We start from the raw sequence: 67679 nt of genomic DNA, 5'->3' as shown, positions 1-67679 counted from the left end.
GAAGCCCCATACTTCTTTATTTTTATAGTAGCTCCCCGCCCCCACCCCCGTCCCTGCCCCGGTCCCATAAATACAGATTCTCAGTGGACTGCTCTCCATGGGCATTACAGAATGCTTCAGTCTGCCCTCTTAAGACAAAGGGCCTCCGGAGGTTTCTAGGCCTGATATCCCTAACTAGTTAGTAGAGAGTTTAACTGAACTTCAAGGCAAGTCTATGAAAGGTGTGGACTTTGACTCTCAGACACCATTGGAGCTGGCAGTCTCTGCTTGCATTACCACATTTGAGGAGGGCAAATCCAGCCTGTGAAACTCATAAAGATGCCATCCCTAAGTAAAATAACCACCAACTGAACATGTTTGAAGTATGTGAAACAAAGATGAATGTAGTCAATTCAGAAAAATGAGCCCGTTGGGGAAGAGAACAGCGGCTACAGCTGTGCACAACGAAACTGCCCAGATGGTTTTATATTCTCCTTTACAGCAGACCATAATATTCTTTTTACCAAGGCAATGAATTTTCTCTAATAATTTGTTCTTTAAAAAAAAAATACCTGGGCTTCCCTGGTGGCGCAGTGGTTGGGAGTCCGCCTGCCGATGCAGGGGACACGGGTTCATGCCCCGGTCCAGGAAGATCCCTCGTGCCTCAGAGCAGCTGGGCCCATGAGCCGTGGCCGCTGGGCCTTCGCGTCCGGAGCCTGTGCTCCGCAACGGGAGAGTCCACAACAGTGAGAGGGCCCACACACCGCAAAACAAAAACAAAAACAAAAACAAAACCTACTGTATGTCAGTTACTTAATATAACGTATTAATAAACTTCACAAGAAATCTATAAAGAAACAATTTCAGCCAGTTTAAGTAACTTGACCACAGCCAACATTGGTAGAGGTGTCACTGAGCTCCAATCCTGTGTCCTTTAAATGCACCGCCCAACAAACCTCAGATGCCGCCCACTTGGTTAGAGAGAGGAGTGGCAGAGCCCAGGCCAGGCGAGGTCCAAGGGGGAAGCCCTTCACCCACCTGTATTCCTCACCCAGCACACTGTCCAGCCCACAGAATCCCACTTGACCATTCCATGAAAGGCAAGGGCCCCTTTCTGCTATCAAAGACAAAGTGGTTGGTTTTTTGTTTTGTTTTGTTTTGTTTTTGTTTGTTCCCCCCCCCTTGTCTTTCAGTGTTTTAAATGACTCTAGTGCCAACCAGCTTGGGATTGCTCTTTTCCAAAATTAAAATGCCTTTAAGTTGTTTTCATTATAAAAGTGGAACATATTTGTTGCAAAAAGTGTGCACAGCAGGAGAGAGCGAGCCTCCCTGCCCATTTTTGTCTCCCAGGATAGCCTTAAACATGCCTTCTGAACATGCTTTGTTGTTGTTTTAAAAGATGAGTCTTTTAAGTCCTCTCACAAGGGGCTGTAGAGTGCTAACCCCCTCAGGTTTTCAGATGACACTCTGGGCTGGCCTTAAGTTGAATAATAATTCGTTCAGTTTTCAAGAAACCTTTATGGAATGTCACCTGTGTGCTAGGCGTTGCTGATCCAAGGTGGACAAAACAGCCTCAGACTTTAGAGAACTCATTCTGTTGTTGAAAATCCTTGCATAAACCAAGGATTAGATAGATGGTAATCCCCCAGTGAACAGGGTATCACTTTAGAACTGGTTAAAAACTTTCTTTGTAATCAGAATGACACATAATTGACAAATATTCAAGTGTAAGAGTTCTTTACTTTGCAGGTAACCCTGCCTCAGGCTGGCATAGTTGGGGTAGGGATGGGGTGCATACCCCCCAGCAGCATACATTGTGTCTTTTCATTCCCGTTGTTGAGATCTCCCTGGGTGACTTGCACAAAGTGTTCCATGTGGCCTAAGTATATGCCAGGTCAGTTAGTCAGCAATTCTGCATCAGGAATGGGCCCATTTTTCCATTACACCAATGTTACATTTTCAAAATGGAAGGCATTGAAAATGTAAATTTAAAAGCATTTTTTTAACATCTTTATTGGGGTATAATTGCTTTACAAGGGTGTATTAGTTTCTGCTTTATAACAAAGTGAATCAGTTATACATATACATATGTTCCCATATCTCTTCCCTCTTGCGTCTCCCTCCCTCCCACCCTCCCTATCCCACCCCTCCAGGCGGTCACAGAGCACCGAGCTGATATCCCTGTGCTATGCGGCTGCTTCCCACTAGCTATCTACCTTATGTTTGTTAGTGTATATATGTCCATGCCTCTCTCTCGCTTTGTCACAGCTCACCCTTCCCCCTCCCCATATCCTCAAGTCTGTTCTCCAGTAGGTCTGTGTCTTCATTCCTGTCTTACCTCTAGGTTCTTCATGACATTTTTTTTTCTTAAATTCCATATATATGTGTTAGCATACGGTATTTGTCTTTCTCTTTCTGACTTACTTCACTCTGTATGACAGACTCTAGGTCTATCCACCTCATTACAAAAAGCATTTGCTGTGCAGGAAAGGGAGATTCTAGGGCCAGAACTAGAAACCAAGTCTCCTCACACCAGTTTGATGTGTTTTCCATTACACCCCATGATTGAGTCTTAGAGCACTGAATGGGTGATTATTAATCTTTATGGACGGGCTTCCCTGGTGGCACAGTGGTTGAGAGTTCGCCTGCTGATGCAGGGGACACGGGTTCGTGCCTCGGTCCGGGAAGATCCCACATGCTGCGGAGTGGCTAGGCCCGTGAGCCACGGCCGCTAACTCTGCGCGTCCAGAGCCTGTGCTCCGCAACGGGAGAGGCCACAACAGTGAGAGGCCCGCGTACCGCAAATAAATAAATAAATAAATAATCTTTATGGACTTTTTATCCAATGCTGATTATATGGACTGGATTGTGCTGGGCAACAGAGATTTAAAGTTGGACGGGTCAGGGAATTCCCTGGCAGTCCAGTGGTTAAGGCTCAGCACTTTCACTGCAGGGGCCTCGGTACCATCCCTGGTCAGGGAACTAAGATTCCACAAGCCACACGGTGCAGCCAAAAAATAGAATAACGTTGGACAGGCCAGTCACTGCACTTGATAAATAAACAGCTCAGTGAGAAGACAGAAGAATAAATTGACAATTTACACCCTGAAAAGTGTTAGTTGCAGAAGAAAGGGCACCAAGCAGAGGGGGGGGGAACACAGTGGGGGGGGGGAGAGGGGGGCTTCTCAATTTATGGAGTGAATGAAAGCTCATTTGAAGAAACAATTTACATTGTTTCTTTTACCTTTCCCAGAGCCAAGACCTGAAGAGCCCCTGGGCTTTCCCACATTGGTTGGGAGGTCAGGCTCAGTACACTGCGAAATTGTTGATGGTGATCAGATTAGTATGTAATCCGATATCATCTAATCAAAAAAGATGTAATCAATGCTGGTATTTTAAACCAATTTTCAACTGTTTAGTAGTTTTGTTTTTTTTTTAGTAGTAATAATACTTTATTAATAGTAAAATTTAGTGCTTCTAGGATGAGGGTAAGGGCCCTCAAAGATGGTGTCTTGGGCTTGTCTGATTGAGGTCCTACTGATTTAGAGGAAACAGCCATTCATTCATTTATTCATTCATTCATTCAAGAAGTATTTATTTGGTACCTCTGTACCAGACACTGTTTTTTTGGGAAAGTGAGACACGGGCTATTACCTCTTGTAGCTAAACTGTTTGAATTTTGACAAATCACTTTCACTCTCTGGGCCTCAAATCCTTGACCTGTTCAGAGATGTGCGGTCACAGTGGACCTGGACTGTTTAGATTCACATTCCAGCTTCACTTCTTTCCTGTTACATGACCACATGCAAGTTAATTTAGTCTCCCTGAGCTTCAGTTTCCTCATCTGTAACATGGGGATAATATGCCTCGTTTCATTGGGTTGTACTGAGAGTGAAACTTAGCTCAGCCACTGGGCTTAGTGCCCCCAATCAAGGCTGGTCACTAGCGTCAATCCCTGATTTCCTGAGCCGCAAACCCACCCTGGAACCACACACAGGTGTTATTTGGGGCGTGGCTCACAGCGCAAGGGGGCGGGCTAGGATTTATAAAGGCAAGGTCCGGCGCAGTGGTCTCATCCTGCCTTGGCTGGACACCGGAGTGGTTTTCCAGGCCGTGGCTCCGCACTACGAGGACCAGAAGCGAGGCTGCCCAGCGGCGACCAGTGCGAAGCCGACGCGCTCGGGCCAAGCTGCTCCAGCTCCCGGCGCACGCGGCTCCGGGAGGGCGCAGAGGACCGGACCCCAACAACCACAGGCCGTGGGGGCGGGGCCTGCAACCGGCCGGCCCCCCCACCCCCCGCGGCCCCTACACCCCACTTCACCGAGGCCCGGAAGGGACCAGTCGCGCTTCCGTCCCCGCGGGGGAGGCACGGAGGGCGGAGCAGCAGCCAGAGGACGCGACGCGAGCCCAGTTCCGGCGAGGAGGCCGCGCCAGTGACAGCGATGGCGGCGGAGTCGGCGCTCCAAGTTGTGGAGAAGCTGCAGGCGCGCCTGGCCGCGAACCCGGACCCGAAGAAGGTGAGCGAGTGGGCAGCGCGGAGCGGGCCGGGTGTTGGGCGCGGCGCGGCCCCGTAACGGTTGCGGGCCCGGGTGCGGCTCCTTCCCGAGCGGCCGGGGCCGTGGGGGCTCGGACCCGGAGCGCGGCCCCGCCGGTCTGCGGCCTGCGATCGGGAAGTTAGTGGCCCTTGGCCGCTGCCCACGCGGTGGGACCCCGCACGGCGGGCGGCGCGCCTCGGCGGGCCCGGCCTCCCTGCCTCCCGGGCCGGGCGCCCGCGGGCTCCGGGCGGACACCGCGTGTCGGCGGGGCTCCCGGAGCCCTCCCCCGGCGTCCCGGGCCAGCTGTTTCCTGTCGGGAGAGCTCGCCCGGAGTTAACTCCTGCCCGCTCCATTCCTCACCCTGCGAAATGTTTCTGATTTCTTAGTGTCTTTTGATGTTTGTTGGGAGGAGGTGGTTCTGCCTGTGCTTGATGGAGTCTAGGCTCGGTGTGTGGTCCTGCGTCTTTAAGACGTTTTTATTGCTTTGGCTTGATTATTAGAGCGTGGACCTTTTCGCTTTCTCAGTAAATCTCTTTCGAAACAAAATAAACCTCACGTCACCCTAACTAAAAACTTAGGTTGTAAATGGAAAGAAAAAAAAAACAAGACTTAGAAGTTGCAGCTAGATTTCCTTCTGGCCTTGTTAGAAAGGTAAGAGCTACCTTTTCTGGCTGCTACGAGTGATGGGCAACCATTTTTAATTGCACTCAGCTAGTTTTTTTCCCCCTTAACTATTCTCTTAAGTTAAATGCGTTCTTCTCTCTCTGCGACTTTTCTTCCATCCAGCTTCTTGGTGTCTGGGAGAGTGTCCCGTGGATGTTAGAATTTTTTTTTTTAATTGAAATACATTGATGAAAACACTCAAGGTGTTTGACATTCTCTGTCAGCATTATAGCTGGAGTGTACAGTGTTGTAAGAGTTGGATCTCTGAACCCCAGAGTGGCTTTTGAAGAGGAAATAATCCAGGGAGGCAGTCGAAATAAAGTGGTGAGGAGATTTGAGTTCTAATTTATTTGCCAGCCGTGGACATTAGGGATGTTCCTTGCTAAGCCAGTTTCCTCACCTGCTTCTTCCCAGGACAGAACCAAAAGGCAGAAGTGCTCAGCAGATGTTAATCTCCACTCTTTACAATTTTTCTTGAAGGGCCCCTTTCTCTTCACCTCTTCTTGGCCTGTCATAGGTGAGGTTTTTTTCCCTCCGTTTCTAAAGGCTGCTCAACGCGTCTCACTATCAGACCACTGTTTAACTCTTCTCATGCATACCTAGCTCAAAGATCCACTTCTTCAGGACAACATTTTAGCTTTAAGTCTGTGAAAACCGAAATGCTTTCACTTGATTTGTGTTATATTTTCTATAATGGCATCAGTACCTAGTGGACAGACACATTTACAAGTTTCTTTTTACAGTAACCCTTTGTGGGCATCTAATAAATGGTCATTATGTCCGAGTACTAGCTTGTTTTCCCAAACACTGTAGGTTTATGACTGATTTTTTTTAAAACCCTAGAGCAATATGATGTAAATCGCCCCCATCTCCCCAGTTTGGTCTTCCATCGGGTTAAAAACAATGCACTGTGTAGTGTCTACCGTCATTTTCCCACTAGAATTTAAATTTTGAAGTAGCTTTTCCAGTAGTTGATGTGCATGAAATTTCAAATTAAGAAAAGGTTTGTTTGACTTCACATCCTATTTGAACTATTAGTGATTGTGAGAATCTGGGCTTTCTCTTCCCAGATAGAAACTCACCCTGAGCTTCTGACTTTGCATTATGAAGATCATTTTTGCAAAGGGCACAATAGTTGGCATTCACAAATGAGCTAATGCAGAGGGAAAACTGCAAGCTGGCACACTGGCCTTCTCAGCCTTCTGTTAACCCAACAAGCTCCCACAGGTTGTTCTTGAAATTGCAAGATGATTATATGGCAGTACTGAACTTACAACTAAATCTTGATTTCAAACCATTATTAGCCAAACGGTTGATTCCACACCTGTATTCATAGATTTCCTCGTATTAAACATAGGTGTTTAACTGTAACTCTCTTTTCACTTTAAGCCCATCTATGATCTAGGCTTACTTGGGGGAAAAGGTATCAGGCAAACCAGGGTCACTTGGTTCCTATTATTTAAGTAGAAACAATTTTCATGGCTGGTAAAGTTACCTGTCCTGGGTTACAGTTTGAACGTGGAAACTACGAAGAACACAGTTTGAAGCCAAGCAGAGAAGGAGGGCGACATTATGAACATCTTTAGCTCTTTGTGATGAAGTAGTGTGCAGAGGATAACTGAGATTCTTAAGCGTGGACTGTGCAAATGTTTGACATTTCTCAATGACTTGTTATCAGTTCTTGAAAACTACAACTGGTCCCTAGGTTTGATAACAGCAAGTTTCCACCTACCTGAGGATACCCAAAGTGCTTTATCATTTTAACGCTTTGTTCTTTTTTGAACCTCATTGAAAATAGAGGGGCTCTGAAGCCCTTTTTCTCTTATGTTGGGCTAAATTGGTTTGAATATCTCTAGGGATTTAGTTTCATCTGCTTTTAAGCCATCCCTCCTAACCCAAAATGAAGCAGAAAGGCAGCGCTTATACTTCCAATTAGTGCTGGGCTTTGAGATGAACACACCTTCAGTGACTTCTGGCCCCATTCTTTTTTTTTTTTTTTTGCGGTACGCGCGGGCCTCTCACTGTTGTGGCCTCTCCCGTTGCGGAGCACAGGCTCCGGACGCGCAGGGTCAGCGGCCATGGCTCACAGGCCCAGCTGCTCCGCGGCATGTGGGATCTTCCCGGACCGGGGCACGAACCCATGTCCCCTGCATCGGCACGCGGACTCTCAACCGCTGCACCACCAGGGAAGCCGTGGCCCCGTTCTTATATGTGGCCTTTGTAGAGGTCCTGGGACTCTGTCCTGGTGGTGACCTTCTTTCCTCTGTGGACTCTAAACTGCCTGACAACGTAACACTAAGGAGGGGTTCTTCTGCTTTGTGTCGAGTGTGCTAAGAGGCACATGAACTACTGCTCCATTTCCTTTTCCGGTCTTCTAAGGACAGTGTCTTTACGTTGGTTATTTCTCCTGACTTTGTAGTACATGCTGTGGTAAACACACTTGACCTACTCGCTTGTTAGGCAAGTTACCTAACCTCACTGGGCTCAGTTTTAATATTTGTAAAATGGGGAACATAATATCCATTTTATAGAGTTGGTTAATGAGGATGAAATGAGGTAACACATGTAAGGACGTAGCATAGTAGCCAGTGCACAGTAAATAGTATATAAATGCCTTCCAGGGAATGGCATTAGAGGAGACAACCTGTCTTTAACCTTTTCAATGATTCTAAATTTTCCTTTAAGAAAAGGAATTGGCATTCATCTTTGCACCCATAGCTTTGATGACAAGAAATACACATATACTTTGTCCTGAGTTGGATGGTGGTGGTGATCGAATTCGAAGTGGAGGATAATTTTCACTCAACTATGAAGGTGAAACTCCTTAGGTACACCACTTGGCTTCTCATATGTTCCCAGTCAAAACAAGATTGTCACATGTGATCCAGTTGCTCTGCCTAGCAACCAGGTTCAGTAATTATTGAAGTAGAATGACCAGAAAAACATACTTGCTACTCCACCTAGTAGCAATATAGCATACTAATTGTAGCCTGGGCTACACATAGGAAAAGAACAGATCTTGTTGTCAGATATTTAAATATAAAGGTAGTCACAGTTAATCTATTTTGAACTACTTGTACTTTTCAGCACTCCTCGAAAGGTAGGTATACTTATATATACATAAATATTTCCTAGAGAATGGCATAGCAGTCATGACTTTGGGTAGAAGTGGAGCAAGTAGGAATTGGCTGGGGAATATCTGGTAGAGGATCAAGGGTAGCCGTTTAAAGAATGGTCAGTTGATGAATGAAATGATTAATAAGCATTTATTGAGCTTGTATAGCATTCCAGGCACTATGGCTAAAGACTGCACATGGTTTGTCTCTCTGAATCCTCACAGCTTGTGAAGTACAGACAGGATCCAGTTCCTGTTTTGCAGATGAAGTAACTGAGGTTCAGAGAGGTTAGTGACTTGCACAAGATCACCCCACAAGGAAGTGGCAGCGCCAAACTGAAGCCTGTCTCTGACTCTGGAACTCTGTCTTAACAGCTCTGCTATCTGATTTTGAGCTAGCTCAAGAGAATACAGAAAAGAAATGTGACCAAACCCAGATTGCTTCTCTAATCTACCCAGACATTTTGTGTTCACCATTTGCAACGGCAAAGCTCTGATTCTAGCAACTTGAAATTGGTGCTGGCTTCCCACTTACATCGAAAAAACCCAGTTCTGTTAAACACACTTTTTCTGGAAACATGATACCCTTTTTCTGTAGAGACCTCTTCTCCTTTTTACTTTCCTCTATGCCGGGTGCATGAGTAATTTCCTAAAATTGGCTCCTTTCTCAGAAAGTGTCTCTCAAAACTGGGCAGAAAGATAGTGGTTGATTACTTTTCTTAGAGCTGATAGGTTTGATTCTCTTCTCTAAGTCTGATTTCCCCTTGGTGTAGCATAGTGGCTGAAAGCAGGCAATCTAAAGCCGCAGACCTAAGTGAATCCTGCCCTACTTGCATCCTGGGGCAAGTACCTTAACTTTTTCGAGTCTGTTTTCACACTTGTAAAATAAGGATAACAGCCATACTCTATACTACAGAGCAGTGTAAGTACTTAACCACTGGATATTGTTCTTATTTGTTCCAGTGAATGATTATGATTTTATAGAAATTAATGTTTATTTTATTCTCTGCAGCTATTGAAATATCTGAAGAAACTCTCCACCTTGCCTATTACAGTAGACATTCTTGCGGTAAGAACTGTGTAATTTTAGACGTTATATAGCTATATCCCCTCCCCTTCCCAACCAGAGGGATTGTACAGTAAGAGCATGGGCTTTAGAAGTGAAAGAAACCAGACACAAGGCCACATGTTGTATGGTTTTATTTATATGAAATGTCCAGAATAGGCAAATCCATAGATAGAATGTTAGCTTAGTGATTGCCAGGGGTGGGGGGAATTGGGAGGAACAGCATTTCTTTTTAGGGTGATGAAAATGTTCTGGAATTAGTGGTGATGGTTGTGTAGTATTGTGAGTATTCTGGAAACCACTGAACTGTACACTTTAAAATGGTTAAAATAGTGAATTTTATCTCAGTTTTTTTTCTAAAAAATAAAAGAACATTGGCATCTAGTCCTGGATTCAAATCCAAGTTTGTGACTTTAGGCTGTTCCTTCTTTGTAAAATGGGGCAGGTCCTAACCTCACAGAGTTATCATATGATAAGTATTAATTCAGACACTGTATGCAGTGCTCTTAGCTCAGTGCCTAACACCTGCCATGATCACTCTTGTTATTATTGCTAAAGTTCTAGAAGTGTTTTAATTTAGTGTTTTCCTCTTCTGAATCTGGTGCACTTTGCTACTGTGTATCATTAGAGGTTTGGGGCACAGACACAAAGTAAGTTTGTACTGAGACTTGCAAGGTATGTTTTTGGAAGGAAGTATAGGTTTGTTGAAAAGTAGGAGGTCTTATTTCTTTAGAAAATTGTGAGCCTAGTTCTACAACCCTCTAACAATTCCTTTGTCAATTTTGTAGGAGACCGGGGTTGGGAAAACGGTAAATAGCTTGCGAAAACACGAACATGTCGGAAGCTTTGCCAAGGACCTAGTGGCCCAGTGGAAGAAGCTGGTTCCTGTGGAACGGTAAGAAATGTTCCTCAGTTCTGCCTCAATTATAAGAAATAATCCATGATCATTATAGAATACTAGAAAGCATTTAAAAATAGAAATAAGAATAAAAATTTCTTAATTCAACCATCCAAAGATAAGCATTATCGACGTTTTGGAATGTTTCTTTCTAACCTGTTCTTAAAAGGCATTTTTATGTAGTTGTGAATAAACTGATGTAAATGACAGCTCTTTTTTAATGTAACAAGTTAAATATTTCCCTGTGTTGAAAAGCTTTTTAAGTATTTTCACTTCCCAAGATGTTTGATCTTCTTTGTGTCCTGTAGTTAAACTCGTCATTTTCCACTTATTGAATATTTGGGCTTTCCCAGTTTTAAACCTTAGCTGAGTATCTTTGAGCAGAACCCATTTACCTTCTCCCCAAGACCTTGTTTCTAACTCCAAACTCTTCATCTCTTTCGTGAGTTCAGGTCCTGTGATGTTGTCCTCTGAACAAGGATTACCCTGAGATTTATGTCTGCTTCATCTGCTTTTTCTTTTATTTTAGAAACACTGAGCCTGATGAACAGGACTTTGAGAAGAGCAATTCTCGAAAGCGCCCCAGGGATGCCCTTAAGGAGGGGGAGGGGGAGGGGGACTACCCAGGCAGCTGGAGAGCCTCCGGCAGCCAGTCGTGCAGTCCTGATAACAGGCAGAAGAAACACAGAAAACTCCCGGAGCTTGACCGGCCTCACAAAGTATCTCACAGTCATGAGAGGAGAGACGAGAGAAAGAGGTACCACAGAGCTTCTCCAGTTTACTCTTCAGACCACGAATCTTCGGACTACGGCCATGTTCAGTCCCCACTGTCATCCGCCAGCCCTCATCAGATGTCTGTGGACCATTACAGATCCCTGGAGGAGGACCACGAGCCCTTTGTTTCACACCAGAAGCCTGGCAAAGGCCACAGTAATGCCTTTCAGGACAGACTGGGGGTCAGTCAAGAACGACACCTGGGTGAAGCCCAGGGGAAAGAGGTCGTGAGTCAGAGCAAGGAGCACAGATCTTCCCATAAAGAAAAACGTCCGGTGAATTCCAAAGGAGATGAGAAGTCGTCTCTGAGCAGAGAAAAATCACACAAGGCCATCTCCAAAGAGGAAAACCGGCGGAGGCCACCCTCAGGGGACAGTACAAAGGAGAAAGCGCCCTCTAGTGGTGTCAAGAAAGAGAAGGAAAAAGAGGGCAGCACCAAGAAGCTTTTACCCCCCTTGGAGGTGGCATCAGACAACCACCTTAAAAAGCCAAAATACAGAGACCCAGAGAAAACCAAATCAGACAAAAACAAGCAGAGTCTAGAAAGCTTAGACACAGGCAAGGGGGCAGGAGACCTGTTGCCCAAGGCAAAAGAGAAGGTTTCTAACAACCTAAAGGCTCAAGAAGGAAAAGTAAAACCTTCTCATTTAGATAGAAAGTCCGTGGGCTCCTTCCTTAAAGCTGAGGAGGCAGACGTGGATGATGAATTCGAGCAGCCCACCATGTCTTTTGAGTCATACCTCAGCTATGACCAGCCCCGGAAGAAAAAGAAAAAGATCGTGAAAACTTCAACCACGACTCCTGGAGAAAAAGGATTAAAAAAAAATGATTCAAAGAGCACTAGCAAAAACGTGGACTCAGTTCAGAAACTACCTAAGGTGAACGAAAACAAGTCAGAGAAGCTTCAGCCAGCTGGATCCCATTCAGCCAAGCTGAAAAAGGTAAAGGTAAGCCCTGTGGCCCCTCCCAGCCAGAGCGCCTGGGCTGGCAGAGCTCCCGGGACGACCCCACCGCTGTTGGTCTGGGCTGGCTTTCCCGTGGCCTGTTGAATTTCAGTGTGAAGTAATTTCCTCCCGGCCTGTCTGGCCACCAGGGTCAGTAGAACCCAAGAAAAGTATTTTCTGAGGCATCCCATTGTGCTGGGCCCATCTCTCCGTATCTCCTGACTTAGGTGGTGTCAGGCACAGCTGCCGCCCCTCCTGCAGGCTGGATGTGCCTGTGAAGTTATCTGCCACGTCAACACTGCTGGGCGTCGACTGTGGGAAAGAGCTGTGCTTGTAGAAAGAGGCTCTCCAGTCACTGGTCTGTTCTCTGCAGGTCCCCAGCGATGTGCTGCCAGTGTTACCAGACCTTCCATTACCTGTGATACAGGCCAATTACCGCCCACTTCCTTCCCTTGAATTGATATCTGCCTTCCAACCAAAGCGAAAAGGTAATTGTCTTTGTCTTTTTTTCTTTTTTTAATGGAGAAAATGGTTTTAAAAATTCATTCGTGGTCTGTCATCAGATTTTGGTGCATTTCCTAAGAGCACAGGTTCTGGAGTTGGATGGCTTGGGTTTGAATCCCAGCTCTGGCTTTTACTACAAGTTACATGAACTTGGGTACAACTTAATTTCCTTGGACTTCAGTTTCATAGTCTGTGAATGGGAGTAATAATGGTATCTGCCTATGAGGTGGATTGAAAGTGATAATGCTGGTAAAGCTCTGAGCTCTGGGTTTTTACACATAGTGTTTGCTAAATCTTAGCTGCTGCTATTACCAGCAGCCTTTTACTCTGTACATTCCATAGGGGCTTAAAAAAAAGGCTAGGGACTTCCCTGGTGGTGCAGTGGTTAAGAATCCGCCTGCCAATGCAGGGGTCACAGGTTCGATCCCTGGTCCGGGAAGATCCCACATGCCGCGGAGCAACTAAGCCCGTGTGCCACAACTACTGAAACCCATGTGCCTAGAGCCCATGCTCTGCAACACGAGAAGCCACTGAAATGAGAAGCCTGCGCACCACAACAAAGAGTAGCCCCCACTTGCTGCAACTAGAGAAAGCCCCCGCGCAGCAACAGGGGCCCAAACGCAGCCAAAAAATAAATAAATAAATAAAGGCTAGTTTTAATAGCAAAAGAATTAGATGCTACATAGGTGTCCCTCAGCAAGAGACTAACAGATGGATCATGGTTCATCCACACAGTGGCATCCTATGCAGCCGTTGAAAAAAAGAAGTAGAAAATCTATGTACTGATGTGATTTCTAAAATGTAAATGACAGAATGGTTATAGTATGTTATTGATTGGTTAAAAAGGAATAAAATAAATATTAGTTTATTTTTGCATAGACTCTCTGGAAGGACACAAGAAACTGGTAGCATTGGTTGTCTTTGAGAAAGGAAACTGAGAGGCTGGGGAATGGGGTGGAAGGAGAGTTTTCACTGTGTTGCTCAGTGCCTTTTATAACTTACACTCCTGTTTTTCTTGCCCTACAGCACTCTCCTCATCCCAGGAAGAGGAAGAAGCTGGATTCACCGGACGAAGAATGAATTCCAAGATGCAGGTCTATTCTGGTTCCAAGTGTGCCTATCTCCCCAAAATGATGACCTTGCACGAGCAGTGCATCCGGGTGCTTAAAAACAACATTGACTGTAAGTCACATGCTTCTCTCTTGCTCTTCAGCACGCTGTTGTGGCACTGGGACACCGGGTGACTTGGCCGCTACTCAGTGCTTTTCCCCTTTGATTCTCTGCAGCAATCTTTGAAGTGGGAGGCGTCCCATATTCTCTCCTTGAACCTGTTTTGGAGAGGTGTACACCTGATCAGTTATATCGCATAGAGGAGTACAATCACGTGAGTATCCTGTTTGGATGGGAAGAGGGCAGTGTGCTGGCTTGCATCTCCAGAAGTAGCTTTGTCTCTGAATCTGCCACGATGATGGGCAGGTGGTGGTCGGATCACTGTTCTGGGTTTGTCTATGGGCCTTTAAACAGGCAGGTTTTTAGCACCTGCTTGTGGCATCTTAAGTAGGCCTCTTGGGCTAGAATCAAGATGGGATTGAAAGGTGGGAGAGGGGGACCATTTCCCACACCTCCCTTGAGCTTGCCTAGTTACAGAGGTCAAGGGAGAATTCTAGCAGCACAACCCTTGGGATCCAGGGCAGGGACAGAGCTATGTGTTGACACTCAGGTGTCTGGTGAATATAAGATTGGCTGGGTGCCTCCTAGAGACAAACAGATCTATCCCCAAATCCTCCTAATGCTGGAGATGCTCATCTGATTGCATTAGCTGTCTCTAATTCAAAGGATCTATGACATATCCTTCTTAAGTGGCCCCTGGCCATTGCAGTTCAGTGTAGTGATGGGGAAATGCCTGGATTTGACTTCATCCCAGTTCCTACCCTGTACTGATTTTCTAAAGGAAAAGACTGATCTTAAACTAATTTTTGTGTTGCCTTCTCTCCTAGCCCCACAACCCCCAAAAGCAGCTAGTATAGTGCCTCACACTTAACATTTTTTTTTTTTTTTTGCGGTACGCGGGCCTCTCACTGTTGTGGCCTCTCCTGTTGCGGAGCACAGGCTCCGGACACGCAGGCTCAGCGGCCATAGCTCACGGGCCCAGCCACTCCGCGGCATGTGGGATCTTCCTGGACCGGAGCACGAACCCGTGTCCCCTGCATCGGCAGGCGGGCTCCCAACCACTGCGCCACCAGGGAAGCCCACAATTAACATTTTTTAATTCAGTGATTAGGGTTTCTTTCCTAGAACTGTGGTATTTTAATATACTACCACTACTAAGAGGACCAAAATATCATTAGGAAGCTGGTCCCCCTGGGTGATTAAGGATGGAAAAGAGATGTGTAAGAGTACTTGCATGTAAATGATGTCCTGGTTCTGATTTTAGGTATTAATTGAAGAAACGGATCAATTATGGAAAGTTCATTGTCACCGAGACTTTAAGGATGAAAGGCCAGAGGAGTATGAGTCGTGGCGGGAGATGTACCTGCGGCTTCAGGATGCGCGAGAGCAGCGGCTGCGACTCCTCACAAAGAATATCCGATCTGCGCACGCCAATAAGCCCAAAGGTCAGGGGGCAGCGTGGGTCTGGCAGAATAATGAGCCCTGTGCTCTGGTCAACAGCAGGGCCGTGGTGGGCTCAGCTACGGTATCACCTCTGGCCCCCACATCTCTCCTGCATTTGCAGAAGAGGGCAAAGGGTGAGGTGTTTCTTCTGCCACTATGCATGCTACCCTACAGAGGGGTTTCCAGGGTTGATAATCCCCTACCTTTAGCATCTCAGCTCAAGAAGGCAGGTATTAATCTCCATTTCTCCGCAGGCCGACAAGCAAAAATGGCCTTTGTCAACTCTGTGGCCAAGCCACCTCGTGATGTTCGGAGGAGGCAGGAGAAGTTTGGAACAGGAGGTGCAGCTGTGCCTGAGAAAATCAGGTAAGATCTCTGTCCCCTGTGGTTTCTGCCTGCTCAGAGCAAGAGCCCAAGAGCTTATCTTTCAGCCCTGAGAGGCAGCCCAGGGGCAAGAGCGACTCATTTTGGGGGTGAAAGCGTGGCAGTGCAGAGTGGGTTCTGCAGGCTGACCTTGACCATCTGGGCACTTGACCTCCCTGAACCTCAGTGTCCTTGACTGCACTGTGGGCGGGATAATGATTCCTGCCCTTAGGTGGGGTCGGAGGTGGGGTGGTGGTCAACACTAAACAGAGAACAGGGCCTGGCTTCTGGGACACATCCCCTAAGGCCTTCCCTTGCCCCACTTAAACAAAAAACATATTACTGTGATGACTAAATTATCTAAGTACGTTAGCATTGTCAAAATACAGATTTACACCTAAACAGTGAAAAGTTAGTTGAGATTATCATTCATTCTGAAGGCCTACCACAGTCACTTCCGAGCCATCACCAGAATCTAGGGTTCTAGGTCCACTGGTCAAAGCCGCAGAACTGAGTCCTCAGAGCAGCCAGCTTCAGGCTGTTGGTGCCGGGGGCAGATCTCTCCTGCTCTTGACTAGCGGCTTTGCTCTGTGTCGCAGGATCAAGCCGGCGCCGTACCTCTCAGGAAGCAGCCGCTTGGGCAGTGGCGGCAGCAACAGCTTTAACGCCAGCCCCGAGGAGCCAGCCTACGACGGCCCGAGTACCAGCAGTGCGCACTCGGCACCCGTGGTCAGCAGCACTGTTTCCTGTGATCCTAGGAAACCGACTGTGAAGAGTAGGTAACTTGGAGCTCCTGCTCAGCTATTTCAAAACTAGTATTTGAACCCCTCTAATGTGATTACTGCTGCATCACACTTTGTGTGTTAGATGTAGCGTATGTGATGCCTTGCACACAGCTGGTCTAAATGTCGGGGCCTCCTTCCCCTGCTTTGTTCGTAGCGCATATTTCACGTGTCATTTAAATTATGATCGTAGTGAATATTCATTTTGGTACTCTGCTTTCTTTTTCTTTTATTTTTTTCAACCTAAATGTAAACCTGTTTCTCCAGGCAATAACATGGAGTTTCCAACTGTTATTATTAACAGCTAAATAATTTTATTGAAGTTTTATAACCTTATAACCCCACCTTCCAAGTATTTTTTTTATATCTAGTTGGGTCTCTTTCGTATTTTACTAACTTTACTACTGTAGACGATCCCCAATATTCTACAGTGGTGTCCTAACTTAAGAAAAGCAGCGTTCTGTATTTACCTCAGGGCCCACAGGAGGGTGGGAGTCCTGACCTGCACTTTGGCTCGGTTCAGGTTAACCAGGCTAGAGGGCAGGCTAGTCGTTCTTAGGTGGTGTGTGCATTTAGCTCATCTCAGACCTGTTGCTACACTGGACAGACAGGTGCGGGAGGGGGTGCTTCTGGCTGGTTTGGATATTGGTGAGGCAGAGTTAAATTGTGGCTCAGAACGGCCTTCAGAGTCTGGCAAGGCTGGAACTCCAGTTCTGCCACTTACCGTACAGGGTCCAGCCTGAGTCTTGGTGAAGTTGTGAGAATTAGAGGGGGTGATTGTCAGGGGCCTGGCAGGTGCTGGCGAAGTGTTACCTTTGGGCTGCTGCTTTTCTATGGGGTTGGCAGATAACTGCTACTTGTATCCATTTGTCTGGCTGTGTAGAGCCAAGAGTAACAAGGCTTTGTTTGATTGTAAACCGCGGGTGTCCACACTGCCGTGGATCTGAAACAACTGCCTTATTTCTCTTTTCACAGAAATTGCCCCAATGATGGCCAAGACGATTAAAGCGTTCAAGAACAGATTCTCCCGACGATAAACTGAGGACTTAGCTTGGAAATGACTTAGCTTGGAAATGAAATTTGCGGGGAGGAATACGAGGACAGGGTGGGGGGGTTGGGGAATGGAACTTCCAGAGAAGACCAGGATCTTTCGCTTCGTGGAGGCTTTTGGTCTCCGAGTCCTGCACAGTCAGCAGGCGTCGTGCCTGTGCCTGTGTCCGCAGCTGCCGCCTCCCTGCCTGGCGAGCACTTCCGAGTTCTGAAGATGTGAAGCCTCACGCTCACTGAGGATTTTAAGGTCAATTGTACCTTTGTTGCTAATTACCTTCTTTGTAAACTATAAGACATAGTTTTAATTAATAAATATTGCCCCCAGATCGTATTTATATTACCCCCAGGTTTTTTTTTGTTTTTTGGGGGGTTTTTTTTGTTTTTTTCCGGTCCTCTACCACACACTTAGCCTTTTATTTTTAGGGTTCTTTGTTAGACAAAAGCCTATTGAAAGCCTTTCCCCTGTCCCAGTTCATCTCTCCTGAGCAGACTTTGGCCCATAGAGAGGACTGGGTGTCCCCAGAACCTGTGTGGCACGTGCTGCACGTAGAGCGAGGAATGGGTCCTGGGCTGCCTGTCCTGGAGGGGGAGCCCCGGTGTGGTGACAGGAAGCGTTCAGGTCGGACACCCCCCACCTCTGAGACCCTCAATTGCTTTGAGGTCCTGTGCAGGTGCATCTCTTTCCTACTCATTCAGGGAATTATTTATTAAGGGAAGTTCTAGAGTCTTTCCCCCCATCCTTTTTGCCAGGTCCCACTGTTTTTGAGGCTCACGAGAGGGCACAGAACTCCAGTATTTTTACAATTTCCAGTTTCTAATTCAAAGCTTTAGGGTTTTTTTCCTCCCCTGTTTTTCCTCCTCCCCACTGGCATGGGCAAGACCCAACCACATGGCAGGGCTTTCTGTAGGCCCCTGAATACAACTTTAGAGTTTTAAAATCCAGCACTGTAATCTCCTAGTCCCTGTGAATTGCTACTAGAAGTGAATGGTTTTAAAAGGTAATGCTGTGTTGGAAATTGGTTTTGTTTTTGCCTTTCTTTAAAAGGTAAGATCATGTGATTGAAAGAGCACAACAATTTGCTATGTTTTGCAGAGAACTTAGCAGCTTGAAACTCTACTTTTTGAATCTTTAAACCAGAACTTGGAGGTAAGGGCCAGTTTAAGGAAAGGGTTTGAGCTGTAGCATCAGGATGGGGGAGCCACAAGGGCATCCACCAGTCTTGGGAAGGGAGTATCTCACTTTCGAGTTGACATAGGGGGAGAAATCAGAACTAGGAGGACAGTGTCAGTGTCCTTCTTGGCCGTTGAAGGACACTCATCTAGTAGGAACCCACTTGGTTGTGACCCAGGTAGAAGTAGATACTATAAATTGGAGAAGCCCATCCCTAAGAAACCTGAGAAGCAGATTGAGGGCGTGGTTAGTGTGATAGCCCATGGAGCTTGGCAGTTACCAGTCCCTTTGACAAGCTCACTCAAAGCCCAGAATATGGAGCCCGCTGTTTTTAACCATCCTGGAGACCTCAGTTAGGCTAACTCTGAAGACTGCAGAGCGATGCAGCAAGAAGTCTGTGCAGCAGAAGCATTGTGTCAGTGTGCGTTGCTGTGCAGGGTACCTGCGGGACACAAGTATTGCTGTGTTTTAATTTGCTGTATTTTTGAATTGGGTAAAGCGTTCTTTCTCTTGATTGTTTGTATTACCATTCCACCAGTCCCCCGGCCTGCTCCCCAAATGTGATATTAGAAAGCCTCTTATCTAAAACCAAATGAGCGTCTGGGTCAGGTGCCAGACACCTGTTGCCTAGAATAGCTTCCTCTAGGTGTCCACGCCTTGAATTTGTCTCTTACCTGTGTGTTCAAGTCTTTACCATTGAAACCAGTTTTTCATATTTGATACAGTTGTGTATGATTTAATTTCCTTTATTAGGAGTCTTTGGTCAGGGAGGGAAGAAAAGACACATCGCAACATCACTGTCCATCTTTGGATCACCCCTGTTTGCATAGAGCCAGATCTTTCCCTCTCCCCCTCCAAGACTGTCTGCATCAGGGATGTGACTTGGTGAGAAGAGGGAAGAGGAAAAACTGAGTTTCTAAGCTACCGCCTCTCCTGGGTTATTGAAATGCCTGCAGAGCAGACACAGGATGATGTTGAACCTTTGGTCTCATTTGTGAAAACTTGTGCAATTTTTTTTTTTCTGTGCTACACTACATACAAATCACCGAACTGCAAATGAACTTAACCTTTGTGATCCTTGGTGTAATGAGCAGTTTCTTTGGGGCTTTTCCTTTCTTTCCGGGAAGTGGGAGGGAAAGGAGCAAGGTATTATCTTGCTCTTCATTTGTATTTTGGTCCCAAAATGTAAATACAATTTTCTATGTTACTTTTTTGTGGTAACTACCAAGATGAATATTTTAATTAGATAAGTTATATGAAAAGGAAGGAAAATTCCATGTCTAAATTAAAAAAAAAACAAAAACACCATGTACTGTTGTCTTTCTTCCTTTCTCCCTTATTGTGTCAGAGAATGGAAGTCGGTCACAATGTCTGGTTTCTGGGCTGTGAGGCAGACATCTTAATCCCTGGGCTGGGCCATAAAGGATGCTGGATTTCTGTCTGTACTGTAGCACCGCAGGTCTGGGAAAAGGGGACTCAAAGGGAGAGAACCCTATGAGCAAAGCAAGGAAACTCAGATGAAAATGAGCACTTGGTGGGGACCATGCACTGTCCCTTACTGCACTTGGAACCCTGGGACTGACCTGTTACCCCGTTTTACAGTTAGAAGCTGAGGCTCTGAGGGGTGAAATGACAGCCAAAGCCATATAGCTAGTAAGTGGCAAAGGAAAGGATTTCAAACCCAGATTCTCTGACAGCAAAGTGTGTGCCACTCTACTTTTCAGTCACTTCCAGCGGGTGTGGAGGACCCAGATAGGTCTCCTCAGTCTTACATTGGCTTCCTAATGAGAGCACAGTGAGCACACAGGCAGAAAGGTCGTGGCAGCAAGGGCTTAATAAGAACCTGCTGTGTTGGCCCTGGCTGAGCTGCCAGAGTTGCAGCATTCGTGGGTGGAGCCAAGGGCTTGGTTTCAGCCCCTACATCCATCAAGAGCCTTGGTTCTCACATCAAACCTCAACATCGCATGGCAACACGGTTTTATGATGATCCCTTCTCTCCTAAAGAGGGTATTCTTGGTGTATGGTCTGGACTGACTTTTCCCAATTCTTTACTGGATCTAATTCTCACTGTTCCAAATTACTATGCACTGAAGTTAATGATGGAATGTGGTATCCGATGGATGATTTTACCCGGTGTCTGTAAGTTAGCCCTTTGTCCCTTATTCATTAATTCAACATTTGCTGAGCCAGGACCTGTATTAGACCCTGGGATATAGAGTAACATGCCATCAAGTCTGGCGCTCGTGGTCAGGTAAGAGTAACTGAGCTCACTGGTTATATACCTACCATGTTCCAGGAACCATGGTCTCATATACATACATTATCTCGATTATCACAACGGTACTACTATAAGGTAGGTTGTCACGGCCCCCATTTAAAAACTGAGAAAACTGAAGCACAGGGAAATTAAGAACTTGCCCAAGGTCACACAGTGGTGACCAATGGTGCTGTGTGCTTTTGGTCTGACTCCCAAGCACATGTTCTCAGTCACATTTCCCATCTCACACGCAAACACGTACCCAATGTTAGGCTTCTGGAACAAAGCCAACCTCCAATGCAGAAAGATGCCCAGGCCAAGACCCTAATCATTTCTAGGAATGACTTCTCTGTGCTTCGTGTAACCGATGTCCAGAAGAATCCTCTACCTGGCTCATCGCCTTAACAGATGCCCCTCTCACAGGGTTTCTCCACTAAGGCTCCACATCCACTCGAGTGTCTCCCTGGCGATTTGGCTGACCTGATTATGTGGTGACAGAGGCAGTTTGTCCTCACAGGCCTGCATACTTCTGTGATGCCTACCGTCTCAACTCTTTTCAGAAACATCTGAGGAAAGTTCAAGCCATCGAAGTTTTATATACCTATACCCACGTTTCGCAAGCAGAGAATCTCGGCTTGGGGCCCCAGAATGTGCATTAAAAAAAAAAAAAAAGAATCCAAGCAATTCTTCTTATAACGCACATTAAAGTTTGAGAGCTGCTCCAGAGAATTTTCCACAAGTAGTGGAAAGCTTTTCACAGCTGGCCTGTGTGTCAGGGCCGGGAAGCTTGCGTATTCAGTCACACAGCAAACACTGTGCTGTCCCCACTCTGTGTCACTGCATGAGACAGACATGGCCTCTGCCTTCATGGAGCTTTCGTCTAGTAGGGGAGACAGTAATCAAGTAACTACACAAATCATTGTTTTCTTTTGGTTTTTTTGGCCACACCACGTGGCTTGTGGGATCCCAGTTCCCCAACTAGGAATCGAACCCGGCCCCTCAGCAGTGAAAGCGTGGAGTTCCAACCACTGGACTGCCAGGGAATTCCCAGAATCATTGTTTACAGACTTCTGGCCCCACTGCAGAAATCTGAATTGGTCAGAGGTAGGATGTGGAAGTAGGCACTTTATTTATTTATTTATTTATTTTTAAATTTTATTTATTTTACTTTTTTTGGCGGTACGCGGGCCTCTCACTGTTGTGGCCTCTCCCGTTGCGGAGCACAGGCTCCAGACGCGCAGGCTCAGCGGCCATGGCTCACGGGCCCAGCCGCTCCGTGGCATGTGGGATCCTCCCGGACCGGACCGGGGGCACTTTATAGGCCTCCCCCAATGAGTTTGATGAGCAGCCTGGTTTGGGAATGCCTCGTGCACTGGGAAAACAGCGCATGAGCTTTGGGATAAGACAGATTCAGGTTCAAATCCTGGCTCCACCACTCTTCAGCTTTGTGACACCTCTCTGAGCCTTAGTTTCCTCATCTATGAAATGGGAATAATGACACCTCACAGGAATTCTTGTAAGGATTCAATGAGAGAAGTGGAGCTCAATAAATTTTACTGTCCTTCCTTCATTCCCTCTAAATGCAGAATGAAAGGCAAAGTTTTGTTTTCTCTTGACAGGAATTAAAGCTTTAGGATCACAAGATGAGGACTATTCTGAGGTCACTGAGTCCTTCCTAATAATTGAAATCTTAGCCCCTGCTGCCCCAGATAGGATTAGTTCAGCTTTTCTGTTTTTGGACTCCTATTTCAGGTCCCTTAAACCATAGCCCCTAACAACCACCAAAAAGGCAGACACTACCTAATTTCTTGTTATCTCAGGGGTCGCTAATACCAGGAGTTTGGTGTAGGACAGTGGGAAGTGGTGGGAACAGAAGGAAAAAGGGCTATTTACACAGCTCCACCTGATTGCTTCCAGGCAGAAGGCAGGGCCCAGTGTGGCCACATCATGGAGTTTTAAAGAAAAGACAGAAATCTAGACGTCTATGCAAAATTTCCCAGTATTTAAAACCCAGAAAATCTATATAAAGTGGATAATTTTCCAGAAAAATACAACTTACCAAAATTGACCCATATAGAAATGACAAATTTAAACAGACTAATTACCATAGAAAAAAATAGAGAAAGTAGTTGTAGAGTTTGCCCTATGAAATAGCTCCAGGCCTAAGATTTCATAGGAGAATTCTTTCAACCTTAAAGATTAGATGATACCAATGCCACGTGAACTATTCCAAAGCAAAGAAAGAGAAGAGGTTAAGGAACCCTGGACTTGGTTATGGTGTAGCAACAATTCCCAAATCTCAGTGGCTCAACACAACCAAGATTTGTTTCTCACTCACACTACATGTCCAATGAGGGTCTGTTGGAGCTCTGCTTTACGTCATCCTCACGCAGGGACCCAGGCTGAGGGAGGCCTTCTAAGATTTTCAAGGCAAGTTAAGAATACTGCACTGGGGCTTCCCTGGTGGCACAGTGATTGAGAGTCCGTCTGCCGATGCAGGGGACGCGGGTTCGTGCCCCGGTCCGGGAAGATCCCACATGCCGCGGAGCGGCTGGGCCCGTGAGCCATGGCCGCTGAGCCTGCGCATCCGGAGCCTGTGCTCCGCGACGGGAGAGGCCACAGCAGTGAGAGGCCTGCGTACCGCAAAAAGAAAAAGAAAAAAAAAAAAGAATACTGCACTGGACCCTAAGCTACGTCCAGAGGTGACATCCATCATATTTCATTGGCTGCACCTAAATTCAAGGGGACAGGGAAGTACAATCCATCCATGCACCTTGATGCAGAGAACTGGAAATATTTGCTAACTCCAAAGGCAATCACAGTAGCCTGGACTCTCAGGTACTCCACAAGGCCACCCAGCTTTGAATTCCACACTTCCAGGCTTCAGCAGGTCACTTAACCTCTCTGTGTCTCAGTGTTTTCCTCCCCAAATGAGGAAAATACACCAACCTTGTGGAGCTATCATATGATGATTTAATGAGTTAAACATGTAAAGTGCTTAAAATCGTGCCTGGAACATAAAAAGAGCTCAAGACATGTCAGCCAGGACGTCAGTGATGAATTAGGTGAAGTACCCAACATGGAATGGGCATTTAGTAAAGGGTTTTTTTTAATTTCATTTATTTATTTATTTATTTAATTTTGGCTGTGCTGGGTCTTCTTTTCTGTGCGTGGGCTTTCTCTAGTTGTGGTGAGCGGGGGCCACTCTTCATCGCGGTGCGCGGGCCTCTCACTGTCGCAGCCTCTCCCATTGTGGAGCACAACTCCAGATGCGCAGGCTCAGTAGTTGTAGCTCACGGGCCCAGCTGCTCCACGGCATGCGGGATCCTCCCAGACCAGGGCTCGAACCCGTGTCCCTTGCATAGGCAGGCAGACCCCCAATGACTGTGCCACCAGGGAAGCCCAGTAAAGGGTTTTTGTTATAACTGAAGCTCTGAGGAAAATGATTTGTCCAATGTAACCTACCTGGTACATGCAGCATAACATGGTGGTTAACAGCCTGAGCTCTGGGGTCTCAGCTTTGCACCAGAGTAAGTACTTAATAAATGTTAATTAATATTTGGAGGTGGTTCAATGTGGTTAGCCTCAGCACAGCCTCTGGAGGCCCACTGCCTGGCTTCAAATCCTGGTTCCACTACTAACCAGCTGTGTGTCCATGGGCAAGTTACTTAGCTTCTCTGTGCCCCAGTTTTCTCACCTATAAAATGAAAATAATAGGACACCTATAATTACGAAGATTAGAAAACAATATAAGTAAAGCTCTTGGGACAGTGTGTGGCACATTATTAGTGCCATATGGTTATTAGCTATTATTAGTACAATACTCTCAGTTTGCCACAAGGAAACATTCGAAAGTGACAGAAAAATAGTTCATTTCTCCCAGCTTAACTGAGACAGGAGAGGAGGGAAGGTGGATACAAATTCAGCAGTCCTTTTGCTACAGAAATGTTTGCAGATGAACCTGGGAGTAGGAGAAAGAAAAAATCGGAAGCTTTTCCTACCTGCCCCAGGGTAATCTTAGAAGTCGGTGAGAATTCCCATTTGTCCTCAGACATCCCTGCAACATAGGAGTGCAAGGGAAGAGACAGAGTAAGGAGAGGCAAAAGGCATTATCCGCAAATCAGAGCCAGGCTACCTTGCAAGAGCTGGTTTCTTCCAAATCCAACCCCCTTAGCAATTGCAATTTCCCACTGAACCAGACGGGGATGCTGAGCTGACACTAAGTAATGGACACTATCTACCCTTTTCCAACCCACCAGATGTTGTTCCAAACCTTTCTCATACATTATTCATATCGCCCTCATAATAAAACCCTACAGAGTAGGTACTCTTAGTATTCCCATTTTATATATGACAAGTCTGAGGCTTAGAGAGGCTAAGCAACTTGCCCAGCAGGCCATACTCCGTATTTGCGGGATTGAGGCAAGAGTACAAATGGTGGTGTACTTAAAAAGTTATAAATGGAGCTAACGAACAGTTAAATAAAATACAGCCTAGGCAATTCCCTGGTTGCCCAGTGGTTAGGACTCTGTGCTTTCACTGCTATGGGCCCGGGTTTGATCCCTGGTGGGGGAACTAAGATCCTGTAAGCCGCACAGCCTGGCCAAAAACAAACAAACAAGAAATACAGCTAGAATATTCTGCTACCTGGACAAAAGAACCTTCGCAGTGACCTGGAGGCCACCTTCAGATTTCTGAGCCTTTGGAGCTCTGCACTAGAAGGTGGTGGAATGGGAGAGAACAGGGCCCGAGCCCCACCCCTCTTCTCTTACCCCTAAAATGTGTCCCTGCAAGGGGCCTTGTGCACAGGCGTGCAGGTGTCTTAACCTGTATGCTCACGTTCTGTTCTAGGGTCTCTAAATTGAAAAGGTCCGTCAGGTATCCAGCACAATGAATGACAAAAGAGCCACAGCACTGCATTTCAGAACACTAGGGACCAAAAGAAGATCTTAAAAGCTTCCAGAAATGGAATGAGGGAAACCCACACAAAGAATCAGGAGTCAGAATGGCATTGTATTTCTCAAAGCTAGAAGACAACAGAGCAATAGCTTCAGAATTCTGAGAGATTCTATCCTCATCCAAATTACCAATTAAATACAAGAGAAATTTAAAGACATTTTCAGTGGTCACTTAATATGTATGGCAGTGTGGTAGCCACCTCCAAGGGGGCCTCTAATGAGTTCTACCTCTTGGTATTCACACCCTTATGTTGTTCCCTCTCACACTGCATATGGCTGACCTATGGAACCGTGCAATATTTTAGAATCAACAGTATGTGATTTCTACGGCTAGGCCATAAAAGACATTGTGGTTTCTACTTTGCTCTGTTTGATCACTTGCTCTGGCGAAAGCCAGCCACCATGTCACTAGGACACTCAAGCAGTCCTACGGAGCGGTCTATATGGTGAGGCCTCGTGCCAACAGCCTGCACCAACTTGCCAGCCATACGAGAGCACCATCTTGGAAGTGGATTGTCCAGCTCCATCAAGCTTTCAGAAGACTTGAGGTTCATGAGAGAGCGAAGACAGAACCCTCCAGCCCTCCAGCAAAGCCCCTCCTAAATTCTTGACTTGCGGAAATTGTGAGATGAATGCTGACTGTTGTTTTAAGCGGATAAATTTGGGAGTAATTTGTTACACAACAAAAGGTAACCAGTATGGGTCTATTGCGGGGGGAAGAGCAGGGAGCCACAGTATTTTGTAGTTCTTCCAATTAAAAGGTGAAGTCTGTCTCTCCACCCTTGAATTTGGATTTGGCCAATGAAACTCGTTTTGGCTGACGGGACATTCACAAAAATGATAGAGGTTGATGGTTAACAGGTGCTTGTGCAATTGGGTCTTCCCTCCTGTGCTCCTGGAACTCAGCAACTGCAACAATGTGTCTGTGTCTGGTAGTCTGCAGGAGACTTGTTGCCATCACCTCAGCTGACAGTCCATATCAACAAGACTTGTGAGTGAGGCTATTCCAAACTAATCAGCCTACCCAACTTGCCCAGAAAAGAACTGACCAGGTGATCTACAGAAGCATGAGAAATACTAAATGCTGTTGTTTAAAGATTTTAAGTTTTGGAGTGATTTGTTACATGGTATAAGCTAATCGATACAACATATTTACTTCATGTATACCTTTTGTTTCAGGAAAACAAACTAGGCTCAAAACCTAGTAATTTCCCAAACTTATCTGATCTTGGGCAAGTTAATTTACCTCTTTCAGCCTCAATTTTCCTCACCTTCAAATTGGGGATAATATTGGGTAACACTCCCTATCTCTCAAAGATCATGTGACAAATAACTGAGATGAACTACACGAACTACATAATGTGCTTAGCACCATGTCTGGCACACACTGCTCGATAAACCACTAAAGGATGACAATGATGCGAATGATAGGAAAGAAGCCAAAAGTGAGTAGAAGGCCTGGGTTAGTCCTGCAGTGGGATACAGTCTTCCAAAGAAAGGCTACTGAGTGTATCATTCTATCAAGCAAATATTCGCTAAGCGTTTAGCACTTGCCAGTCCCCTTCCCTGAAACTGTAACATGAAGGCAGGAATAAGTCATAACACTGAGCTAGCTGAACCAGAACCAAGCTTGCCTGCTTCACAAAGAATTGAACTAGGACATCAAAATATTTCTGAATGGAACTTGAGCAGATGTTTATTTTCGTTTGCAGCCCCCAGTCTGGTCTGGATACTTCAGAGCCAGAGTGAAGGGTAGGGGCTATCCAAAGTATCTCTTAACTCTCTCAACTTCCTATCTCTCCCCGTCTCCACCAAGAAGTAAGAACGCATTCTACCCCGAAACCAGAATCATTTCAACTCTAAATAGTGGCTTTCCACTCTTGATCGCAACCCAAAAGATGAAAAACATTTTAAGTTGCACCTGAGTATACAAGAAGCTGAAACAAAAGTTCCATAAGTGGAGACTAAAATGTGTAATACATTCTGAATTTTCTATGTTATTCTATTTAATTTTTTAATGCCGGTCACAATCCTCTAAATGGATTTTAAGACATATCAATGGGTCACAACCAGCTGTTTGAAAGAACTGCTCTGAAACATCACATGGGGAGGGGACTTAAAGGTCATCTAGTCCAATCCTTTTATTTTACAGAGGGTAAACTGAGACTCAGAGAGGTTAAATCACTTGCCCAAGGCCACAAAGCTAGTAAGTGGCAGTGCTTGGATTTCAACCAAGATCTGACTCAACTATTGAATTCTTACCATGTGTCAGCCACTACGCCGAGTTCTTGAAGAGCATTATTTCATTTAATACCCACTGTGATCCTATGAAACAGATATTACCATTCCCACTTTACAGACGAGGAACAAAAAGTCTCAGGATGGGGAACATGACTTATTCAGGGTGCCACACAGTCAATAACAGACCCAGGACTTGTCTCCAGATTCAGCTGTCCATAAATCCTGTGGTCTCGACCACTAAGCCCACTCAGAAGAAAGTGGTTATGAAAGTGGGTTTGTGAGCTCTAAGCGCCTAAGCGTGCACATGGGCGGCAGTGATAACGTTGTGCTCCCTACTCTTCAGGGCCTTATCACTGCGCCACCAGCTCCCAAAGAACGTTGGTGGTGGGCTTCCCTGGTGGCGCACTGGTTGAGAGTCCGCCTGCCGATGCAGGGGACACGGGTTCGTGCCCCGGTCCGGGAGGATCCCACATGCCGCGGAGTGGCTGGGCCCGTGAGCCATGGCCGCTGAGTCTGCGCGTCCGGAGCCTGTGCTCCGCAACGGGAGAGGCCACAACAGTGAGAGGCCCGCGTACCTCAAAAAAAAAAAAAAAAAAGTTGGTGGTAAACGAAAAGAGAACAGACTTTAGCCTAAGGAGGAGGAGGATTCGAAACGCAGCCCGGAACACCAGTTTAATCTCTGTTTAAACTCGGAACACCAGTTTAATCTCTGCTTTTCAGTTTCCCCATCTGTGAAGCTGGGACTCCAATAGCATCCGTCTCCAGGACTGAAAGAGCCAATCTTAATTTCCCGGCCCCCGGAAGCGCCTTAGCAAACGTCGACCCTTTCCGAGCCCCTCCCTCTTCTCCCCACGCGCTTGCGCCGCACAGGGGCGCCTTTTACGACGCGGCGGTCGCGGCGCGCTTGGCGGCCGGAGCGAAACGAGCGAGCCGCGGGTGGCGGCGGCAGGGCACGGGGACGCGCGGGCGGTGGCGTCGCCATGTCGCATGGCCACAGTCACGGCGGGGGCGGCTGTCGCTGCGCCGCCGAACGTGAGGAGCCTCCCGAGCAGCGCGGCCTGGCCTACGGCCTGTACCTGCGCATCGACCTGGAGCGGCTGCAGTGTCTCAACGAGAGCCGCGAGGGCAGCGGCCGCGGCGTCTTCAAGCCGTGGGAGGAGCGGACCGACCGCTCCAAGGTGGGCCTTCCGGCGCCTGGGTGGGCGGGCGGGGACCCGCGCGGGGCCTCAGGCCGCCCGTCTGCTCTGTCAGTCTCATTTCTGAAGTTAAAAATAACCACGGCCCGATTGCCAAGCGCTTTCCCGTGCCCGTCTCCTGACACCCCTTTGAGAGGCGAACAGGGTCGAATCTCCCCATTTTGTAGATAGAGGAGCCGAGGCCCAGAGACGGGAAAGGGCGCTTTGCTTTACACGGCCAACGTTCAGTTCCAGGGCTGCGGGGGGTAGTGAGGGAGGATGACCCATCAGGGCGTTTTCCCTACCGTTTGACCACTGGTCCTAGTGGTTGCCTGATTACTTATCACCTGATGAAGACCGAAGACCAGCCTAGGGAGATGAAGCACGTTATCCTATCTAGAGTATTTACCATTGTGGGGCGTAGAGCCATTTGAAAGCTGTGGACCGCATAGGCACAGATCTCTGCACACAATTTCAGGAGGCTAGTTGGTGCAGGAAGTTAATAAGTGCTGGAAGACTGAGGGCGGTTGACTATCTGCATTGCACTCCAGCTGTAAAGCAGGGTGGAAGATGCCTAAAATCGTAGGCGCTCAGCAAATATTTGTTGCTTTCTCCTCTCTCCTCCTTCTCCCCTCCAGTTTGTTGAAAGTGATGCAGATGAAGAGCTTCTGTTTAATATTCCGTAAGTATTTCTTTGGTGCTTGCCTCAGGCTAAAGAGGCTGTACCCATTTGCCTTACCAGGATTCATTCCATGGTTGTGTCAAGAGCACACCTCTGTTTCTGGAAATGGGGTAAATTACTGAGGTGGGTGTGAGTAGCTTTCTTGGTGCAAAAAAGATGTATTTGTTAAAAGATAACTGAGAAGTCAAGGTAAATTTTTTAGAACCAAAGAATACCAGAGGCAGACATGATCTTAGAAATTACCTAGCACAAGTCTGACACATGAGTAAACTGAAGCCCAGTAAGGGGAAGGGCCTTGCCCAGGGTCACACAGCTCAGCAGAGATTGAACCCCAGGTTGACAACCCTCTTTTTTGCATTCTGGCAGATTTACAGGCAATGTCAAGCTCAAAGGTATCATTATAATGGGAGAAGATGATGACTCACACCCCTCTGAGATGAGACTGTAAGTGGCAAGGGTCTAGGCCCTCAAGAAGCTCCTATCCCTTTTTCTCTTTTCTCTGGTAGCACTTTATTCCAGAATAGTCTAATTTTTTCTTTTTACTGGGTTAAATATCTCCTCCCCCTCTTAAAAAAAAGTCTTATGTTTGTTCTGCATTGAAATACACTTATCTGTCTCTTCCTGAATTAACGACATTTTTAGATTAAGTATCTTTAGCGCCAACAGCTTGTCTCTCTTCAAAGTATTTGCTGTGGCACCATTGGCGTCCTATAAATGCCAACTGTTGATGACTTTGCAGTTTTCTTAATAACCCAGCTGCAGATCTCAAATGATCTTTAAGGAGTCTACTTTGGGGTTAGCTTCAACATCTTCCCTTGCTGTTTCAGACAATTACAATCTTTCTGTGTGTTTTGTTGAGATGGAAGCAGTCCATCTGAGTTTACATGGCCTTTAGTTAGCAAAGTTCTATATACTCCTTGTAACATGGAATCTGTTCATACTAGAGCTAGTACTCTCTTTCTGACAAGTTGCCTTATTCCAGCGTAGCCTTTCTAGAGGAGGGGACACTGCTTTCTGAGGGCTGCAGAAGCAAATATCAGAAGAACTTTACATAAAAAATTCTTCTGAAAAATTGATCAATTTAAATGAGAGATTTAAGAAATGGACACTATTTTTGAATGTTAGAAACATGAATTTGAAAGCAAATCCACATATTTAATCATTGTAAGGAAACAAAGTACGTTTGAGGTGATGCTTTCTGGGACTCGTTTACTTGTGAGATGGATTGACTGGACAAGACTAGACATCCATGTTGTGTTGTAGTTAAGAGGGGGCTCTGGGGTAAATAGTCGGGTTCAAATTCTGGCTGTACCGCTTGCTAGCTGCATGACTTGGGCGATACTTCTCTGTATCCCAATGTTTCCATATGTAAAATGGCAGTAATAGTCTGAACCTCTTAAGATTGTGGAGAGAAATGAGCTATAACATGTAAAGAGCTTAGAATAGATCTGGAATGTAGTATGTGCCCCGTTTTGTTTTGTTCGTTGGTTGGTTTTGGGTGGGGGGGTTGGCTGCGCTGCACAGCTTGTGGGATCTTAGTTCCCCGAACAGGGATTGAACCTGGGCCCTCAACAGTGAAAGAGCAGAGTCCTAACCACTGGACCGCCAGGGAATTCCATAGTATGTGCCTGGTTTTGGAAAGGCAGGTGCAAATGCTTATAGAGCCCTCAGTTCTAAGCACTTTGCACTTTATCAAATCTAAGATGTCATTGATTATAAAATGCACCATTATTTTATGTACCGTTGATAAAGAAAAAAGCAGTATCTGTTCAACTATGACATGTCACTGATACGTTCAGAAAAGTTAACTTGAGACCTTAAATCAGTGAAATTTGAACACAAACTAGGTGTTAGATGATATTAAAGAATTATTGCTAATTGTTAAGTTGTTCATTGTAAAATGGTATCATATTTTTTTTACGAAGTCCTTACTTTGTAGAGATATATACGGACATATTTATGAATGAAATGATACGTTTGAGATTGCTTCAGAATATCAAGCGCAAACAAAATGGGGGTGATAGGCAAAATTGGCATCTTGAATATTGAAGCTCAGTAATAAGTATGTGGAGATTCATTATATTTTTCTCTTTACTCTTATGTATGTTTGAAATTTTCCATAGTAAAATTTTTTAACAAGTGTGTCTCTTAGAATTGATTCAGTTTAATATCCACATCAACCGTATGGGATATGTACTATCACTATCCCCATTTTACAGATGATGAACTAAGAGACAGATTAAATCACTTGCCCAAAATTACACAGCTGGTCAGTGACAGAACCAGACTTTAAACCTAGGAAGTCTGGCTCCAGAGACACTGCTTTTAACCACAGTGCTACACTGCCTCTCATAATGCTGCTTATAAATGTTCACTATTATTATTCTGTGCATCATTCTTAGAAACACTTTGAAGCAAACATTTGCTTTCCAAATGTTACCTGCATTTTGCTGCAGCTAATATCTAGGCCCCTCCCACGTGGGTGTGTTAATAAGACACTAGAGATTGGGGGTATGTGTGGCCCAGTCCTTTAGCATTTGTGAGTTACAGAGGAGACTGCTGTTTCTTAGATATGTCTTTGAAAATTTGTTTCTTCACTAGCAGTTTTACTTAACTTTCCAAAGCCCATTGTGAGTTGGCGGCCTTTTGTGCTTTCTTCAAAATGGAAATCCCCAAGTTGTATTTTTTTAAGACTTGTAAGATGACTCTGTATATAGGGTAATTTTGAACACAGAAAAATGCTTGAGTGTTGGGTTACCTGATCTTATCTCTTAACTGTGTTTAAGATGTTTCTGCCAAAGTATTTTTTCCCCATGAGTAAGCTGTTTTATTTAACATCCTCAGCTTGGTCTGAATGTGCTGAGTTGCTTATTTTCTCCATGCATTTGCTGCATGTGACCCAGTTTGAGCTATCGCTTTGTGTATTGCTTCTCATGCGCTCTTAACCCACTCAAAGATGCCACTGGCTTATGTTGCAGTTCTGAGCTCTTGTTGGATTAAAGATATTTGTGTATAAATGCCAGTAAAATGCCATTTCCAAAATTTGATCTCCTGTTGATAGAACCGAGGGCAGTTGAGGAGTCAGTAGGAAGTTCTGAGAACCTGAAAAATGTGATGATGCACATTTCTTGATTTTTCTCCCCTTTCCTTTCTCAGGTACAAGAACATTCCACAGATGAGCTTTGATGATACAGACAGGGAGCCAGATCAGACCTTTAGTCTGAACCGGGATCTTACAGGAGAACTAGAGTATGCTACAAAGTAAGCACTGGGCCTCTCTTCCACTCTTCGGCTTCTGAGAATGGCAGGCGCTCCCTCACTTGCAGTGAGCATCTGTGCATTAGCATTTAGTGGGCTTGCAATTGTTTTTGGCCCATCTCCTGCTTCCTTAGCATCAGAAACAAGTTAAAACAGTGGAGAGCCCTGATCCTAGGCTTGGTCAGATTTTGGCAGAGGTTCAGTGCAAGCCACAGACTTGTTAACCTGGAAGCAATTGACAGATTTGAATGAGCTCCTAGTATGGTCTTAGGAAAGATGTTTTCAGAATTCCTCTTTGCATAGTGGGCTTACAGCAGCCAAGTTACATGTGACCACCTTACCTCTCTCATTTTCCTACTGAACTTGCTTTCAGATCCCTGCGTGGTCGCACAGCATTTCTCATTCCTGTTCCTTGTGGGCAGGGGCAGTGTTGATTCATTTTTCTGTCCCTATTGCCTTGGACAAGATCTGGCAGATGTTCAGTAAATGTTCACTGTATTCATTGCTTCCCCAAAGGAGAAGAATGAGACGTAAGACCCCAAGATTGTTCTCTGACATTTGCCTGGGTTTTACCACAAGATGGAGCTGGAATTGACTTTTTTGACATGGGTAGTGAGCTTCTCACTGAACTCTTAATTGTTGTCTTCTCTCTCCGCTCTTTCATCCTCTAGAATTTCTCGTTTTTCAAATGTCTATCATCTCTCAATTCATATTTCAAAAAACTTTGGAGCCGATACCACAAAGGTCTTTTATATTGGCCTGAGAGGAGAATGGACTGAGGTAAGATGGGGTTGGAAGTATTATTGCCCCTCTAATATGTGTACATATGTTTGTATATCTGCATGCTGTGGTGGTAGGAGCTTGAAGGAAAGGAAAAAGAGCAAGTGAGACATTGATTGCTCCCAGTCTAGTTTTTCTCGGTTTCATCACTGTAAACTGTCTGTCTCATTTGACAGGCTATAGGAATTTTAAGGGGGTTGAAATAATACAGTTGATATCAATGCAGTTTTTCACCTTAAAATTCTTTCCTTCATTTAACATTGTTGGTAACCTTTCTTGTTCTGGGCACCAGAGATAGGGTGATAAACAAGATAGACATGGTCTTCTTCTCATGGTGCCTCCATTATAGTAGAGGAATGGATCTTCTAAGTGATGGGGTGAATCATTGATTCGATCTTACCCAGGCTTCTCAGGATAAAAAGTATCAGAACGGGGAATAGATTAGATGATGACTTCTAGAAATGAGCCTGAATAAGGACCACTCCGTTGAGTGGTCTAGGCAATGGCCAGCTGACCCAGCCTCTCAATTTTCTTGCAGCTTCGCCGACATGAGGTGACCATCTGCAATTATGAAGCATCGGCCAACCCAGCTGACCACAGGGTCCATCAGGTTACCCCACAGACACACTTTATTTCCTAAGGGCTGGCCAAGGCTCCCACAGAGGCGTTGTGTCAGTGAAGATGTACGACATGCTGTTGGGAAAGACAGAGAGAGATGGGGCTCCAGAGAGAGTTGGCTGCCACAGCCTCTGCCAAGCTTTGTCTTTGGGGCTTGCTGCAGAAACCTGACCTACGGAAGACACCACACCCCCGGGAAGGGTCGTGTGGGTGCCGAGGGACAATCGTGGTTCTCTGGGGCCCTGCGGAAGTTGGGTCTTGGGGTGGTCACCACCTGGCAGTCATGGATAATGCCTGCCTTCCCAGTTAATGTGGCCACGGGATCCCAAGTGTCTTGATGCTTTGTGGCAGGATTTTTGTGTGACTTGTTTTTTTTAAATGGAGACTCCTCCTGGGCTGCAGTAAACTTTGTGAAGCCTCAGCATTGTGTTCGTATTAACCACCAGGAGGGTGTCGAGCTAGAAGTCCTTGTCCCTGCGTGCTCCTTCTCCCTGTCACCTTTCACCATTCTTGTCAAGCTGCCCAGCTTGGAGTTGTCTGTTGTGCGCTAGTGTCCCATGGTTATAGTTAGAAGAGCAAGAATCTCCTGATAATGCGTAATAGCTTGAGAAGAAGTTCTTTTTTCCTGCTAACCAGGTAAGCAGTCTGAGGAGAGCATGGGCATCGTTTCTGTGTTTGTTGGGATCCTGGTCAGGGTAAGATTGGGACTTAGATAAGATTCCTCTTGGGACATCCTTAATATTTATTAGCTTCTAACTAGTGTTGTAAGCCCAGTTGCCAATTTGGAGATCTCAGTTCTTCTCTTCATGGATTTTTATTCACTGTGACTAATAAGCTTCCTAATAAATCCTTGCCAGACTTAATGTTTGTATATTCTTTTGAGTTCTTGGTAGTACTCATGAAACCTTTACTGAGAACTGTATGAAACTTTGAAATCTGTTGTTGTTTGGGACCAGGTAGATGATAAGTGCCACAATTAAATCGACACTAGATCAGTATCTCCAGGAAAGGTCAGGTTTAATTCTGTACAGTAGGCTAAAAACGCTCCTACACCCACCCACCCACATTTTGTAAAGAAGAAGGTGAGGTTAAAAACCTTCTATTCCATTTCTTAGGTAAGGAAGTAAGTTGTGATGTTTACAAAAACAAGGGAGAACAGATTCTGGAGCTCATCAGAAGAAATGATGGTGAGGAAAGTGAAGTGAGCAGCCCCTAAGGTCTGAAGGTAGACCCGAGAAGTTGGACTTAAGATTTGAAAGTCAGTACGGCAATTGGACAGAATTTAAGTATCCTAAAAGAGGGGATTTAAAGTGGTCAGTATTCTCTCCTTTGCAGAAAATAGAAACACTTGATAATGGAAATTAGTGTTGAATTTAATCCTATTGAGAGAATGCCTCTGAGGGATTGGCCCACACCGTTGCTAGCCTGTTTCTCCAGCTTATCCTGGGGAAAGCCTGCCACCACCAAGCCTTGCCCGAGCCTCAATTTCTAAAAATGCAGCCTGAAATCAACCAGAATGCAAATACAATTCTCGACGCACCAAGGGTCCTACTCACTCCTCCGCCACAGCCTATTTATTTCAGTTGGGTCATTTGGAGATAAAGAAGGGCTATGTTTTAATTTGGAGTAGGGGGAAAATAAAGTTAGAAGTGTTAGAGCAGACTAACCATTAATCCCACTAGCACTAATAACCGGTAGCCTCTGAGACAAGGCCTCTGAATTTGAGCTTCACTCTGAAGAATTTGCTCAAAGTGCCACAGTGTCTTAGGTGATTGGGGTGCAGGAGGAATTGTTTATTCTTCCACAAGCAGACCCAGCAGGGATTCTGGGAGTGGGAGCAACTGTGTTGTCCTCATCCATTCACCCCTTTTCCAACCCTGGATCCTTGGCCTGCTCTGGTCCTCTGGACCCAAAGTTTTCCTGCTCTGTGACGGGCTGAGCACTTAAGACCAAACTGCCTCTTAACCTGGGGAAAAGTGCTTTGTTGAGCTTCCAGATATACTGTTTTCTTTCAGTTCAAAAAAACCTAGTGTACACTAAGCTGGGCAAATGAGTCCTAAGCTGCTGAGGGATGACTCATTTCCTGTGTGCAGATGCCCACAGGCCCTGTCAGGGACATGGTCCTGCAAACCCAGTTTGCCTCCGCTTCCAGCCTTTATGTGGACCCTGAGCCCCATTCCACTTTTTCCGATGCTGCAAGGAGCAAAGGGTGACTCGGTGACCAAATGAAACCCTCTTTGTTAACAACTGGAGCTCGCTGATGGTGGTATTTTGTGCACTGTCTGTGTGGTATTGCTTGCTGAGGGCAGAGCTAAGACAACACCTCCGATTCCTGACCAGTTGTCTCGGACACTGCTGATGCCAGTGTGCTTTTCTCCCAGGTCCTTTTTAGAGTCATTATGTCCTCAACGCTGTGATTTTACACTGTATAGAGCATTTCCACACGGCCTCATTTGAGCCTAACAGCAAAGCTGTGAAGTAAGCTGGGTGGTTATTGTCACCGTTTTACAGCTCAGGAAGCAGGTGCAGGGGCAGCATCACAGTGTAATCCTGAGGTTGCTGTTTACTTCCCTCCCCTGAGCCTCAGTTTCCTCATCTTTAAAGTAAGGTTGGAAGACTAGATGGTCTCAAAGTGTCTTTTCAGCTGAGTATATGACTTCATCCATGACCCTGGAACAGGACGTGAGGGCCAGTGGTGGAAACCCAAGACCATAAATGGATGGGAAGGTGGGAAGCTCTGCTAGTGTGAGGAATGCCTCTCCTTCAGGACAGGTTTCCTCCAGGAGATGCACGGGTGGTGGGAGCAAGTGGGAGCCACGGAGGCACTGTCTAGATTCGGCCGGAGACTCCGTGGCTTGGTTATGGGGAGTGGCCCCACCGTACCCAACATGGCAGCTCCTATCTGAAGAAACCCCGACGCCCACTTCCGGGTTCCGTACCGCTGGCCAGGCTACTTCCGGCAGCGCGATGGCTGGGTTCCCGGGACTCGAACGGAAGTTCCGGCGGGGGCGGCAGAGGGGGAAGAGTGTGTGTCTGTGCGGGAGAGAGAGGAGAATCGCCCGAGAGGTCTCGAAACCCCCAGGAGTGGAGGTACCGTGGTCCGGGGCCAGCAGGCCCGGGGAGGGCACTGGCGGGGCATCGGCCCACCGCGAGGGTACTGGCGAGTGGGGAGGGGCAACCGCAGTTGTGAGGGATGGGGGTGGGGAGTGAGGTGCGAAGAGGCGCTGGCCGGTCTGGGGGACTTTGGGGGCAGAGAGGGGGAGGAAGATGGGGTCCCGGTGTGATGAGAGGGACTTCGGGGTCGGAAGTGGAGGATCCCATTGTGGGGCGGGTGCTCTCCAGGGTCAAAGGCAGAACGCCCCTTTGTGGCCAGAGGCGGGTCCGGGGTCAGGATAGAAATTGTCACTGTGGGGAGGGCGACTCTCGGTCAGAACAGAAGTTCCCATTGTGGGGAGTGGGAGACCATAGGGCAGGGTGGAAGTTTCTACTGTGGCGAGGAAGACCCCAGGTCAGGGGGGAAGGCACCACTCTGAGAGGAGGGGCCTGGGGTGAGGGTGGAAGTATCTCTGTGGGGAAGAAAGGGAATCTCAGTTTAGGACAAAAGGTGCATTCCTGTGTGGGAAGAGGAACCCCAGGGTCAGAGGTGAGGGATCCTACTGTGCGGAGGGGCGCTCGGGGGAGAGGGGAGGGGGAAGCCAGTTGGTGGGGTGGGAGGGGTGGGCGCTGCTAGGAAGGGTCGGCACTTAGGGGCAGGTAGCAGAAGCTGCCGGGGAGTTTGGAGGATGCTAAGGACGGGAGGAGCCAGCCAGCTTGGCATTCTTTTGTGCGTTTGGGAGTCCCAGAGCATGGTCGAGCTGGGGGACCTATTTGGAGTCAGTGGGCAGCAGCAGGTGGCCTCATACAGGGGGGCGGGGGGCACTGTTTAGGAGGTGGGTGGTGGATCGGAGTTTGTGTGCCTTCTGGGGACATGGGCAGCTCCCAGGGGCTCTGAGAAGGGCTGAGCCAGAAGGCTGATGGGGGCTGGATGGGAGGGAAGTTGGAGAAAATGTGTGTGGGGTTGAGGGTAGGGGTTGGAAACATATTTCCCGGCAGTTTTCCTTCCCTTCATTTCCCAGTAGGGCCGGGAGTTGGGAAGGAGGGGACGCAAGGGCTCTAGAGAAGGGGGATGATTGGAGAGCAGGGAGAGGAGGCAGTTACCTGCCAACAGAGTGTTAGGTGGGGAGAAGGCAGCAGGGGATGCCCTGGCTCCCCTGCCCCACGGCCCCAAAGCCCTGCCTCTGCCCACCTCCAGCAACCTCAGGCTGTGTGGGGGGCCAGAAGCAGGGCCACTAGGGTGGCTGCCCCTGCTTTTCAGCCCTGGAGTGAAGGCAAACTTCCTGCCCGCTTGCTCGGACCCAGAACTTCTTGCCTGGCTTTTCTTTGTGCCCAGGATAGAACCTGAGGGCTGATGGCCCGGGTAGGCCCTGGGTTTGAGGCTCTGCTTCTGTGTCAGGATTGTCTCCCCTTCCTCTTGCTCTTGACCACTGTCCCGAATGTGCACAGGCCCCAGCCGTGGAGCCCTGCAGTGTATGTGTGGTAACACCATGTCTGTGCCCCTGCTCACCGATGCTGCCACTGTGTCTGGAGCTGAGCGGGAAACAGCTGCGGTAAGGGTCATCCGCTACCCACGCAGCCCCCAAGGGGCCAGCTGGGGAACTGGCTGGAGGGGGTGTGGGGAAAATAGAGGTGGCAGTGAGGAGAGGGCGAGCAGCCTGCAGGCGGGAGGCAGGGGCTTAATCACCTGTCTGGCTGCCACCTCAGTTCCCCTCCAGGTCCTTGGGGGTGGGGGAGGGGTGGCCAGAAGTTGGAGGACAGAGTGAGAGTGATAGCAGGACGGTGACTGCCCTATTCCCCATCTCTGATCCTTTTCCAGGTTATTTTTTTACATGGCCTTGGAGACACAGGGTGAGTGAGCTGGGGAGGGGGTGTTTCTGGGGAAGTGGGGGAGGGCCCAGGGGGCGGGACTGGAGCGGCCTGCGCCCTCCCTTCCTCCCTCTACACATCGGTGTCTTTTCTCTCTTCCCTCCTACAGGCACAGCTGGGCTGACGCCCTCTCTACTATCCGGCTCCCTCACGTCAAGTACATCTGTCCCCACGCGTGAGTGTCACCCCAGCAAGGGGAGGGGCTGAGGATGGGGGGTGGTCCTGTGGTCCCAGGCCTGTTCTCCTGCCGGCTGCATCCTGGGGCCTGGGGCCCAGAGCAGTCACAAGTGCCATTTTCAGCCTTCATCATTCCTGTGGAACCCTCAGGAATAGGGTCCAGCCCCAGACCCAAGGCCTCCTAGACCTGAGACTCCTAGAACTAGCACCCCCTGTACCCCTTCCCCAAGTACTCACCGACTGAGCTGGAACCCCGCACACCGAGTGCTGGGCTGTGCTTCTCCATTGCTACTGCCGATGCCCCCAGCCACAGCCTCCAGCCCCACGTGGCAGGTTGCCTGGCAACACCTTAAACACAGGCCCTGCCTGCTGGGAGGGTTCCCCAGGGGTTGCCCTGCCCCCACCTGGGCTTTCTGCTGTGGCTTCCTCATCCCTCCTGAGCATCATGGCCCCTCTTACTGTCCCTCCCCAGGCCTCGGATCCCTGTGACACTCAACATGAAGATGGTGATGCCCTCCTGGTGAGTTTGGAGAGGGGGAATAGGAGCTTGAGGGAGCTGCCTGGGGCCAGCCCAGGTCTCCTAGGAGCTGCCAACGCCTCTGCTCCTCCAGGTTTGACCTGATGGGGCTGAGTCCAGATGCCCCAGAGGACGAGGCTGGCATTAAGAAGGCAGCAGAGAACAGTAAGGCCCCAGCCCCTCCTCGGCATCCTCCCTCTCCCCCTCTGCCCGCCGAGGAAAGTGCCTGGCAATACCTGTTTGGCTCCCTTCCTTGGGTCCCTGTGGCAGCTTTCCCTCCACCCAGTCATGCCCCCTCCCCCCAGTCAAGGCCTTGATCGAGCATGAGATGAAGAATGGGATCCCTGCCAATCGGATCGTCCTGGGAGGCTTTTCACAGGTGAGGGGAGAGAGAGGGGGGTGGGGGGTGGGAGTTGAGCTGTGCCCTCATGAGCCCTCATTCTCTCCTTCCTCCAGGGTGGAGCCCTGTCCCTCTACACAGCCCTCACCTGCCCCCACCCTCTGGCTGGCATTGTGGCATTGAGCTGTTGGCTGCCTCTGCACCGGGCCTTCCCCCAGGTGAGTGTCTCCACTACCCCGCTCCTGCCCTCTGTCTCCTTGAGGCTGGGGGATTGCGCCCAAGCACTGGCTTTGCTCTCTGAGTCCCGTCTGGCCCACAGGCAGCCAACGGCAGTGCCAAGGACCTGACCATCCTTCAGTGTCACGGGGAGCTGGACCCCATGGTTCCCGTACGGTTTGGGGCCCTGACAGCCGAGAAGCTTCGGTCCGTTGTCACACCCGCCAGGGTCCAGTTCAAGACTTACCCCGGGGTCACGCACAGCTCCTGTCCTCAGGTCAGTGCCGAGGGGCTGCTTCCCACTCCCGCCCTTCTCCTTCCTCCCTCCAGCCAGGAGCCTCTCACAATACCCCCACCCCCCACCCCCAGGAGATGGCAGCTGTGAAGGAGTTTCTTGAGAAGCTGCTGCCTCCTGTCTAACTACAGTTGCTGGCCCCCAGCGCGGTCCCCCAGCTCATGGGGGACTTGGCACACGCGGCACCATCTTGGATCTGAGCCGGTCGAGCCCCTCTCACCCTCCTGGACCCTTCCTTTTCCCACAGGCCTCTGGGGTAGGCAGGCCAAGGCCTGGCCAGGCCTCCCTTCCTGACTTCAGCCACCTGGCTGTCTGCCGCAGGGGGTGGGCTGCTTTCTTATCCCATTTCCCTGGAGGGGGGGGCCCCCCTGGCAGCAGTATTGGAGGGGCTGTAGGCAGCGGGAGAAAGGGGCCCAGCCGCTGACCCACTCACTCAGGACCTCACTCACTAGCCCCACTTTGGGCCCCTCCTGTGACCTCAGGGTTTGGCCCCTGGGGCCCTACCAGGCCCCACCTCCCACCCTCTCCCGCCAGCTGATTCTGCCCAGATAATCGTGTCTCTCCTGCCTCCACTCCAGCTGCTTCTCAATCATGAATGTGTCTGTGGCCCGGGCCCCCTTGCTGCTGTGGGCTCCCTGCCCCTGCGCAGGAGTGTGGGTGACGGGGCGGAGTCCTTCGAGGGGGCCTCCCCTCAGCCATTCTGATTTGGGGGCTGGGCCCTGCCTCCCCATTACCCTCCGCCCCCGCGGGCCTGGAGCCTGCAGGGCTGGACTGAGGCTCAAGGTCTCCCCCAGCTGCCTCACCCCACATTGTCCCCACTCTAGGGCCAGGGGGAGGTGGGGAGGAGTCATGTCTTGTCTTCTGTCTCCATGTAGTTTTGGGTGTTTTTCTTGTTGTGTCTGGATTCCGATAAAATTAAAGAAATTGCTTCAACTCTTAGGCCTGGATGATTCTATCCAAGGGGTAGAGTGTGATCACGTGCAAGAATCTGCTCCAGTGTAAGAAAACTTTATTTTAAATACTTTGGGAAGCTCCTTCGTAGCAGTATAAATTAGTGCCCGGGAGGAGGGCGTTCTGTGTGTCTCAGGGCCCTGCTTCGCCCCACTTGCTCTTGGTGGTCCTCCTGGGTTCCTGGACCCTGTGGAATAGAGACCCCTGATACCTGGTCAGTGGTGCGCTTGGCCTCATGCCTGGTGGGCTGAGTGGGCACCGTTGGGGTCTGAGGTAGGGGAGGCTCTGAGGCCCCTGGGTTCCTCCCAGAGGCTGGAGAGCAGGCAGTTGTTTCTCTTCCTTTTCTGGTCCCTGGTAGGTGAGGGTCTCAGGCCTGCGCGCCAAAGCCTGAAGGATTCTGCTTCTGCCAGCGCCATAGATCTTCACCTGTGATGGGGCGAGGTCTGTGCTCAGGGTCCACGCTGGAGTGCAGGGCCCGCACCACCTTGGACAGCCCGGAGTGGGCAGGGCCAGACCCCCGGCGGCCCTTTTCCTAGCCCCTGACTCTCTCCCAGGGGCCAGGCCAGCACCCAGGGTCAGGGGTTGGGCTAGCACTCACACATCCTATCCAGCCCTAAGGCTGCTGACCAGCCCAGCTCCTTGAGGGCCAGGCTGGGGTTGGCATAACAGGCAGCCACATCGCCTTCCCGCCGGGCCACCACCTTGTACGGGATCTGCAAGAGAGGGGGCGGTTGTAGCTTAGCTGAGCTGGCCCTAGCCTTATCTGCCAACTTGCTAACCAGGCCCTCAAGAAATGGAGGTCCAGAGCAGGGTCTCGCTCTCAGGCGTCAAGTCCTAAGGCAGGCTTGGGGAAACAGGGCGGTGCTGGGATGCCCGTCATGTAGGTTAGTGGGAGGGGCTGGGGGTGGGTCAGGGTGGGCTGCCAGCCTACCTTCTTCCCCGAGGCCTTCTCCATGGCCACGACCATCTGTAACACCGAATAGCCCGTGCCCGTGCCCAGGTTGTAGATCTGCCCAGAGAGGAGAACAGGGACCGTGCCAGGGGCTGGACTTACTACCCCTCTGGGCCCCACTGGTCCAGGCCTCCGTCTCCTTCCCCTCCCTCCCTTCTCTTCCTACCCGGCAGCCACACTGCTCCTTCAGCTTCCTCAAGGCCGCGATGTGGCCCTTGGCCAGATCCACGACATGGATGTAATCCCGGACGCCTGCAGAGGAGGAGGTGGTGGGGCGCTGGGTGCAGTACAGTCTCTGTCCCACCGCAGTCTCCCTCCCGGCTCCCACTCCTGGCTCCTCCTGGTTCTGAGCTCACCTGTGCCATCCTCTGTGTCATAGTCGTTGCCAAAGACATTTAGTGCCTCCCGTCGTCCAATCGCCACCTGGGGTGGAGGTCAGGTTAGCTTTTCCCAGGACCTTGGCACCAGCTGTAGCCCTCAAGTCTAGGGCCACCCCCTTCCTTTCCCTTCTCCCTTACCTGGGAGACATAGGGCATGAGGTTATTGGGGATGCCCTGGGGATCCTCGCCGATGCAGCCCGAGGCGTGGGCGCCTATGGGGTTGAAATATCGCAGCAGCACTGCATTCCAGGCCTATGGGACGCAGGTCAGACAATGGGGGTTGGGGTGCAGGCTGCGCGTCCCAGCTGAATCCAGAGCCCACCCTGCTGGTTGTCTATCCCTAGAAAGGAGCAGGGTATCGGGCCCTCCCTGCAAGTGCTGTGACCTCGTGCAAGTCACTGCTGCTTCCTGAACCCCAGCCTCCTCCTTGGTGGAGGCTGATCAGGATCCCGTCCTCAGGCTCGCGGGGGTGGGCTGTGAGGGGTCCGTGAGCGGAGCCACGGCTGAATCAAAGGGGGCCCTCACCTTGTCTGCCTGGCACAGGTCCCGGATCATTTCCTCGATGAAGAACTTGGACTTGCCATAGGGGTTGGTACAGCCACCTGTGGGGTGAGCCTCATCCAGGGGCAGGTACTGGGGGTTCCCATACACGGTGGCCGAGCTGCTAAACACCAGGTTCTTCACCCCGTGGGCCCTCATGATCTGCCCGTGGAGGGGAGGCGTCAGTGGCCTCTGCCTCGCACGCTATTCCTGCCCCCTTACACCTCCCAGGTGGGTGGGGCTGAGCTATGGGCTTCCATTTACAGAAGGGGAGACTGAGGCTGAGAGGCAAAGACCTAGCAAAGATGACACAGCTTGGGCTCTGCCACCGTGTTTGGCACTGCGTACCCGGCCAGGGGCCCTCACAGTGTCTGTGTCCTTGCCTCAGGCCTCACCTCCAGAAGCTGGATGGTTCCTGTCAGGTTAACTCGGTAGTAATCCAGAGGCTTCTGCACCGACTCGCCCACAGCCTTGAGCCCAGCAAAGTGGATGACTGCCGTGAAGCTGTGCTGCAGGGTTGCAAAGCTGGGGTCAGAGGTTGCTTACAGGCCTGGCCCTTGGCTATGCCCCTTTCCTGTCTGCCTGCCAAGCACCCACCTTCTTAAAAAGACGCTGTAGGGCTGCCTGGTCCAAGATGTCCATCTCCTCAAACTCCACAGAGTGGCCTGTCAGCTCCTGAACCCGGCGCAAGCTCTCAGGCATGGAGCCCCCTCCTGGTTGGGCACATAGAGGCCATCAAAGTCAGAGAAGATGGGGTGCTGGGTTCCCAAGGGACTGGCCAGACACCCAACTCTTGGAGGCAGAACGCAGGGTTTCCCTTCCATCCCCCTGGGAGCCCCAGCCCCCTCCGCCTGCTCACCACGAATGGCGTTATGGAAGTTGTCGACGACCACCGGCGAATAGCCCGCCTCCAGCAGCTCCAGCACGGTGTGGCTGCCGATGTAGCCAGCCCCACCTGTTACCAGCACCTTCTCCGCCATCGCGCCTGGCCCAGGACGGAGACTCAGAGGTGGCTGAGGCTGCCTGCTCAGGGCCTCCTTCAATCTGGACTCTGGCGTCAGAGGGAGGCAGTGGTGCGTCCTAGTTAATAGGGTGGGTCTGGAGTCAGCCCTGGCCCAAGACTGGATACCATCACTTTCTGGCCTTAGGCCTTGGAGACCACTTCTCTCTTGGCCTTAGTTTCCATCTCTATAACATGGAGTTTATAACTGTCCAACTATCACGTGGTAGTGTGAGGGTCATATGAGGTGATTTTAAAGGACTGCCACATGGTACAGGTGGGGAGACTGATGGCACAAGTGCCATAACTGACCGGGGGTTGGGAAGATGGAACCCTAGGCTCCACACTGCCTTCCCCGAGGTGTCTGGGGACTGGACAGTTCTGGACAGAAGGAAACAAGGCAGCAGCATTGGGACTCCAAGAGCCCAGGAAGGGGTTCTGTCTGCTCAGACTCGGACCTTCCCAGTCCCTCTGCCATCACTAGGTATAAACTGGCTCCTTGGTTCAGTGACTAATACCTCCTGGGGTAAGCAGCCCCCTGACTCCCTCCCACAAAGGTCAACTGGGAGGAGGCAGGAAATATAGCAGACGGCCTCAGGGTGGGGTCTTTTGCCAGGCAGGCTGAGCCCAGCTCTGGGGTTACAGCACTGCACTCCTGGAGTGGGCCCCACCCCAGGTCAGCCAGGCTGGTTCCGCCTGTGCGGATGCCACTCCCGGCTTGGAGCTAAGGATCCCGCCTAATTCTAGGTGGCACTGAACAGGGTAGTGTAGACGTGGCCTTGGCCCCAGGCTCCACTGTCAGGTGTGCACCACCACCCTGAACAAACTCTACGGGCAGAGACGGTGGAGCGGAGGAGGGGGGCGGGGGAGGAAACTCAGACACTGAGGTCTTTCATTCCGGGCGGCCTGGCCCGCAGCCGCCTTCCTCCGAGCTGCGTCAATCCTCTTCTGGGCTCATCCAGCTCGACTGAACGCCCGCTGCGTGCCAGGCTCTGTATTGGGCACTTTTGCATTATTTTCCTGAATTCCCCCAATATCCTGATGAGGCAGGTGTTATTACTGGCACTGTACAAAAAAGGATACTAAGGTCAGAGAGGTGAAGTAACTGCCTTAAGTCACAAAGCTAGTGCTGGCCGGGCTAGAATCTGGATCTCCAGGATCAAAGCCCCGCCCCTCTCCCCAAGCAGTTCGCCCCCCGCCTCCACTGTTTCCCGCTGGACTCTGCTCCTGACGCTGAAGCCGCCCCCGCCCCCGTCCCACCGAGCTCCATGCACTGTGCGGGCCCCCGGAAAGTGGTGGCGGAGGAGCTATGGGAGGCAGGAAGGCTGGTGAGGCCGGCCTCCCTCCGACTCGCAGAGTGGCCTCGGTCAGCTGTCGCCTCCTCAATTTTCCCAGTCCGTAAAATAGAGAGGAGGGGGCGCAGGGCCGTGAGCTATCAAGTGCACTTGAGCCTCAGGCTGGGATTCGGGCGGTGGCTCGGAGGGGGCCGAACTAGGAGTGCCTCAGCCGGGAATGAATGAACCCTGGCCACCCCAGCCAAGGCAGCGGGAGCTGCGAGCAGCGAGGGTGGGTCCGCTCTGGCGGGACTCTGCCCAGAACGCAGCCCAGATCCCCGAGACTCTCCTTCGCGCCCGGCGGACCACCCGGCCCCTCGCAAACCCGCCCAGACCCCCCATTCACCTCCCGAACCTGCTCCGCACCACGCACCCCGCGCTGCCTCGAACGGCGTCGCCTTCCGAGCTCCGCGCCCAGTCCCTTTAAGAACCGACGGCCCGCCCTGGCCCCGCCTCCTCCACGCCCCCAGGAGACGTGTCAGCGGGGAGACCGCAGTACGGGGCGCCGGGAGGACCAAGGAAGCTACGTCTTCAGGACGCCTGCGCGGCACGTCCCGCAGAGGGCGGTACCGACCCGTGCCTGGGCGGTGGGCGGAGGAAGGCACGGCATGGCCCGGAGCCGCGCCCGCGAGCCCAGGCGCCAGCGCTTGTCCCGACCACGGGAGACAGGCGCCGCGCCCCAGGAGATGGGGCTTCTCAGGGGCGCCCGGCAGCCGTCCCGCGGCGGGAGCCACAGCCAAGCGCGGGGCCGAAGACCGCGGCTCCACGCTCGCCCGCAGGTTTTCCACTGTTTTCGCAGCTGCCAAACTCTTTCTTTTTAGTAACCCTGGCATGAAGCAGATGGCTGCCTGGAACAGAGGCGAGAGGGACGGCGCCGAAGGACGGGAACGGGTAGGGGTCGCCCAGAAGCTGCCGTTCTGGAAAGTCTAGTTTAAAAACCCACCAAAGGGAACTTCCCTGTCGGTCCTGTAAGACTCCGTGCTCCCAATGCAGGGGGCCCGCGATTCGATCGGGGAACTAGATCCCGCATGCATGCTGCAACTAAGAAGTCCATATGCCGCACCTAAAGATCCCGAACGCAGCAACGAAGACCAGGCATAGATTAGATTAGATAGATAGAACCGGCGTAGATGGATTAGATTAGATAGATAAGATGGTTAGATTAGATAGATATTTTTTTTAAAAAATACCGCTAAGGGAGCCCTAAAACTAAAACAGGAATTATAGCGCCAATTGCGGTCAGCCTGGAACGGTTTGCACGCTGCCTACCATAATAGTACGTTAGAAAATGGTGTTCTGTTTTTGTTTAAAATAAAGGGAGGGCTAAGGAATGATGTGTATAAAGGCATGACATACTGAATGATGAAACCCGAGCAAAGGAAGAAATGCACACGTGTGTCCCACAGCCTGAGTGCCCTGGGCCTGCCCGAGTCCAGCAAGGACGCTGACAGGCAGGAGAGGCTGAGGTCCCGAGAGCTGAGTGTGCCCAGAGCTGCACCTGCCCAGGCCCAGAGGACCTTGTGCAACAGCCCAGGTCACAGAGCCACGAGCCTCAGAAACAACCTCCCCAGGGTGCTCTGGTCAGCGCTGTCATTACCATCGACCTCCCCAGTTCTCAAGAAGGGAAAGAGGCAGAAAATTCAGAGATTAATAAACTGAAGTCTGTGTTTTCCTCTTAGAGGAAATGTTGAAAAGATGCTTTATTCCCTCTTCCCTATGTACACACATCTGTACAACAGAACACTGGAATGGTTATGTCATTAAACCTTTAATTACATAAGCTGCTTTCAACAATCATGTTCAAAGTGGAGATTTTCCAGAGGTGCTGGAGTTGGCAGGTGGCCACCACAGCTCAGCCCTCACCCCTTCACCAAATGCCCTCTGCCAGCTGAGGGAAAAATTCCTCCCTGCCCCTTTGCCCTACAAAGTCAGCGAGCGATGGCCCCGAGGATATGGCAGCATCAGGCTGTGCAGAGTGGCCAACTGGCAGGATTCACCCAGAGATGAGACTTGAGGATCAACCCAAGTCAGAGAATTGGGTTCCCAAGTGCCTTTAGGCATCCAACTCCTGGGCCTTTGGGTCCATGGTGAAGGGAGACCTCCAGCTGCCCAAGTCTCTTACTCATACTCAGGTCAGGCAGGGAGGGCCTGAGGCCAGGCAACTCCAGTCCACCTCCTTTCCGCCAGGAGAGATCTAGGTGCAGAGCTGGCAGTGAGGTGCCTACTCCTGTTGATTTCATTCCCATTTCCACATGCCCATCTGTGAGTCATCCACACATGTCCCTATTCCCACACAGTCCCCAGGGCTTTGGGGGGCAAGGGGCTCACAGTTTACAGGTAGCCTGAGCCACTTTGGAGCTGGTTCTTCTGTTCAGGGCTTGACAGATAAAGGCCCCAGCTTCCAGAAGCTTCTGGAGGTTCACACCCTTTGAGAAACAAGTTAGAGGATGCAGTAAGTCACGACATGCCCTCAACACCCAGGGAAACATCAGACTGGACAGAAAACTGTGTAAGGGTGAAGACAACCAGGCCCTTGTTCCTCTGACGACGGAATACCAGTTGCCTGTGAGGTGGTGTCCTCGTGGCATGTGGGGTTCTCCAGCTCCAGAGTCTAGCACAGGCCTGGCCCACCGTGGTCAAACACTGAATACTGAAGTAAGGACCGTGAGGCAGAGAGAAACAGGAGTAAAAACACCAATTAAGGGCTTCCCTGGTGGCATAGTGGATAAAAATCTGCCTGCCAGTGCAGGGGACACAGGTTCGATCCCTGGTCTGGGAAGATCCCACATGCCACGGAGTAACTAAGCCTGTGTGCCACAGCTACTGAGGCGGCGCTCTAGAGCCCGTGCTCCGCTACAAGAGAAGCCACCACAATGAGAAGCCCACGCACTGCAACGAAGAGTAGCCTCCGCTCTCCACAACTAGAGAAACCCTGCAACGTAACCCAACGCAGCCAAAAATAAATAAGTGAAAAATTAAAAAAAAAAAAAAACACCAACTAAAAGGGCCACACTGAAAACCTCTTGATAACAATAGCTATTTACTGATGTGTACTATCTGCTTAGCTCTGGGCCAAGCATTCCACATTTTCTTATCCTCATAATGACTCTGTGAGATAGGTGCTGTTATTATTCCCATTTCCTAGGCCCAGAGCTGTGAAGTAATCTGTCAGGTCACACAGCCTGTGAGTGACAGGACTAGGTTTTAAACCCAGTTCTGTCTAATCCAAAAGCACAGATGCTACACTGCTTCCAACCCACACTGAGGGCCCTTACTGACTCCGGCAGAGCCCTGGGGGGCTAATTCTGCCGCCCTCATTTTTCAGAGAACAAAACAAAGGTCCAGAGGAAACTGACTCGCTTCAGGTCATGGCTTTACCCTTTCAGGGCTCTTTCCCTACACCCCCGTGCCCCCTCACACTGAGGGCCTGCCTCCTCGTGGCCTCCATCTGCCACGCTGTTATCCCAAAACATATGACAGAACGGCCCTAATCCCTTGGCACCCTTCTCTTAACTGCACCAGCACCACCACAAAAACCCTGAACAAATCCAGCAGCTTCTGTCTTCCGGCTTTAGGCAGAGCTCTGGTCAGTTCAGGGCTGCCGCCACCGGGACGCAGGTGACATTACCGTGTGAACGCCCAAGCCGGCCAGCATGTAGACCAGGTCCTCGGTGGCCAAGTTTCCTGATGCTCCGTGTGCATAGGGACAGCCTCCCAGTCCCGCCACAGAAGAGTCCACGACACTCACTCCCATCTGCAAACAAGGATGGTGAAACATGGCTGTCACTGTGGGGACCAGAGCCTACAAAGCCGGTTCTTGTAAACCTACCATCTGCTGCCTGAAATTCTTTGGCTTATGATTCCGTCGACGTGAAAAGCCCACTGAAAGAAACTATTCCTCTTTTTAGTTCCTAAAACAGTGTGAGTCTTTTATGCTACACTGTTTCCTCTGCCAGGAATATCTACCCTCCTTCCTTTCATGGTCAACTCCTCACCTTCTCCTTCTCAGCCTAAAAGCCACCTCCTCAGAGGGGCCCTTCCCGATCACCGACCTAAACTAACCCTCTCCCACTGTTGAGGTTTCAGACCCCTGTGCTTACTGTGTTCACTCACCCCCGCTCCCACTCCCTCACCCCACATCAAGCCTCTAACCCCACAGGGGCCTATCCCATTTCTCTAGGTCAGTCGCCCCACTTTCCTAATATGACTGTTTCACTTTCTCCTCTCTCCTTAAACCTCAACTCTGAGAAAACAGACCCAGAAGGTAATAGAATCATCTGGCTTAAAGACATGAGCCTCAAGGAGGTAACATGAGAACTAGAAAGAGGGGAAAAAATGAGGTGGCCCCAGATTGCTCTAGCTAACCTAAAGACAACCGGCTGGACTCGGACTATCACTACAGCAAGGCAGCCTGTGGTCAGACACTCGGAAATTTCCGTCTAAGGGGCTGCTGGGCCATGGGACCCTCATTCTGGGCCAGCCCGCAAGAAGCAAGACTCAAAAGAAACCCAATCTGAGGTCTTAGTCCAATCTTTGGGGAACAGCATTAAAGGTTCTCCCTCTGAGTGACCTCTGCCTCCCTCCCTACTTCCTGCCCGCTCTCGCTACACACAGGCACACGCACGCGCACTCACAGCCCTGTGTGCTAGGGCGTGGCCGGGGCACCTGAGTCCTCCCTGACCCCACCTTAGTCTTACAATGCAGTGCTGCCTGGTCACCTTTCCGCTTCCCTTTTTCAACTGCTTAACTTTCGTGTCCTTCAGGCCTCCCCTGGCGAATCCTCCCTGGCCTCCCCAGCTGGGACTGGGGCCTTGCCGAGCCCCAGGCTTCCTCCCTGCGTGGCATCTGTCACAGTGCATTAGGACTGTCACCTGATTCTCGACTGTCTCTCCTAACAGACAGATGCAGGCACTTTTAGGGCAGGGTCACGTGTTTGTGTCCGCCATGGCCAGCCCGCGGCCTGGCACACAGGTGTGGGCCTTCAGCACAGTGAACGCTTGCTGAAAGAATAAACGAAACATAGCTGTCCTGCCACCATACCCTTCGGGAGAATGGACATGTGCCTCTACTCTGGGACATGCCCTGATTACCTGCAGGGCCATCAAGGTGTTGGCCAGGGCCTGGCCATAGGTGTCATGGCAGTGGACAGCCAGGGCAGCCACTGGCACCTCATGCATGACAGCAGACAGCATATCCTTCATGGTCCCAGGGGTGCCCACGCCAATGGTGTCTCCCAGAGAGATCTCATAGCAGCCCACCGAGTACATCTTCTTGGCAACCTGGGGAAACAAGCAGGCGCTTGGAGGACCCCAGATTCCTCAAGCCAGGGGTCCTTAGCCTACGCAGAACACCTCCACGTGTGAGACGCTAAATTCCTACCAGACCACAGACTCCTTACAACTTTATGCGTGGGAATGACGATCCTCCTTCTACTCGTCAGGAGACTGGGACGTAAGGAGCAAAGCTGGCCACTGGGCGCGGGCCCTGGGGCCCCAACCCCTGTGCTTTCCTCCTGTGCGTGCTTCAAACTCCATCCAGTCCTCCACTTAACCACCTTCACACACTGTGTCAGACCCAGGGACCAGAATCAGTAGAATTGATTCCTTTCGCGTAGCTCTATCCTTGGTAGGAAGATGTGTGAAATCATGGGTCTGGGGTGCTAGTTATATATTTTTAAGAGAAGTACATAACTATTAAAATTTTTAGAAGCGCATTTGTCAACCCCTAAAATCACTGCAAAACCAGAGCAGTATATGCCCCACCTGAGGAGACGCTGCTCCACACTGCTGTGCTGGAGAAGGGGGAGGAAGGCGGAGGTGGGGTCAGGGACGTGGTGATACTCAACGGTGGTCTGATGGATAAAGAAATCGGTGAGCCCCCTCCGCGACTGCCCATGTGGGCAGAATGACAAGGAGCCATGGCAGCCAGTGGGCGGCAGAGGGTGCAGCAGAAGCGGCAGGCTCGGGAGTGACGTGATGCTGAAGTGAAACCCCAGTTCCGCTGCTCACTAGCTATGGGACCTTGGCAATGGACCTAACTTTCCTGAGCTTCAATTTCTGCTTCTGAAAAACAGTGACGAGCCTTTGCAGGGATACAGGGAGGACTGGCGGCAACAGAAGGCTGAGATTCTGGACGACAGCAGCCACTCTCAATAAGCAGTTGCTACTGTTAGCAATGCTCATTTCCGGGTGCTACCTGGTGTGTGGGAAGAGCAAGAGGGCTTTAGAGGTACGCAGATGGGAGTTGAGACCTGGTTTCACCATTTGCAACCTGCATGGCAAGTTAGTCTGTTTCCTCAACTGTAAAATGGAATAACAATAACACCAAATTTGCTGGGTGCTTTTGAGGACAAAATGACATAAGTTCTTGGGCTGTTCAAGTTCATTTCCCGCTCTGTGTTATTCTCAGAGGATGTCAATGGCCTCTCCAACCACTACAAGGAACCCCTCTGCAGAGGATTCTCACCTCACATCACCTGTCCACTGACCAGACTGGAAACTGAGTCAGGGGCTTTCACCCTGGGGTAGAGGGCAGGGGCTTCGGAGACTTCATGCCAGGCTAGGAGGTGGCCCTCCAGGGGTGAGCACAGGGCTGTGCTCTCAGAGGGGCTTAATGAAGGAGCTGGGCAAAGAAATGAAATCCGTGACCCACCATGAAAGTGTGGCGAGAGCAACCTATGCACTCAGGGGCAGGCACGGGAGCCAACGTTCAAGAAATCCACCCCCACACACACACCTCAGCTACTTTAGCCGGGGAGATCTTCCCTTCGTAGGGGCATCCGAGCACACAGGAGACGTACCTGTGGGAAAACAGGGAGGATTGGTGTCAATGCCCCCGGGCTCTTTGGCCAGCAGAGCTGGGGCAGGGTGGCTGCTTGACACACATCCCTGGTTAGCCTGCACCCAAACCTGAAGCCAGGTGGGAGGCCACGGGCCTGGCTGAGAGGCTAACTCAATGCCGGCGAGTGGGCGAAGGCAGTGCTGCTCAGTGCCAGGAGCGGGCAGTGCAGCGCCACAGCAGGGAGGGCAAGAAACTAACAGGCCTGTAGTTCAGGAAGCAGGCGACACACAGAGAGGCAGCCAGGCAACCAAGGGGGAGGAGAAGCTAAAGAGGGCACTATGGGCAGCCAGCGGAGCCGCATGGAGTGGGGCCATGCTCGGGAGAGGACTAAGGACGGGTGAAAGCAAAGCGGGAACGAAAAAGCTGGGCCAGCCGAGGGCCAAGGGACCGGCTGCTCCGGCTGAGTGGCCAGAGGGTTCAAACACTCATTTATTCAACTGATATATACCGAGCTGCCCACAGTGTGCCAGGCACTGGGGAAGCGCAGTGAGCAAGACTGAAAAGATCCCCACCGCCACGGAGCTTAAGGTTTCAGGTAGGGAGACAGAGATAAAAGAGTGATCTAGGGCTTCCCTGGTGGTGCAGTGGTTGGGAGTCCGCCTGCCGATGCAGGGGACACGGGTTCGTGCCCCGGTCCGGGAAGATCCCACATCCTGCAGAGCGGCTGGGCCCGTGAGCCATGGCCGCTGAGCCTGCGCGTCCGGAGCCTGTGCTCCGCAACGGGAGAGGCCACAGGGGTGAGAGGCCCGTGTACAGCAAACAAACAAACAAACAAACAGTTTAATAAGGGAAGGACATAATCTCAAAAAGTGACGTGCTATGAAGGAAAGACAAGGGAAGTGTGACAGGAGCAACCAGAGGAGGCCAACAACAGTAGGATGGCCCAGGAAGACCTCTGTGAGGACGCGAAGCTGGAGCTGAGATGGGGGGAGAGCCGTGTTCCGGGCAGAGAGAAGAACCAGCGTAGAGTCCCTGAGACCGAAGAGTAGGTGTGTTCAAGACACAGAACAAAGGACAAAACAGCTGAGGTATGGGCAGCAAGGGGCAAAGAAGTACAACATGAGGTTGGAGAGGAGGCCACCGGCCTGATCGTGGGGTCTTGCGAGTTACGGTGAGGAGTCTGGATCTTGGGTGTAGCCAGTTTCTATGTCCACCCACCCATTCAGGCTGAGGCTCCATTAAAACCTTTTAGAGTCTTACAAAGTACTCTGCATATTATGAGGCATAATAAATGTCTGCTGGATAAATACATTTCAGACTCAAACATCTCAGTGTATTTTTCCATCTTAATCCTTCTTCTTACTCTCCAATCACTGCTGAGCACAGAAAAGCTAAAGGAATACTGAGGAAAGAGCACAGGCTTGGGAGTCAGGAAGACCTGACATGCCCTTGCTTCCCCATCCATCTATCCGCCCGTCGGTTCCTGAGCACCTACTATGTGCTAGGCCCAGAGCTGGGAGAGGGAGTACAGCAGGGACTGAGGTGGGCTCTGCCCTCACGGAGAGCAGAGTCTAGTGGGGGATGGGAGGCAGAGGAGAATTTAACAAGCAGGTAAGTGCTTTGTTAGAGGATGTTCAGGGGACTCTGGGAGCCCAGAGGAGGGACACCAACTCCACCTAAGGGAAGAGAAAGCTTCGTGGAGAAACTGGCATCCATGAGAGGACCTGAGATGAGCAGGAGTTAGCCCTGACAAGTAGGATGTAGAAGGAAGAGTGTCCTGAGTCTACAGAAAGCATGTGCAAAGGCCCAGAGGCAGGAGAGAACTGGGCCATGTGACAAATGGAAAGAAATTCCAGCTGGCTGGAATGCAGTGTGCTGAGGAAGCAGGGCCAGAAGAGGGATGTGAGCTGCAGAGAGTGACGTGAGCTGCAGAGAGTGACAGGGGCTGAAAAACGCAGGGGCTTGTAAACCACGTTGAAAAGTCTGGAGTTGATGAGTCACTGACAGGTTTTTAACCAGGGAGTGATGTGATCAGATGTGTACTTCTGAAACAGCATTCTGGCTGCAGTTTGTTGTGTGATCTTACAGCAGACTCTTCATCCTTCCTGAGCCTCAGTTTTGTCATCTGGAAGTGGGGACAGAGGCCTCCTTGCTGGGCGATTGTGAGGCTACAATTAGATAATACATGGACAACGCCTGTCACTACTGCTATTAAAGACGTGATGTCGGAGATGTCTTAGAGGCCGAGGGGATTCCTCAGGGATGTGTGAAGAGTTGGTGGTGGAGCCAGGATTAAACTGACCTCCACAAACCCTGTTTAGTGTCTGTCCTGCTAGATTCCTCTGGTGAACTGACCCAAAAATCAGGTTTGGAGAAAGCACTTGCCAGGATTTCTTCCGACCAAATTTACTTGGGAAAAGATGTCTGGGTGTGGAGCTTGGGTTGCCTGCACCCAGGATAAGGAGTCTGTGAGGCATGGTCACTGGAGTTAGAGCCTGGCCCTATTCCAGAATGGTACTGAGGAAATAAAGAGAGGCAGCACCAATGTGGTCAGACTCACCCCCGCACAGGGATACTGGCTGCCCGAGCTGCCTTCAAGATTTCGTCAAACCGCTGCACACTCTCATCTATGGAGCAGTTGATGTTCTTCTTGCTGAAGAGCTCGGAGGCAGCTCCAAAGACAGCCACTTCCTTGGCTCCGGCAGCAACCTGCCAACGGCCAGGTGGATTCCTTTCAGCATTTTTCTCTTCAAGGAATACCCACACAGAGTGGCAAAAACCTTTGTCTAATGGTGAATTTTATGATATATGAATATTATAAGTTGATCTGTGTCCTTCCCAAAGACATGTTGAAATGCTGACCCCCAGTACCTCAGAACGTGTCCTTGTTTGGCAATAGGGTCACTGTAGATGTAATTAGCTAAGATGAAGTCATATTAGTCCCTCTTCCCTTATATGATTGCGCCCATGTGAAGACAGACACAGAGGAAAGGCCAGCGAGGGGGAAGCAGATACTGGAGTGACGCACCTAAAAGCGGAGGAACACTGAGGATTGCCAATCATCACCAGAAACTAGGAGAGAGGCGTGGAAAGATTCTCTCTGAGACCTCAGAGGAACCAACCTGGGCTTCCCTGGTGGCGCAGTGGTTAAGAATACACCTGCCAACGCAGGGTACACAGGTTCGAGCCCTGGTCCGGGAAGATCCCACATGCCACAGAGCAACTAAGACCGTGAGCCACAACTACTGAGCCTGCACTTTAGAGCCCCCAAGCCACAACTACTGAGCCCACACACCTAGAGCCCGTGAGCCAAAACTACTGAGCCCACATGCCTAGAGCCCATGGTCTGCAACAAGAGAAGCCACCATAATGAGAAGCCTGCGCACCAGAACAGAGAGTAGTCCCTGCTCGCCGCAACTAGAGAAAGCCCACGCACAGCAACGAAGACCCAACACAACCAAAAATAAATACATAAATAAATTAAAAAAAAAAAGAAGGAACCAACCCTACTGACACCTTGATTTAGGACTTCTAGCCTCCAGAACTGTGAGAGAATACATTTCTATTGTTTTAAGCCACCTAGTTTTTCCATATTTTATAATGGCAGCCCTAGGAAGTTAATACAGTGAATTATATCTCAATAAAAAAGAAGCCTTGGCCTTCCCCAAGAACCAACACTGCTGCTGCAGTCACCATCCTGGAAGTCACTCTTTTTTTTTTTTTTTTTTTGCGGTACGCGGGCCTCTCACTGTTGTGGCCTCTCCCGTTGCAGAGCACAGGCTCCGGACGCGTAGGCTCAGCGGCCATGGCTCACGGGCCCAGCCGCTCCGTGGCATGTGGGATCCTCCCAGACCGGGGCACAAACCCGTGTTCCCTGCATTGGCAGGCGGACTCTCAACCACTGCGCCACCAGGGAAGCCCTGGAAGTCACTCTTAAAAGAAGCTTTTTGCCTAAATTCGGAATCAACATCTCCAATGACGTTCTCATGTAAAATTATAAGCAAGTTGACAGATACTAGCAACCACCTTTAACTCTTGTGGAGAGCTCAATCACCTTTCTTTAAAGAGGAGATGGGCAACAACAACAAGAGCTAACGTTTATTAAGCACTTATCTTCTACCAGGCGCTTACTAAGCAACTCATGTGCATCCTATCTTCTGAAATCCTCACAATGTTAGGTACCATCACTAACCTTATTTTATAGGCAGAACCTGAGGCTCAGAGAGGTTTGGCAGCTTGTCAAGATCAGAGAGCTGGGAGTGGCGGTGCCAGGACTGCCCCCAGGTCTGTCTGACGGTGCCCATTACTGCTGGAGACAAGTCATTCAGACAGAAATCCTGGGACAGGGACTGAGCCCAGGGACAAGACAGAGGCCAATGCCATCAATCTCATTTCAGGGGCCCCCACCAAAAACAGGTCTCTTACCGCTGCCTGGAAGCCTTTGAAATTTGGGGTCAGCACTGGGTAGCTGATGCCGGGAAATTTCTGGATGCCCTTCATGACTTCAGCGTGGTCAGCCATCTGAGAGCCAAAGGAGACACTGCCAAGTCACCACCAAGGGCAGGCAGAGTTCAGGTAGAGAAAAACGTTTTAGCACAAAATCTCTGTTCTCCAGGACCCTTGCAGAATGAGTCCTTTTGCAGAGCTGAGTCTCCCCAACGCTCTTACTGTTTGTTTGACTGCTGATGAGCGAGAAGGCTCCTTGGCCTGGGTGAGATCCCCAGTCTCTCCATATGGCTAACACTGTCAACTCGACATAAGGAGCAACAGCAGCAATGGTACTTGTAGCCATTTGCTGAGAATGTGCTCCGAGCCCGGCACTGTGCTCAGTGCCATGTAACTCAGTTGGAACAGGATCTTTCTTCCCACTTGACTATCTCTGTGAAGCAGGAGTCGTCAGTCTTTCCCCTTCACAAACGCAGAAGCCACACCTCTAGACAGGCCTAGAGATTCTAGACTTCTTAGAGCCAGAAGAGACCTGAGAGGTCATCTTGAAGCTGGAGAGGGGAAGGCCTCACCAAGCTCACCATGCAAGTCGGGGCAGGGCCAAGACTGAATCCAAGCCACCTGCCTCCCGGGGCATGCTCTTTTGCTGCACATGCTACTGTGAAGCACAGAGAGCTCTCAAAGCCAGAGACCTGGAAACCTACGTTCCTGACTTCTACTGACTTGCAGGGCAAGTGCAAAACTTTACATCCCTCTCATCTGAGACATGCCTGAGGGCTGGGGCTCACCTGGGGAACCCATTTGGGAGACACAAAGCTGGTGGCTTCTATAACAGGGAGTCCTGCTTCGGAAAGCATGTCTATCAGTTTGATTTTCATTGGAGTAGGTATGATATTCTGTAATGCAGAGAAAAACCAGAAGAGACAGGTTGGCAAAGTCAGTAATAAAATGGTCTCAGAATACAGCCTGTTAGTTCAAAGCTCTTACTACAGCAAGCACTTCACGATCTCAACTTTCAAACACTATCATGAATTCACATGTAATCCTGGCCAACAGGTGCAGAACAAGGCTTGTCTTCGAATTCTACAGATAGCATTTTGCAGTGGAAGCAGTTTCTCACTTGAAAATGAGTTAATACTGACATGGAGACAATATTTTCCTGTCATACAGGCTTTTAAACTAAATTTTTGTTGCTTTATGACCCCATCATAAACAAAGTGCCATGGCCTGGAAGGGCAGAGATGACTAACCTTCTGGGTCCTATGAGATGTGGCCTCCAAAGGGTCACACCATCCCCTTCTGTCTCTCAGCTGGCACAGGAGCTCATCCTCACATGATCAGCCTACTGCTTCTCTGTCCCTCACCATGTCTAGCTGCTCACCAGACTCTGTGGACTCCTATCTCCAAATCTACCATCATTATCCCATGTATGTTATGGCATGGTCACAGTCACTCTACCAATTCCTCCCACACAGGAATCCTTCTAAAACGCAGTCTCCATTATCTCACTCTCCTGCTCAAAAGCCTTCCATGGCTCCCTAGTACTTACAGGATTAGGTAAAAAATCCTAAAAACTCCAAGTCCTTCTCGCCAGGCCCTTCCACCCCCAATTTCTCTCCCACTGCTTTAATTTAATCTATTCCACAAGTAATTTTTGAGAGCCTTCTATGTTCCAAGGATTGTGCTAGGAGCTACAGATACGGCGGTGAGCAGAACAGACATGATCCTGTCCTCAGAGAGCTTATAGCTTATTGTTTCCAACCAACACTCACTATTAAAGGTAGGCTGATCATGCTTTAAAAAAAAATTTTTTTAAAGAGGTTTTCTTATTGAAAAAATAATTAATACATGATTATTTCAGAAAAACATCCCAAAAACAAAAGAAAACCACCCTTAAAACCTCCCAGAGATAACACTCTTAATACCCTGACAGGTAACTTTCTAGATCTGTGCAGTCTAGTACATTAGACATGAGCCATACGTGGCTATTTAAATTTTAATTAATTAAAATTACATTAAAAAATTCAATTCCCAGCCACACTAGTCACATTTCAAGTGCTCAACAGCTACAAGTGTCTAGTGGCTACTGTACGGGACAGCTCAAGCCTAGAACACTTCTGTCTTCACAGGAAGTTCTACTGGACAGCACTGTTCTATGATCCTTTTCTAGGCAGGTGCTCCCACACATATATAAACTTTTTTGTTTCTTACACAAAAGTATAAGATTAAATATATATATATATATAGACACTATCTTATAATCTGATTACATCTTAATATACTCCTATATTATTAACGGCTTCACAATATTCCATTTTATGAAGTCATTAATGTATTTGAGTTATCTTTCCTCCTACTGAACATTTAGGTTGTTTCCAACTGTTCTGCTGTTACAACAGAGTTTTAAGGAACATCCGCAAGGCTAAATCTTTGCATGTGACTTTCATGACTTCCTTTGGACAAATCCCCTTATGTGCAATTGCTGGATCAAAGGCACGCCCTCACCTTCCCTCTGCGCTCCCGCAGCACTTACCGTCCCCCCCAACCCCCACAGGGCCTTAAGGTGGACCCGGGGTCACAACACTTGTGGCTGAACTGTCACAGGTGCCTGCCTGGCCTCCCCAACCCGGCCCTAAGTTGGGTATAGTTCTGCACCCCCCACATGGAACTCTCGAAGCCTGCAAAAACTTTTTTGGTTGATTTCCAGCCTTACCTTTTCATTTTGTAGTCCGTCTCGGGGACCAACTTCCACAATTTTCACTTGCTTTGGGAAAGTATCCACAGATGAGGTGCTAACCTTCGGTTTAAAAGAGGAAACAAAAAGTAACAGGAGGAAATTGTCACAATTCTCCAGGGGGGCAAATCTGAAAGAATGTATCCATCTTCACTAATACTGAGACAAGAAGCAATATTTCTCACCCTTTAATTCACATTTGCTCTGTTTTAGAATCAAGAACAACAAAAAAAATTCACTTAGAAACAGGAATAGAATAAGACAGCAGTCCCCAACCTTGTTGGCACAAGGGAGTGGTTTCGTGGAAGACAATTTTTCCACGGACTGTGTGTGGGGGGGAGGGGATGGTTTCGGGACGATTCAAGCACATTACATTTATTGTGCACTTTATTTCTATTATTACATTGTAATATATACTGAAATAATTATGCAACTCATCGTAATGCAGAATCAGTGGGATCTCTGAGCTTGTTTTCCTGCAACTAGATGGTCCCATCTGGGGGCGATGGGAGACAGTGACACTTGAAGTGTGTGGCTTATGTCCAGTCTACTCCATAAGATGCAGTTTGTCACTTGCCACTCACTGATAGGGTTTTGATATGAGTCTGCAAGCAACTGATTTATTATGGTCTCTGTGCACTCAAACCTCTCTGCTAATGATAATCTGTATTTGCAGCTGCTCCCCAGTGCTAGCATCACCGCCTCAGCTCCACATCAGATCATCAGGCATTAGATTCTCACAAGGAGCGAGCAACCTAGATCCCTCGCATGTGCAGTTCACAGTAGGGCTCGCGCTCCTGTAAGAATCTAATGCTGCCGCTGATCTGACAGGAGGCGGAGCTCAGGCGGTAATGGGAGTGATTCGGAGCGGCAGATGAAGCTTCGCTCACTTGCCCACCGCTCACCTCCTGCTGTGCGGCCTGGTTCCTAACAGGCCACAGACCGATGCTGGTCCATGGCCCGAGGGTTGGGGACCTCTGGAGTAAATGATTCATGCTCCCAGTACAGGGCCATTTCCAACTCTCCTTTAGTCTAGACCCATTTCCAACCACCTGACAGTTGAGCATTTAGGTTTTTATTTTTTTTAATTATTTTTTTAAAATATTTATTTAGTTGGTTGCACTGGGTCTTAGTTGTGGCTCACCGGCTCCTTAGTTACGGCATATGGGCTCCTTAGTTGCGGCATGCATGTGGGATCTAGTTCCCTGACCAAGGATCGAACCCGGGCCACCCTGCATTGGGAGTGCAGAGTCTTAACCACTGCACCACCAGGGAAGTCCCTAGGTTTTTTTAAACAAACCCATTTGTGCTCTCAAACACAGATGTCCCTAAACAGAACTTTAATTACTCCTAAAGCCCAGTCCGACTTGAGTCTTCCTATCTCAGGAGGAAGCATCACATACACCCTGTTGCCTAAGCCAGAAACTTGACTCATTCCTTCCCCACTCACCATAGCCTATAAGATTCTTCTCATCTGACTCCTGCCAATCTCCGAGAACTCATTACTGGTTCCTACTGTTCTGCACTCACCCCTCAGATGGGTCACTATACTCCAGACCCACCAGCCTTTCTCCCATAGCAGGGCCTCAGGGCTTACAGTTCCTCTGCCCAGGATGCTCTTCACCTGGCCCTTCCCACATCTGGCTCCCTCTCATCTTTCAGTCATAGATAGGCCCCTCTGACTACCCTTTGTAAAGCTGCCAATCCCCTCACCCTCATTATTTTCTATTTCAGGACTATAATGACTCCCTTGAGAGCACTGCAAATAATGCCTGCTCAATGATTCCTCCAGTAGAATGTATGCTCTATGAGCGACTCTGTCGTAACCTCCACTTCCTCTCACGTTTGACACTGTGCTTGGCACAAAGGAGGCACTCATTAAATAGTTATTAAAACAACAGATAAATGCATGAAGGGCATACCTGCCCCAGAGGAGGGCAACTACTGAGTGTGGTGAGAAGCAGTCTTGGCCTTTGTGGGGTTGTGGGGATGGACGGGGCTCTGTTCTCTTATAATCATAGGCTGGGTGATGACAAGGAGAGTGAGTCTGAGAGGAGATAAAACCTTCAGCAGTTGAAGACATTAAAAAAAGGCCCCGAGTCTCCTCTGTGTAAAGTCTGTCCTATATAAAGTCCTCTATGGGAAATCTCCCCCTCCCCACCACCACAGAGTAATACAAGGCTTTTTTCCCCTCTTTCCTCTATTCTTCTTAGTACTACTTAATACTGTTTAAATTAATTACATTTTACCAGATTTGCTCTGGATAAACATATTGCAATGGGGCAAGGGGCGAGGGGTACTGGGAATCTGACAAGGATCCCAAATTCCTGAAACCCTTAAGGAAGGAAATATTCCCAGCTATGAATCAGCTGGAACTTACACAACTCACCTGAATTGGCTTTGGTTTTAGCCAGTAAAGCTTCCTAGAGACTAAGGTGATGAGCCACTGAATTTCAGGATGTCAATAGGCTAGGTTAGAAGGTCCCTGCAAGCTGAATATCCCTCCAAAAGGTATGTTGAGCCTCTGCTGGTATATTACCCTAAAAGGATCGCACTGGAATGTAAGCTCCATGAGGCAGGGACTTTGTTTTATTCATTGTTATGTTTCCAAGGCCTTGCTACCTAATATGGGCTCAATAAATAACCAGTGAATGTTGTTGAAAGAATGTAAAACCTGTTTCCAAGTTCCTTTTATGACAAAAGAATAAACTCAATTCTACTTCCTTCCCCATAACAACACTTCATACTAACAACAAAACAAGCATTTACTATTATTGAAGCATTTACTATTTGCCAGGCACTTAAAAGAGCCTTTTACATATTAACCCATATTATCCTCTCAACAACCTTATTAGGTAGGAACTATTATAATCCCCATTTTACTGTGAGAAATCTGAAGTCCAAGGAGATTAAGTAATTTTCCCAAGGTCACATGGTTAGCTAGTCACTGAGCTCATATCTGAACCCAGCAGTGTGGATCTAGAGCCTATGCTCTTAACCCCTAGGCCATGTTGCCTCTGCCACCCTTCGGTACCCCCCCCAGTCTTCTCTCGCCTTGGTTAAACACCCAATTCATTCCCTCTGTAAAGTTCTGCATAGAAATAATCCCCTCTAACCACACAAATCCTGGGCCACAGCCTCCTGAGCTATGATATGGTACCTTTATCAACAGCTAAAACTGACTAAAGCCCAGTGCTAACTTCCAGACATCAGCACCTCATTTAGTCCCTACATGACGGGAACTATCACTATTCCAATTCCATAGAGGAGGAAACAGCCTCAGAAAACCCAAATCACACAGGTAGGAAGTGAGGAAGTTTGGATTTAACCGTCTGGTTCTGACATCAAGTCTGTGCAAGTTACCCCATGGAGGGAGGGCCTACTACCAGCATTTCATTTCACCAGGAATTTTTTCAAATCACATTTACATCCACCATCTCATTTAATTTTCTTAACTTTTCAAGCTGGATTTACTGGATTTATTTGCAATTAGCAATCGGTGGGGGAAGGTGGTCTAGTAGGCACTGAAGTGGTTTTTCTGAGAGGGGCCCCTACTGCCAAGGCAGTGTAATTTTTACCAGTTTAAACTCCTCCTAAACTCTAAGGCAACAACTGAGCAATCACTTACTAAGAGCTAGAACAATGTTAAATGCTTTACTTACGTTTTCCTTAATCTCCAAACCAACCCTGAGGTAATCTTTTCTCATGTCATAGATCAAGAAAACCAGGGTTTAGAGACCTGTCACTCAACCGCAAAAGTGGCTTCAGTACCACTGGGACATCTCAGCTCGAGCTTTACCCAACACAATGTATTCAACCCTTTATACAATTAGGTCTCCTACACTTTCCTTCCACTCACTGAGCATGGGCGAGAGGTGGAAACACCAGGATCAAACTGGCCCAAAGTACAATTCCAAGGGAATCACAACTGGCCACACGCGATCTAAGTCCTGCTCAGCACGCTGGGATAGCTCGCCAAGCGTCCCCAAATGCAACAAGAGCTGGAAATGGAGACGGACGGAGGGGGATGACCTGGGTTTCTCCACTCGAACTGGCAGGGTAATCATGATTTTCCTTAATGAGGGACTTGGGGAAGTCTGAAGCTCAGTTACAGGGAGACAGATGCCAGGGTCACCAGAAAGAGCCTTGGCCAGGGAATGAGGACGCCTGGGATGGCGACCCAGGTCTCCACGACCCGGGCGAGTCGCTCCCCATCTCTGGGCCTCAGTTTCCCCATGCCCCTCAAGGGATTTGGACGAGTCAGAGAGGGTCCAAGATTCCAAAGCCCTCCCAACCCTCCTGGCCTGATGAGCTGTCCGGCTTCGCCTCTCAGAGAGCAGCCGCTATGGGCCAAGCCCCCGACCCTGACCATCACGGTGCCTTCAGGACCGCCCCTGGGCGGGCCGGGACACTTACAGCCCGGAGGGACGCCAAGCCCACCAGTCTCCACAGGGGCGCCTTCTTCACTGTCGCCATCTTCACCCAGCTTCCCCGGCGGCAGCCCAGCGGAGCCCCACGTGACCACCGACAGCCAGGTGGGCGGGGCCCCGCCTGTGGGGCGGGGCCGCTGGAGCGCCGTGATGACGCCCTACGCTGGCTCCGTGCCCAGTCTGTCTACGTTTTTATTTCTTCTGGGCAGTGCTTCCCTAGCCGTTATTTATGCGCGCCCTTTGTGTACCAGACGAAGTGAGGCGCTAGGACTATAAAGATGAACAAAAATTAACCAAAGTCTCTGACTTAATGGGTTTGTAGTCTGGGAGATGTGGGAAGACAGATATTAACAGTCACACGAATAGTTGTAGAATTACCTTCCACATTAATAAGATGAAGCATTACTATTTGCCACGCACTGTTCTGAGTTATTTGCATGTATTAACTAATTCATCACGATCTTCAGGACTTAAATGCAGGCAGTCGACTCCAGAGAGAGAAGCATCCTTTGATTGAAGAATGAGTAAAATTTACCCAGGTGAAGAGGATACAAGAAAAACTTTCCCGACAGAGCATAGCATATGCAGAGGACCCGAGGCAAAGAAATTGAATGCCCAGAGCAGTGATTTTCAAAATGTGTGTTGTACCTCATTGGTAATAATATCAATTTAGTGGGTACTTTTTCAAAGAAATAGAAAATATCAGAGTACATTGTATAAGTAGTAAAGCTAGGTACTGTACTGCTTTACAAAACTTTTGTTTGTTAATGCATAACAAACTAGGTTGCACTATAAAATAAAATTCTTTCTGTAGGCTGCAATTAGAAATGTTTGAAAACATTGTTTTAGAGAGATGAAAAGAAGGCCACAATGACTGGAGAGCCGGCAGGGAGTTAGAAGGAGTCTTCCTACTAAGATGGGAGAGATTGACAGGGACTGTACCACAGGGCTTTGGAGAACACGTTAATAACAGCTATCCTAATAGCAATGCTTTTGAAGGATTTTAAGCAGGAAGATACGATCAAATTTGCATTTTGTAAGTAGTTACTGTGGTTACTGGGTGGGTGGATATCCAACTAGTAAGTGCGCTGACTGGCATTCTCAGGAGAGGCAGAGAAGGCACTGTCCCTGTTTTCAAGGGACTCAGATTTTTAGCTAGGGAGAGAACAAGACATGATAAGTGTTTTGTTATGCTTCCACAGCACCAAAAATTTTCTCCATCATAACAGAGCACTACTGACAGAATCCTCAAGCCTGCAGCTAGAGGGCTGAACTTGACCCCAAAATACTAGTATGACATTTAAAATAAATATGACATTTGAGACTTGTACACTGAAAAGTACAAACCATTGCTGAAACTAAAGAAGACATAAGTAAATGAAAAGATATCCATGTTCATGAATTGGAAGATTTAATGTTGTTAGGATGTTAACACTACCCAAAAGTGATCCACAGGTTCACTGCAATCCCTATTTAAATCCCAGTGATGGTTTTGGCAGAAGTAGAAAAAAAAAAAAATCCTACATTTCATAAGGAATCTCAAGGACCTTGAATAGCCAACATGTTCTTTAAAAAAAGAACCAAGTTGGGGTTTCCCTGGTGGCGCAGTGGTTGAGAGTCCACCTGCCGATGCAGGGGACACGGGTTTGTGCCCCGGTCCGGGAAGATCCCACATGCCGCGGAGCGGCTAAGCCCGTGAGCCATGGCCGCCGAGCCTGCGCGTTCGGAGCCTGTGCTCCGCAACGGGAGAGGCCACAACAGCGAGAGGCCCGCGTACCGAAAAAAAAAAAAATCCAGAAATTAGCCCATGCATATATGATCAAATAATTTTCAATAAGAATGCCAAGACCATTCAATGGGGAAAGAACAGTCTTTTCAACAAATGGTGCTGGGAAAATTGGATATCCACATGCAAAAGAATGAAGTTGGATCCTTACCTGATGCCACATACAAAAATTAACTCAAAATGGATCAAAGACTTTAACTGGTTGTTCACTGTGGTGCCCACAATACCAGGTACATGGCTGGCACTAAGTAAATATTTACTGTAAGAGTAATACTAGCAAATGTATGAGAGTCGGCCTAGGGTCACCTGCAGTTGGACTCTTATTTTAATTCAAAATGTGAGAAAAAGAACAACTGGAAAACTCCAAGTAAGTAGAATGAAGGCCAAAATAAAAGGTAGAAAATTAAATGATATAGGGAAAAAAGTTACAATTGAGAGGGAATCATCCAACTAAAAAAAAAAGAAAACTGGCTTTTTGAGACTAATAAAATTGACAACATTGTATAAGCACATTGATCATACACAAAAAAGCCATGAATAAAACAAGAGGACAGAATTAAAGACACTGCACTGTTTAATATACAAATTTATGGACAATAAATCTGAAAACTTTGTTGAAATGAATTTCCTGGAATATTGTAACTTTAAAAAGTGGTTTGAAAATAAAAGGATCTCCCCACATCCACTAGGATGGCTATAGTCAAAAAGACAGAAAATAAGTGTTGGTGAGGGTGTGGAGAAATTGGAATCTTTATACATGACTATATAAATGGTGAATATAAATGGTGCAGCTGCTGTGGAAAACAGTTTGGTGATTCCTCAAAAAGCTAAACTTAAAATTACCATACGATCCGGCAATTCCACTCCTAGGTATATACCCAAGAAAGCGGAAAAGGAGGACCTCAAAGAAATAACTTATTCATCAGTGTTCATAGCAGCATTTCTCATATCCCAAAGGTGTAAACATTTCAGGTGTTCATCAGCTTGTGAATGGATAAACAGAATGTGATATATATGTACAATGGAATATTAGCCTTCAAAAATCCATTTGACCCAGTAATCCCACTCTATATACTCAAGAGAAATAAAAACATATGTCCACAAAAAACTTGTACACAGATGTTCATAGCAGCCTATTCCTAATTAGCTGGAAAGTGTAAGCAACCCAAATGTCCATTCAGTGATGAATAAGTAAATAAAATGTGGTGGTGTGCCCATACAATGGAATATTATTCAGCCATAAAAAGAAATGAAGTACTGATATGGGTTACGACATGCATCGACCTTGAAAAAATTATACTAACTGAAAGAAGGCAGACACAAAAGACCACATATTGTATGCCTCCACTTGTGTAAGGTACCTAGAACGGGCAAATTCACAGAGATAGGAAGTAGATTCGTGGTTAGCTAGGG

The 67679-nt window shown here is 48.9% G+C and overlaps 5 protein-coding genes and 1 long non-coding RNA gene across 19 annotated transcripts; 4 read left to right on the top strand and 2 right to left on the bottom strand.

Annotated features, from left to right (window-relative positions):
• Window positions 1-4304: 4304 nt before the first annotated feature.
• ELOA (elongin A) lies at window positions 4305-19765 on the top strand. Of its 3 annotated transcripts, none has more exons than XM_027109774.1 (11): window positions 4305-4496; window positions 9305-9361; window positions 10147-10253; window positions 10786-11971; window positions 12348-12462; window positions 13505-13660; window positions 13765-13862; window positions 14913-15093; window positions 15346-15457; window positions 16054-16229; window positions 17212-19765. In XM_027109774.1, the coding sequence occupies exons 1-11, from the start codon at window positions 4422-4424 to the stop codon at window positions 17271-17273; spliced, it is 2325 nt and encodes a 774-aa protein (XP_026965575.1). In that variant the 5' UTR covers window positions 4305-4421; the 3' UTR covers window positions 17274-19765. The 3 variants fall into 3 exon arrangements, with proteins under 3 accessions (XP_026965575.1, XP_026965574.1, XP_026965576.1); XM_027109773.1 differs by having other exon boundaries at window positions 4371-4496; window positions 10786-11977; XM_027109775.1 differs by having other exon boundaries at window positions 4371-4496; window positions 10786-11977; window positions 16054-16233.
• A 9027-nt stretch (window positions 19766-28792) lies between these two features.
• PITHD1 (PITH domain containing 1) lies at window positions 28793-35289 on the top strand. Of its 2 annotated transcripts, XM_027109770.1 has the most exons (6): window positions 28793-29091; window positions 29727-29770; window positions 30137-30214; window positions 32927-33031; window positions 33700-33808; window positions 34347-35289. In XM_027109770.1, the coding sequence occupies exons 1-6, from the start codon at window positions 28894-28896 to the stop codon at window positions 34446-34448; spliced, it is 636 nt and encodes a 211-aa protein (XP_026965571.1). In that variant the 5' UTR covers window positions 28793-28893; the 3' UTR covers window positions 34449-35289. The 2 variants fall into 2 exon arrangements, with proteins under 2 accessions (XP_026965571.1, XP_026965572.1); XM_027109771.1 differs by lacking the exon at window positions 29727-29770 and having other exon boundaries at window positions 28820-29091.
• Window positions 35290-37385: 2096 nt separating this feature from the next.
• On the top strand, window positions 37386-41872 carry LYPLA2 (lysophospholipase 2). Its single transcript, XM_027109769.1, has 10 exons — window positions 37386-37516; window positions 38969-39072; window positions 39339-39370; window positions 39498-39563; window positions 40038-40085; window positions 40177-40247; window positions 40388-40461; window positions 40539-40640; window positions 40742-40915; window positions 41008-41872. Exons 2-10 carry the CDS (start codon window positions 38995-38997, stop codon window positions 41056-41058), a joined length of 696 nt encoding a protein of 231 aa, XP_026965570.1. The 5' UTR covers window positions 37386-37516; window positions 38969-38994; the 3' UTR covers window positions 41059-41872.
• Window positions 41873-41925: 53 nt separating this feature from the next.
• GALE (UDP-galactose-4-epimerase) lies at window positions 41926-46501 on the bottom strand. 4 transcript variants are annotated; one of them, XM_027109757.1, is made up of 11 exons: window positions 46437-46501; window positions 44616-44836; window positions 44354-44469; window positions 44152-44265; window positions 43742-43918; window positions 43355-43468; window positions 43193-43259; window positions 43003-43088; window positions 42816-42893; window positions 42483-42597; window positions 41926-42310 (listed from the first exon to the last, which is right to left on the bottom strand). In XM_027109757.1, exons 2-11 carry the CDS (start codon window positions 44734-44736, stop codon window positions 42252-42254), a joined length of 1047 nt encoding a protein of 348 aa, XP_026965558.1. In that variant the 5' UTR covers window positions 44737-44836; window positions 46437-46501; the 3' UTR covers window positions 41926-42251. The 4 variants fall into 4 exon arrangements, with proteins under 4 accessions (XP_026965558.1, XP_026965557.1, XP_026965561.1 ...); XM_027109756.1 differs by having other exon boundaries at window positions 46446-46496; XM_027109760.1 differs by lacking the exons at window positions 43742-43918; window positions 46437-46501 and having other exon boundaries at window positions 44616-45924.
• On the top strand, window positions 45135-47770 carry LOC113622061 (uncharacterized). The gene is made up of 2 exons (XR_003433398.1): window positions 45135-45240; window positions 46912-47770. It is a non-coding gene; the product is annotated as an uncharacterized LOC113622061 (long non-coding RNA).
• Window positions 47771-47839: 69 nt separating this feature from the next.
• HMGCL (3-hydroxy-3-methylglutaryl-CoA lyase) lies at window positions 47840-64610 on the bottom strand. Of its 8 annotated transcripts, none has more exons than XM_027109761.1 (9): window positions 64467-64610; window positions 60030-60113; window positions 58105-58212; window positions 57296-57391; window positions 55431-55579; window positions 52826-52889; window positions 51181-51369; window positions 49719-49844; window positions 47840-48516 (listed from the first exon to the last, which is right to left on the bottom strand). In XM_027109761.1, the coding sequence occupies exons 1-9, from the start codon at window positions 64524-64526 to the stop codon at window positions 48415-48417; spliced, it is 978 nt and encodes a 325-aa protein (XP_026965562.1). In that variant the 5' UTR covers window positions 64527-64610; the 3' UTR covers window positions 47840-48414. The 8 variants fall into 8 exon arrangements, with proteins under 8 accessions (XP_026965562.1, XP_026965564.1, XP_026965563.1 ...); XM_027109763.1 differs by having other exon boundaries at window positions 64491-64532; XM_027109762.1 differs by lacking the exon at window positions 64467-64610 and adding an exon at window positions 63713-64460.
• Between the last annotated feature and the right edge of the window lie 3069 nt (window positions 64611-67679).

The sequence above is a fragment of the Aethalodelphis obliquidens genome, unplaced genomic scaffold (assembly GCF_003676395.1).
Source record: "Aethalodelphis obliquidens isolate GAN/ISIS:26980383/991018 unplaced genomic scaffold, ASM367639v1 scaffold9, whole genome shotgun sequence".
Taxonomy (NCBI): domain Eukaryota; kingdom Metazoa; phylum Chordata; class Mammalia; order Artiodactyla; family Delphinidae; genus Aethalodelphis; species Aethalodelphis obliquidens.
This window is presented reverse-complemented; position numbering and strand designations above follow the sequence as displayed.

Excerpts from the sequence above, each read along its gene's own strand:
- LYPLA2 (XM_027109769.1), top strand. The coding sequence starts at position 38,995 with ATGTGTGGTAACACCATGTCTGTGCCCCTGCTCACCGATGCTGCCACT. Across the intron at positions 39,564-40,037 it reads AAGTACATCTGTCCCCACGC|GCCTCGGATCCCTGTGACAC; the intron begins GTGAGTGTCACC and ends GTCCCTCCCCAG. Across the intron at positions 40,462-40,538 it reads TCCTGGGAGGCTTTTCACAG|GGTGGAGCCCTGTCCCTCTA; the intron begins GTGAGGGGAGAG and ends TCCTTCCTCCAG.
- ELOA (XM_027109773.1), top strand. The coding sequence starts at position 4,422 with ATGGCGGCGGAGTCGGCGCTCCAAGTTGTGGAGAAGCTGCAGGCGCGC. Across the intron at positions 11,978-12,347 it reads CCAAGCTGAAAAAGGTAAAG|GTCCCCAGCGATGTGCTGCC; the intron begins GTAAGCCCTGTG and ends TGTTCTCTGCAG. Across the intron at positions 15,094-15,345 it reads GCACGCCAATAAGCCCAAAG|GCCGACAAGCAAAAATGGCC; the intron begins GTCAGGGGGCAG and ends ATTTCTCCGCAG.
- GALE (XM_027109757.1), bottom strand. The coding sequence starts at position 44,736 with ATGGCGGAGAAGGTGCTGGTAACAGGTGGGGCTGGCTACATCGGCAGC. Across the intron at positions 42,894-43,002 it reads AGGAGCAGTGTGGCTGCCGG|ATCTACAACCTGGGCACGGG; the intron begins GTAGGAAGAGAA and ends CTCTCTGGGCAG. Across the intron at positions 42,311-42,482 it reads CTTAGGGCTGGATAGGATGT|GTGAAGATCTATGGCGCTGG; the intron begins GTGAGTGCTAGC and ends GCCCCATCACAG.
- HMGCL (XM_027109761.1), bottom strand. The coding sequence starts at position 64,526 with ATGGCGACAGTGAAGAAGGCGCCCCTGTGGAGACTGGTGGGCTTGGCG. Across the intron at positions 58,213-60,029 it reads ACGGACTACAAAATGAAAAG|AATATCATACCTACTCCAAT; the intron begins GTAAGGCTGGAA and ends TCTGCATTACAG. Across the intron at positions 57,392-58,104 it reads CTCCCAAATGGGTTCCCCAG|ATGGCTGACCACGCTGAAGT; the intron begins GTGAGCCCCAGC and ends TTTGGCTCTCAG.
- PITHD1 (XM_027109770.1), top strand. The coding sequence starts at position 28,894 with ATGTCGCATGGCCACAGTCACGGCGGGGGCGGCTGTCGCTGCGCCGCC. Across the intron at positions 29,092-29,726 it reads AGCGGACCGACCGCTCCAAG|TTTGTTGAAAGTGATGCAGA; the intron begins GTGGGCCTTCCG and ends TCTCCCCTCCAG. Across the intron at positions 33,809-34,346 it reads TGAGAGGAGAATGGACTGAG|CTTCGCCGACATGAGGTGAC; the intron begins GTAAGATGGGGT and ends ATTTTCTTGCAG.